The sequence below is a fragment of the Ambystoma mexicanum genome, chromosome 2p (genome assembly GCF_040938575.1).
Source record: "Ambystoma mexicanum isolate Mex_15411 chromosome 2p, UKY_AmexF1_1, whole genome shotgun sequence".
NCBI classification, from domain to species: Eukaryota; Metazoa; Chordata; class Amphibia; order Caudata; family Ambystomatidae; genus Ambystoma; species Ambystoma mexicanum.
Window position 1 is genome coordinate 336,471,974 of NC_090923.1, and position 72,089 is coordinate 336,544,062.

A 72,089-nucleotide genomic window follows, 5' to 3' on the forward strand; every position below is an offset into this window, starting at 1 on the left:
GGAAATTCTGGAGTCGTATACTAGGCCTTCCCCAATGCATCCCTGTGGCAATATTGCGATTGGAATTAGGGCTTCTCTCCCTTAAATCTGTGGTATTGCATAAGGGAGCTGAGCTATATATCAAGATCAAGAACTACCCAACTAATCCCCTATTGAAGTGTCTAAATGATGCTATGGGAGGTAGTAAACAGTCTAAACTGGAGAAAGAAATGCTGACGCTGAGTGAGGCAAGTGGCTGGTCCCCGTGCTGGGGCCAAGATAACCAAAAGATGTTTCACCATCTCCAGAAGTCTAAAGCGCTTTGGGACTGGCAGGAGAATTATGGGCATTTGGCTACTTTAAAAAGCTATAGTTTTGTGACTTATGTCATCTATACTTTTAAGAAGAGTCAACTGTACCTTAATCTTTGTCCCTCCCCAGCGCTGAGACATTTAATTCTGCTGATGCGTATTAACCATTTTCCCACTTTAGTGAATAGATCCTGGGATGATGCGTCTCGCGAATCTACAAGAAATTGCAGAATATGTGGTGTCCTGTCTAATCTTGAAACTACAAGGCATGTGTTAACATAGTGCCCATCGATGATTCATCATTATTCCAAGTATCTTGGAATTTATGTACATAAGCAGGACCATTTGGGATCTAACGAGTTCAGGCAATATTCTATCAACACACTTAACTCTAGGCTCAATATAGCACTGTTAAATATCTGGTCTATTGCTGAAAAACAAATGTCTAGTTGTGGGCAGTAGGAGATGTCAATGTATATATGAAAGTATGTGTATTTATATGTGAAAGGTAGATTAATTGATTACTTGACATTTGATCAATTGATGTATTGATTTTTAAGTAAGTATTGTAATTAATATCTTGTTTTTTTGGAGAATTTGTGTTAAATGTGTAAAGATTTAATTTATTAAAACTGTATCACATTACAATAAATTAATTAATTAATAGGTCAGTACTGGCACACGACTCTGATATGTCTTCCACCAAGAATAAACACAAGGAAACAATTATGGAGTGTTTTGCCAGTCAGGGAAAGCTTTGAATGCCAGGCCGGATACAGACACACCACAGGCTGCGGTGCAGGCGTCACAACCGGACTCTCAGGAAGACAAAGTGCTTATGGCTATAGATGCTCTGAGATCCTCTTTGGAGAACAAAATTGAGGAGGTGAAAGTGGACATGCAACTACTTCACCAGGGTGTGCGGTCACTTGCGGAGAGAGTGACCATGACGGAATCACTATTAAAAGACACTGCTACAACTACTGCAGATCTGGTCACCCGGATTAAATCACTGGAGTCCAGAAATGCTATCCTGGAATGTAGAATGGGGGATTCAGAGGGCCGATCTTGGAGAAATAATGTACAGGTGTTGGGACTTCCGGAAAGCGTCAAGGGGCGGGACCCAAGGACCTACATCAAAAATCTACTACTTCAGGAAGGGGGACCTGGGAAATTGTAACAGGGATTCACTGTTGAGCAAGCTCACTGATCTCTCCAAAAGAGACCCCCACCTGCTGTAAGTGATTTCAATCCGGCACTTCACCTAAGTCAACACCTAGCATGTATTGCACAACTGAAATTCTTATTTGTTTGTGTCTAAAAGTTATTTTATTCTGAACGATGTACCACTCATATCACACCCCTCTCCTGGAACCCCACCGGTCACACTGAAACAGGAATCAGGCTGGTTTGCAAAGTTAAAATATTTATTTATGTTACAAAATAATCACACTATGTTTAATGGGTATACAATAATCACCAATGGGGTGATGTAACACTAAGCAATCTCTTTAATGCAGAAGGAGCAATAGTGGGCAAAACAATTCAGCACAGAAATAATACTTTTGTGTGTGTGTTCAGATCAAATAGCAGTATGGTTACTATTTCCCCCTGCACACCCCTCAACCCCCCAATAGACAATGTAAAGAGATAGGAGGAGAGAGCAGGTATTCAGGAACGGCAGAATTCAATCAAAATAACAATCCCAATTTCCCCCCAGCAACACAAGAGAAAAACAGAATAGATTGGCAAGCTGTCAAAATGGTTTTAAAGTTATCTGAGAATGGATTGGGTAAAACACTAAATATGAGGTAAATTTTTTAAATTGTTTAATTCTTATGGGAGCCGCTTTGGATAGTTGCACATAAACACTAGCAATGATTTAATACTATGAAGCAATGTGAAATCTTAAAATTGAGGTCGGGAGCAATCAAAAGCTGTTCTACACGTGTCAGAAAATCCCTAAAACAAAATTTGCTGCAAACTTCTCCGTGTGCGGTAACCGCGATTACGGGAGAACTATATGGATTTGGAATGCGGTTTTAGATGCAAATTAAAGCTGTGGCTGTTAGCTACAAGCAGAAGTTGAAATCTTAAGTTATGGACGTTTTAGTGGAGGTCGTTTTTTTCAGATAGGCGCAAGAATGGGAAAACAGGAATGCACTTTTGAAAGACAAAAAGGATTTTTATACTAGATTATGACTATAGAAAAAGAGAATGCCACACCTGAATCTCCACAGTCCTGGCCAGGGACCCTTCACTTTCTTTCTGGGATTCAATTTATTTATTCACAACACTAATGATTTATGATTTTAGAAAACTAATAAGAGAAATTTAGCACATGAAAAGTTCTGACAATTCAAAAATACACGTAACAATATCAGGTTCTGAAGACAAGATAGGATGGGTTAAGATAGGGATTACTATGGACAGTACATATGCTAGTGACACAGTCCTATTCTAAAGATACTCACTAGATATGTTTCAAACGGAACCGTCAGGATTCTGGTCCATCAAGATTTCTGGTCAGGGAAGGGGACCTGGGTCTGGGATAGACAACTGGGCACACCGGACTGGACTGGGTCTGTTCACAGCCCGGCACAGGACTGGATCGGGTCTTCAATGGCTCTGGTCACAGCTCTCTGGTCACAGCACGGCACACTGGATTGGATCTTTTGGTTCTGATGATAATTCTTTTTGCAGGCAGCAGTACAGCACAGCCCGGCTGTTTGTTTGATGTTCCCCTTTTGTGGTGGGATTCTGGTATTTAAGGCCTAGCTGAGAATGGTTCAGCTAATGGAATGGGCCTTTCTGTTTGCCAAGTTTCTGGAGTCTGGAGCAAGGAAGATGGATGGTTCTCTAGCAGGGTGCTCCGCCAGCAATCAGTTAGTGGGTGAATCTAAGTCCTGAGCTGTCTCTGTTTATGCTTATGATAAAGGGGTGTGTGTGCTGGTTTATCCTAAGTGCGCCCCTTTGCCAGGGATTGGTCAGGGTCTCCTCTCTTCCTCGATAGGAGGAGAAAAAACAGTGTGTCATCTTTATGGTTTGGGTTTACGAGGCCTAGAGTCCAGCCCTAGTCTCTTGAACACAAATTCTACTTTTGACACAATACATATTTACACATATGCAGCCTCTATAACAACCACATATATAGATCACATATTTTGAGTAGCAGGCACTGCACAAAACCCTGTCGCTGTAGGATCTTGTGTCTGCTTTCCACCGAATGTCGTCCTTTTTTATCAGGAATACAATGTCCAGTTTATCAGAAAATGTGTACAAATGTGCGCGTTGAACATGGGCAGAAGTGTATGAAGTTTCATGCTTCTATCAAAAATACATTTTGTGTAATTTCACATTTTCCGCTGTTTCTTTCTAGAACATGTCACAGAGTTCTGGCACCTTTTAAAATGTGCACCCAATATTTACATTAACAATGCTGTTGTTTTTGTGTTTTTAACAATTTCACACAGTAAGTTATCAGTCTTTTTAAAATTTGTCTTTTGTCTTGTTAAGCAACAAATGGTTGTTTGTCTCTGCCTCATTCTATCTCTCTGCAGCTCAGAAGCAGTCTCCTCCCATTTACTCCTGGGCCCAGGCCATTTGCGACCCTTCACACTTGGCCTTCCTTTGAGCTGGAGGAAGTCCAGTGTCCTCCTTCTGGGAAGAAACCGGCCTTTCAAGTTCTTGCAGCTCAGCCAGGCTTAATTTAATTGTTATTTCTGTTGCATTTTTCCTTTGCTTAAAACCAACTTGTAATTTCAAAACAGGCAGCTAGAACACTTATTTCAGATTCTAAACCATGGGATTAACAATTACAACATAGGTTACTCTCAGTAACGCCCATTTACATTGCAAACATTTGCTTTCAGCTTATACATTTTTAAAGTTAATCAGGCAGGCTTCTGACAGCTGTCATACAGGCGGCCGCGGGTACTGCGCCCAGATTTTGACAGATTCCAGAGGCAGACAACTTTTGCTGTGGATGTTTTTATGACAAATTCAGCTTTGCAGGACATTGTAAGTTCACAATGATTTCTTGGACTAAGTGAATTGTAGCACCCAGCAAGAATATTGGATGTTTGGGGTGTTTTGTACCGGCATTCTGCAGTTTCAGCAACCAAGAAAAAAGGATTTAAAAGCAAGATTTTGGATTTCTTTCAGCAAAGCACTGCTTTTCCCTCTGTGCTCCATTTTTACTTGTTGTGAAGCGAAGTGACATATTTTAGGAATGCGATCTCTGTTCCACCACTGACAACATGCGTGGTAGATTGACAGCCATCTTTTTGTGTTGCAAAGTGCGATTTTCAGCGGTTTTGGCACACACAAGGGTTTTGCAACCATTTTGATATTTCTGGCACCATCAGAACACAGGGATGCCGCATGGCAGAGCAAAAGTGGGTCAATACATCCCACAGAGCCCCCCTTACGACTTGAATTTGACCACCCATCAAGGGGAAGTTGGGAGATTGGGATGTTCTTTGTTTCTTTTTGGTCCAGATGGAGAAAGTCGTCTGCTTCTCCCATCAGTGCTGGATTGACAGGTTCTCCTCGCCGGTTCCGGATGGGAGTATGGAGCGATACTCCGGGCCCCTTGGGTCTTTCCTCCCGGTCCCCGAGTGGTCCTCCTTGGTACTTAGAATCCTTTGTTTCAGTGCTATGAGACAGAACAGAGCATGGTTGTGGAATTTTCCCCACTACTATTCATGCAGTGGGGCAGATGCATACATTTGACATATCAATTACAATGTTCCCGCCTGTAATTCCTATGATTTTAACAGGTGGAATGGTTTTAACAGTTTGAACTTTCTAGGGATCCGGAATGTTCCCCTCTGGTTGGTTCTGGGTTGCTCCCCCCTTCTAGGAGGCGATCCCCAGAATGGAGTGGGATAATTTGGGTACCTGAGCACCCAGTATCATGCTCAGTGATTTGAGGAGTCTCGGGCTCCTCCCTTTCTGATCCAGGGCTGCCCCCTCCTTTTTGGAGGCAGTCACTAGGATGGGTTTGAACCAGGGGATTTTCTTGCTGGTCATTCTGAGTACTGATGATGGGCGGTTTTAACTCTGTCCCCACATCTACCCAGTCTGGATTTGGATCCTTTGGGACCCATTTTTCTTTGGGAGGAGTTCCCCCAACCCCGAAGGAGGAGATACTTTCCCAGATCCTCTGAGGACCCCTCGCCTTCAAACTGGAAGATTTGTACCTCCTCCTCAAAATGGGCCTTCTTAGGCTCTTTATTTCTCCTACCCTCCCTCTGTTCCTTCGGTTGCAGATTTTTGGGGGCAGGAGATTTTGGTTCCGGTCCCTGGGTTTCCAGGGGCTTTTCACAAGTGGGGAATGAAGCTTCCTCTAAGGCCTTACACCCCCCTTCCCATTGTGCTTCCGCCCTGGGAACCGGTGGGTTGTCGGGGTTCTTCCCCCATCATTGTTCTGGAGCACCAGAGCCTGGTTCTGAGCCGCCATGCTCATCTGAGGGTTTCGTTGAGCCCTCAGCATGCAACCCAGATCCTGTGCCATGTTCTAGACCTGGCGCTCTAGTTGAGACACCCGCTCTGGCTGGTACGGGGTCTTCAAGTCTACCCTGGGTTGATCCCGGGAAGGGTAACTTTCCCTTCTCCCAAAATACCCCGGATTGGGAAAGTTTTGGGTACCCCTCCACCTTTGGCCTCCCCTCTCCCGGATTGGGCTGTCTGGGCTCAGGAAGCTGGGGAAAGAAGGATGGGTTGTTTTGGGGGTTGAAATTTGGCGGGTACCTGGGAAAGAAATTTGGTCCAGCATTTGGGGGATTACTGCCCTTCTGGGGAAAGTGAGGAGGGAAGTTCCCTGGGTTTCCTGCTGTCTGGTTGGATCCCCCCCTTGGGCTGGAGGAGTCCACACATAACCCAGGATGGGTCTATTTCCCTTGTAGCGTGGGCTGATGTAGTCAGGGGAGTTAAGGGTCCCATTTGTGAGGTTACCCCCCTGGCTCCCTGTTTGTGATTGACCCGAGGGCCTTCTTGGTTTGGGGTTGTTTGGATTCTGTGCAGGAAGGTTTTTAATCCCCCCGATGTCCAGATCTAAAATGGGGGCAACCTTCACCTCCACCACCTTAGCTGCAGCAGGGGTGTTGGTTGTTTTGGGGCTTTTGCTACTATTTTTATTTTCCAACGGCTTCTGCACCTCATAGATGCGTGTTGCTTGTTCAATGACCCAGTCTAGTGATCTTTTCTCGTGAAAGTCCCTCACTAGCTGGGTCATAATATACTTAGGGAGAGCATGAAAGAAGGTGTTCACAAATTCTTTACTGTCAGTGCGCACCCTTTTAGTGGTCTGCGCAAAGGTGTGTTTTAATTCCTGAACAAATTCTTGTTGAGCCTGGTCTTCCCCACATTGTAAGTTGTAGGCTGCCTTGCGAGCCTCTTGAGGGTTCCTATGAACGGAAAAATGTTTCAGGATGGCCGCCCTGTAGGTGGACCATCTGCAATGATTCTGATCCTCCAGCCCCGCAAAGAAGCTGGAGTATTCAGGAGAAAATCTCCACTTTACATATTGAATACAGCTTTGGCTGTCTTTCAGATGGAAAGGTTCCATCATCTGTTCAAATAACTCAAGGTGCTCCCAAACCGAATATTTTGCATTCTTGTGGTAGGGCGTAATGATGCTCCTAGTAGCTTTTTTTGTTTCAGGAGATCCTTGAGCAAGGCCCTTTTGACTTTGGCTTTTTTAGTTCGGGTCACCCTGGTCCACTCATCCTCTGACTCAGAGGCACTGCTACCAGAGGTGGCTGTCTGGTCTTCTAGGCACTCCTAGATTGTGCGAGCCTGGGAATGGCTGGCAGAATGTGGGGGCCTAGTTTCTAGGGACCTATGGCACTCAGAAGAGTCTTCTGACTCTTCCTTGCTCCCAGGAATGGCTGAGTAACCCCCCCCCACTGTCCGAGCTGGGAAGAGGTTTTTAGTATGCACTTAGTGGGCCTACTCTCATGGTGTTCCCCACCAAATTTTACCGTCTGATCTCTGGGTAAGTTATATTTCTGGGGATCCATTTCTCTGATTCTCATCTCATTGGAGTCTCCCTGATCAGAGAAGATGTCCCTAGCACTTGCAAACCCATACATAGATGCCTGCCCATCCATTTCTGGGAGGCGCTGACATATTAGCCCCATATTCCTCATTGGGTTGAAGTCTACCATCCCCATGGCCCCCAGATCATGTGAGCCAGTGGACACGGGGGTGGCAGAGTCCATGGAATTAAATAGATTAAAGTCTCTGGTGCCAGGGTTCCTGAGGTGATGCTCAGGGGTCTCCCTCTCCCATCTGACCTCATCTCTCTCAGTCCCTACTCCCTGTTGGCATGCAAGAATCTGACCCTTTTGTTCTTCTAGTAGGGCCTTACTGGTCTCTATTAATTGTTCGCGCATAGCTATTTGTCTATGGAGCCTGTCATTTTTCTCACAGAGAGCTTCATTGACTCTCTGTGCTTCCTGTCTGGTTTGGGAGTATTGGGCCACCTTTTGCTGCAGGAGGCTCACCTCCTGAGTTCTGTCCTTACTGGCCTAGTCATTCTTTGCCAGAGCATCTTCCACCCTCCTGGTGTGCTCTAACAGCTTTTCACATGCCATTTTGAGTTCACCCAGTCCCTGAAGGGCCAGGTGATTTTCTTCCATCTTGGTTTTTAAATAACTGACTTCCTGCCTAAGGTGTCCCTTTCCTGAATTAGAGTGCCCCTCTGTGCAGCCAGCTCGTCCCTTTGTTTTTTGAATGCACCAGCTTTCTGGCGCTCTTCATCAAACTCTGTTTGGGATTCAAGATCTTTAATAATTAATTTATTATTCCCCTCTTTCAAGGATTCTAGGTGGTTTTCTAGGGCAACTATCATCCCTGTGAAGGCTCTATTATAGCTTAACTGCTGCTTTAGCTTTTGTTGGCTCTGTAGTAGAGAATCCAACCTTTCTTGGCACTCTTTTTGCAGTGTCAGTAATTTGGTATCTTGCTCTACCCTCTCTTGCTGCAGGAGATCCAGACCTTCTTTTACTTTTGTCATGTACTGTCTGGTTTCACTCTCTGATTCTTGGCTCTTTTGTAGCCTTTGCTCTGCAGAATCCAAATCAGTTTGGGTTTTCTCTAGTGATTGTACTTGTCATTTTGCCAGATCTAGGTTTTCGGCATATTTTCCCTGTATTACTCCAATGTGGAGGTACAGGTACATCGCTATTTTGGCAATTTTACCCTTGGGGCCATGTACAATTCACTAAGTGCCATGTGTAATGGGCCCTGATCCTGCCCTATATCTAATTCTGTGGCAGTAGCTTGTTGCTTGATTTCCTGCGTTCAAACATTCTCATCCTGCTCTGCCCATTCACCCCTGACAAACAGTTTGTGCAGTAGGTGTTCTTTTGCCATATTAATTTGCACTGGGGTTGCCATTCCGGAAATATTAATTTCCTTCTGACTTATATCAGGGTTATTTTTACCTTTGCAAAACAGGCCCAACTCGTTTGAGTGTTTCTATTGAAGGGTGTTTTTACAGTGTAGCACAGTGTGGTAGCCCAACAAGGTGTCTGTACCCCATCAGTTAGCACGTTGTGTTAGACTGTCACAAGTGGTATGTCTAATTCAGGATCTCGTGACGAGCCCCCAATCTGTAAGTGATTTCAATCCGGCACTTCACCTAAGTCAACGCCTAGCGTGTAATGCACAACTTAAATCCTTATTTGTTTGTGTCTAAAAGTTATTTTATTCTGAATGATGTACCACTCATATCACTCTCCTGGAACCCCCCGGTTACACTGAACCAGGAATCAGGCTGGTTTGCAAAGTTAAAATATTTATTTATGTAGCTACAAATTAATCACACTATGTTTAATGGGTATACGATAATCACCAATGGGGCGATGTAACACTAAGCAATCTCTTTAATGCACAAGGAGCAATAGTGGGCAAAACAATTCAGCACAGAAATAATACTTTTGTGTGTGTGTTCAGATCAAATAGCAGTGTAGTTACTATTTCCCCCTGCACACCCCCCAATACCCCAGTAGACAATGTAAAGAGATAGGAGGAGAGAGCAGGTATTCAGGAATGGCAGAATTCAAACAAAATAACAATCCCAATTCCCCCTAGCAACACAAGAGAAAAACAGAATTGATTGGCAAGCTGTCAAAATGGTTTTAAAGTCTGTCAAGATTTCTGGTCAGGGAAGGGAATCTGGGTCTGGGATAGACAACTGGGCACACCGGACTGGTCTGGGTCTGTTCACATCAAGGCACAGGACTGGATTGGGTCTGCAATAGCTCTGGTCACCGCTCTCTGGTCACAGCACGGCACAACTGGATTGGATCTTTTGGTTCTGATGATAATTCTTTTAGCAGGCAGCAGTACAGCACAACCTTGCTGTTTGTTTGATGTTCCCCTTTTGTGGTGGGATTCTGGTATTTAATGCTAGCTGAGAATGGTTCAGCTAATGGAATGGGCCTTTCTGTTTGCCAAGTTTCTGGAGTCTGGAGCAAGGAAGATGGATGGTTCTCTATCCGGGTGCTCTGCGAGCAATTGGTTAGTGGGTGAATCTGTGTGTGTTTCTAAGTCCTGAGCTGTCTCTATTTATGCTTCTGATAAAGGGGTGTGTGTGCTGGTTTATCCTAAGCGCGCCCCTTTGCCAGGGATTGGTCAGAGTCTCCTCTCTTCCTTGATAGGAAGAGAAAAACAGTGTGTCATCTTTATGGTTTTGGTTTACGAGGCCTAGAGTCCCCCCTAGCCTCTTGAACACAAATTCTACTTTTGAAACAATACATATTTACACATATGCAGCCTCTGTAACAACCACATATATAGATCACATATTGTGAGTAGCAGGTACGCCACAAAACCCTGTTGCTGTAGGATCTTGTGTCTGCTTTCCACCGAATTTCGCCCTTTTTATCAGGAACCCAATGTCCAGTTTATCAGAAAATGTGTACAAATATGCGCATTGAACATGGGCATAAGTGTATGAAGTTTCATGCTTCTATCAAAAATACATTTTGTGTAATATCACATTTTCCGCTGTTTCTTCCTAGAACATGTCACAGAGTTCTGGCACCTTTTAAAATGTGCACCCAATATTTACATTAACAATGCTGTTGTTTTTGTGTTTTTAACAATTTTACACCGTAAGTTATCAGTCTTTTTAAAATGTGTCTTTTGTCCTTGTTAAGCAACAACAAGGTGGTTTGTCTCCGCCTCATTATATCTCTCTGCAGCTCAGAAGCAGTCTCCTCCCATTTTCTCCTGGGCCCAGGCCATTTACGACCCTTCACACTTGGCCTTCCTTTGAGCTGGAGGAAGTCAATTGTCTCCTTCTGGCTCCCCAGCAATTGGCACCTCCCCGTGAGTTTCAGCTGGGGGGAAGTTTCCTCCTTCTGGGAAGAAACCTGCCTTTCAAGTTCTTGCAGCTCAGCCAGGCTTAATTTAATTGTTATTTCTGTTGCATTTTCCCTTTGCTTAAAGCCAACTTGTAATTTCAAAACAGGCAGCTAGAACATTAATTTCAGATTCTAAACCATGGAGGAGGACACTGACGAGTGACACAAAGTATCCCCCTTCTTTCAACACCTTTTTCCCATCCTACCACATAGGATATTCCAAAACACTGCACCATCTCTTACCACAAGAACACTTTTGCACAACACGAAAGACAACAGACTAACGCTAGAGCAGTTTTCCTGACATGTCCCAATACAAGGGTCAGGCAAAGTCAGGCAATTGACCAGAATCACACACATCTGACGGCCCTTTTCCTTCCCCACAAGGATAAAAGGTGGAGCACGAGAGCCCAGGACGAGCAAGTCAGACCGCACTGTGTGCAAGCTAACTTAGCATGGCAGTTCAAGAGGAGGTGAAAGACGGCACATACCAAGACGGTGACAAGGAGAGAAGGGACCTTGCCCTTTCCGGCCAAGGGCCTTGAAACCTCTGCATAGGGAATTATAAGTCCGCAAACAATAGCCAGTGTGTGTTGCAGCAGATGTCTACGGTACATGAGACCCACCTCTGCTGATAACCAGACACAGGTCTCTATGGTACCAACCTTGACTCGCAGGAGAAGAAGGGCAAGCAGTTCCTCACAGCCGGTGAGTCGAGGGATGAGCTGATAAGAAACCGAACTGTGTTGAACGATAAACAGCCAACGGCATACGCTAACATACTGAGCAAATCATTAATGGCGGTAGGGACAACAAAGTTGTGCGTCTCTAGCACAGTCATCACCTTAACCCCTGCTGCCCCTCCCAAAACAACAAGGCCATCTGCTTCTAACAAAACCCAAAAACCATTTCAATGGAGAGGGCCCCACATAAATGATGTGATAAATAAAGCATCCTTTTTTACACCAAGGAGGGTGGGCAGAGGGGAAACTGAAATCACAGCACCGGCAACTGTGTCACCAATGCCGCAAGTAGTGTCTGATATTACCATTTTAGATCCTGCTGTGAACTCGATGGGAGCTCATGGTGGTGAGGATCTCTCCAGTACTAATGTAGACGCTCCCCAGCAAAATCTGAATAGTACAGTGATTGATAGTTTAGAACCTGGGAATATATCAATGTAGCTAGCCAATGTGAGTCACCCATCACTATTTGCAGTAATGAATCATTTCAAGGTGAAATACATGTAGGAGCGAAATCCAATTTGGAGGATTCTTCTGCATCTTCTGCATATGTTCACTCTACCCCAAGGCAATGCCCTATGAACCAACCATTCATTGATGTCTCGCAACATTTAAATATACCTCAAGCAAACATGCTAGAAATTACTTTATCAGTAATAAATACTACACTACTGACATTATTCAAGTTAATGGAGAAATTAGACCAGAAACTTACAACACAAGCTGAACAAGTTAACGCTATCCACACCTAGATGCTACATACACAACATCAGACACAGGTTACCCCGGAAAGCACATCCAAACAAAGTTGTGTACCTCTGATCCCAGAAATTATTCGGCCAATTGACATCACAAATAATGAGCCGGTAATGGTCATAGAGGAAGCTTCCTGGATAAGTATTGATCAGGATGCTAACCAGGAGGCGAGACGAGACTGTCAAGTAAGAACTGAAAGGCAATTTTCTAAAAAAAACAACGAAATCCACATCGCAGATCATGACAAAAAAGGCACCAAAACAATCCTTAATAAGGAAATGAAAGAATATGCCAGCAAAAAAGATGCCAAAAACAAAATGACATCTTTTTTTAACACATTTGCAGCAGTTAGTAAACAACATAACAAACAAGTGTGTGGTGATCGGCTAGGGGTCGAGGAGCCTGATATGGAAGTGATTCAGGTTGAAACAAGGGCGAGCAGTCAGCAGGTCACCATGAGAGCCATGCCTAAAAAAAACACTCCAAAAATTGCCAGTGATCCTATCCAACATTCACCACTAAATGATCTAGTGCAAGCACTTGAAAACAATAAAAAGAGTGCCCTGGAATGTCAGGAAGTGAAAAGGGCGGTCAATGCCAGATCTACCAATATGGTAATGTTTCCACCTGCCAATGCTTTAGAATTGAGGAAAAAAATGATTGATTCTTACATAGCTGACAAAGAGAATCCTTCAGCCATGGCCAAGATAGATGTTGATACAACCTTAGGGGCTGGAATCCAACCACTTAAAATAGATAAGATAAGACAGGATTCGCAAGGCATTTATGGGGCACCAAATGGAATTAGGCTGCAGAATCAAGAAGTAGAGAGAGATTGGATAAAACAGTCTGGAAAAGAGCCAGTTTTAAGTAATATGGCTCTCCAAGAGCATGATAATCAAATACATAATCGACCTGAAGATATGACAGAGCATGAACTACCTCATCATCAAGCTAGAGACCAGGCTTATCCTCATGTGAGACCGTCACCACATCTGTATAAGCAAGCCCTGTTAACGGCCTTTGAACCTTCAAGATCCACGAACAATCGGATACAGGCACACAATTATCAGGTAAAACGCCCCCAACCCAAAACTAGTCCTAATTGCCAATCGCTAATAATGAAATGTCGGGGAGGTCAGTTCAATATGTTAGACTTAAATCGAGAAAGTGTACTAAATATTTTTGCAGACATTCCTGAATTGGAGTCGATAACATCTAGATATATTGAACTGATACAATTTGTTGCAGGAAAGAATCTCACACTTGTAAGATTATGGATACCCTCAGGCTTGGTTTGGAATGTTGTATGGAAAGCAAAAATGCAGCTCTTTGATATGGGTTTTCTGATAGCACAGGATCCGGAAAGAATACACAACCAAAATACACATGCCATTTATCAATTTACTAGACCCTCAGAGAAACCAGATCACAGAGCAAGATTGCAATCCAACTCTTCTGCATTCTCTAGAACATAACTAAGTAATGATCAGGGTGTTTCGCAAATTACAGTGGGTTGTTGGAACACACAAGGCCATATTCATCTAGAAGCTTCAATCAAAAGGTTCACTATTGACTTTGATGTGCTAGCATTTCAGGAAACCTGATTGCTTGTGGCACCAGTGTGGGATAATTACGTGATTTCACTGATCCCGGCAGTTAAAGGACTTAGGGGCAGACCAGCTTCTGGCCTACTGGTTGCGGCTCAGCTGACATCAGGTTTTAAATTGGAACCCTGGCTACACTATGGTAGCTTTTTACAATTAGTAAAATTGATCAGCTCAGCTGGAACAATTGGACTCATAAACATATACCAGAATCCTTATGGAATATCGGATGATATATTTTATTCAAAATTATCTAGTATGCAAGAGATAATTGCACTGGCTGATGAGGTAACGTCAACTTTTGTAGTAGGTGATTCCAACATAGATCTTAACAACCAAAAAAAAAAACAGGCCTGCAATCAAAGGAGGCTCGACGGAGGTTTGCCTTTATGTCAGAAAGAGCGTTTATTCTTGTGAATGGTGCGGTTTCAGGTGATGTACCGGCACAAGCTACATGGCATAGAAAAAACTGCTCTGGTATAATTGATCACATTTTTGTTGACAGCCAGCATTTTACAAGCATGATATCACTGAACATAATTCCACTGCCTGCAAGTGATCATAGTCTGCTGGTAACTCGATTCAAATGGTGCCAAACTAAAGATCAAGAGCAACAGTTATATTTACAACAATTTCTGGCAATTAATAATGCCAGAACCAGATTTAACTGGTCTACATCAAAGTTGCAGGCACTCAATGAACATATTCAGAACCATGTTTACGATAACAGTTTGTATTCTTATACCCATATTCTTGACCGATTTAAAGATACCATTCTTATAAGAAATAACCAGCCAGTTAGGCACACTCATAAATATGATCATGTAGTGAAAAAAAGGAAAGCTGCATATCGCAGAAAACGAAGATATATTCTCAAAATGGGCTCCCCTCTGATGCTAGGAAGGCTAAAAACAGCTAAATGCAACTACACCAATTGGACCAGAGCACATAAAGCTAAACTATTCAATCATGATAGTGAAGCTTTTTTTAAAACTATCCTAACTAAAAACTCTGCTGCCACATGGATCTTATTGAATGAATGCCAACAATCCCATCAAATAGAGGCACAAGCCAATGGTGTATCGGAAAAACAGTGGTCTTCATATTTCAGCGATCTATATGCAGATCCTGGTTTTGATAAATATGAGTATGAGATGCAAATGAATGAACAGTGGCAACTAGAGTGCTCCGTAAATACGATCTCTGACTATATTAAACAAGCAAGTAATTCAAGAGCGGCAGGCCCTGATGGGCTACATAACAAAATGCTAAAAGAAAATGTTGTCTGGTGGTCTAAAATATTACATTCAATGTTATAACAAGTGCTTCTGTATAAATCTTTGCCAAACATGTGGAAGTCCTCGATTCTGGTCCCAATATTCAAGAAGGGTGATTATTCCAATCCATCATATTACAGGCCTATAGCCCTTCTTGATACACCGGGGAAACTCTTTGCAAAGTGCATATTGAGGGACTTTAAAGCTTGGACATCAGCACACAAATTACGAGACCCCAACAAACAGGATTTGTTAAGGGTTTAGGAACGGGTATTAATCTACTATGCATCGATGCTTTAAAATACCAATGTCATCAAACAAAACAACCAATATTATTTGCATTTGTGGATTTACGAGCCGCTTTTGATTCGGTATCTCGATCTCTCCTGATGTCGAAATTAATACGTAATCAGTGCCCACCCTCCTTATGCGATATGATATATGAATTTCATCACAATACTGTAATTCGCATTAGGCTAAATCTACAGGGTTTGCTGTCAGCAGAAATACCAACCTTTCGAGGTCTTAAACAAGGATGCCTCCTAGCTTCTGCTATTTTCAATTACTTTATTCAAGATGTGCAATATGTGTTTGAAGCAATAAATACGGATTCACCAAAAATGAACGGACTACTGGTCAAAGCCCTCATGTATGCCGACGACTTGGTCCTCATATCCAAGACTCCTGTGGGCCTACAAAAGTTATTGACGGCCTTTGAAAAATACACTAGTTATAATGAACTGAGTATTAATATATCCAAAACTCCAATAGTTACATATAAACCGACAAGATATGGAGGCAGAGTGCACAATTGGTCAATTAATAATATACTATTGGACATTGTGCCTGAATACCAATACCTTGGTATACGTTTAGAGGGGTCAATAAAAGCAAAAGCTCAGCATATGGCAATTGAACATAAAATTCAAACTGCGGTGTCTCAGGCAAAAATTATGCAATATCGGTATGCAAATTTACAGTGCCTCCTGCTTTAACCTATTGGAAAGCTAAAGTCATTCCAACTATCTTATATGGCCTTGAGACAGATACTCCGATATCATCTATTATCTGTGAGAAATTAGAAAAACTTTTTTGGGTACAAATATTGCAATTACCACACTGCATTCCCATGGCATGGATTCGATATGAATTAGGACTCACTTCTCTATATACAAATTTTTGTTGGAAAATCCGTGCTTTATTTCGGAAATGCATAACATCAACATGTAGTCCAAGCATGCTAAAAACATTGGCAGAATATATTGTCTCAAGTTCCTATCCCTTTGTGCAGAAGTGGTTAGCGACAATTTATCAGATTCTGATGCATGCGAATGTCTCAATTGACATGTTAGTAACTAACCCAGACAAAGCTAAAATTTTGATTTACAGAATGGACTGGATTGATAATCGGGAAAGATGTTTAAGTTATCATTCTATATCTCCAGAAGTATTCTCACCGAAACAGATGGGCTTTCCAGAAATGTATCTTGAACAAATACCAACTATGTTCTATAGACATGCAATCTTGCGATTTCGTTTCAATTTGTGGTCCACAAAGGCTCTGGCCTGCAAATGAAAACTTATACCAAAAGCTGAAAATATATGTAGATTTTGCCAGAATGAGGGGGTAGAAGAAACACCTGAACATTTAATTACAGAATGCACTGAATTGAGGTCATTGAGAGTAACACACTTCAAGAACTTTCATAAATATTTGGGAAGAGAAAATGTGTTGGGCTTATATTGCAGGCTCTTCGCAGAAGATGTTACAAATAGCAACAATTAACTTCTTAACATCTTTAAAGTTAGAGCTAAAGTCATTGGGATGTTGAATATGGAAAAAGGCAACAAGAATGATTATATTAGATTCCGTTTTTTAATTTTACTCTGTTTTTGATCATGTCAATGCCCATTAAATGGGAGATGTTATGTGTAAACAGATGAAAGATAACTATTGTAAATAGATTTTTTAGCATTGAAACTAAAATGTAAAATTAATTAGATTGTAATAAATGTTTTTGTCTTCTACTTGTTCCTGATTTATCTTGGTGCGTGTCAATTTTTGAATTCTTTTTTTTTGTAATGATAAAAATGAAATTGAAAAGTTGATCAATTTCAGCTAAATCAATAAAACAAGAAAAGAAATCCTCTGTACTGTTGAAAGTCTTTGACCAACAGATGATTGAGAAGCTAAGGGGAATGTGTCCCATTTGCTGAAATCCCTATGAATAGTGTGTTGTAAAGTTGGCAAGAGTGAACCCAGCAGAGGGAAACCGACAAAATGGGGCGAAGCCTAAAGAGCTGTTTAAAAAGACATTTAGATTTGTGAAAGAAAACAAGCAACAGTGAGCCCAGAAGAGGGAGGTGAACGTCTAAAAGGGGTCTGAGCCCAAAGGAGGGAGATTCGGGGTGGAAAGTTGTCACCCAATGTGCATTGAAAAAGGAACGGTTTAATCGATTTGTTGCATATGATTTTGTGAAGGGTCTACGACCGGAAGAGGGAGACCCAGGGGTGAATCCATCACCCAAGGTATACGTGAAGCAGAAATTTGTGTTTGTTGTTGGATACATCAGGCCTCGAAGACAAGAAACTTTTGTGAAAAGAGACTTGGCCATCGCAGACCCCGATAGCTGATACGAAACTGTCGGCTTGTGCAGGGAAAAGCGCAAGCATGTGCTGTGCTCAGCATTTCCACATTATCCCTTGCTCAAAACGTGAAGAAAGGAGACCCCTGGCAATCACATCCTGACTTATTATTTGTGAACACTTCTTTCTTTATTGAAACCATATCCCACACTCTTTCTGTAGTTAGTTGAAGGACATGGCAATAGGTTTTTCTTAGTATAGGCCCTTTGATTTGACACAACGCCACTAGGACTGCCTATTTATCATTTAGTGGTTGGTGCTTGCTCCCATGATAGATTTAGGTTTAGGTTAGGCCTTTTTCCACCCTGCATTAATTGTTCAATAAACACCCTTGAACTGTGATCACATGTGTTTGTCTTTACTGTTGCCACCATGAGTTCCTTACAGTACATGACGCAATGCTGGACAGATCTGTACCTCCCCGACATGCCCCCCCCCCAAGCCACTAAAGCTTTGAATAATGCAATAACTAATTTAGACTTGGTGGATGTATGGAGGGAACTGCATCCAGGAGTTAGAGGGTACTCATTTTACTCATCCACACATAAACTGCACACCAGAATCGATTATATTTTCGCAGGGGCTGGAGAACTTGCTGATTTTGTCAGTGCAGAATACATGGGCCGCACAGTATCTGATAATTTCCCCTTGGTGGTCACATGGAATAATGGGACACCCAAAACCCCTATCCCTGCATGGAGGATGCCCACGGAAGCACTGCTGGAACCCCTTTTTAGAGAACAGCTTTGGGCAACATTGGTCTCCTTTCTGTAAGACAATCTTGGAAGTGTAGATAGTTTGGGCACTGTTTGGGAAACATTGAAAGTGGTGACCAGGGGAGAAATCATTGCTGGTGCCGGGGGCATTCTTGAGAGATTGCACCCTGGCCTCCAGACAGCGGAGGAAGAGCTAAAGGCGACTAGGTCCCAATGTTTATAGGCATGGGAGAGACTGTCAAGGTTTGATTATGCTACCCGAACGGGTCGGTCACACACTGAAGGTGACAAATCATGGAGGCTATTAGGTTGGCTGTGCAGGCGCAAGAAGCCCAGACCTCAGAATACCTTAGTATATGATGAGTGTGGGACGCAGTGGCAGGCTCAGGGGGAAATTAATGATATATTTGCTACTTGCTACGCTAAATTGTACAAACATAACATATGAATACCCCCTGAGGACATTGCGGTGGTCTTTGCACTGATCCGACTCCCGAAACCCACTATTACCCAAAGGGATCTCCTGGATCAACCCTTCACACTAGATGAGCTGGGCGAAGCGATAGCTTCCCTCTCCACAAACAAAACACCGGGAAACAATGTCCTTCTGGCAGAATTTTATAAAACATATCACACCACTCTGGCCCCCATACTACTAAGGGTATTTAACAAGGCTTTCAACAAAGGTATGCTCCTGACCACCATGCGGGAAACATTGGTAATACCTATACATAAACCCGCAAAACCCACAGAGACGTGTGACCATATCGCCCTTTAGCTATGCTGAATTATGTTGTGAAAATACTCACTACCATATTAGCTGCTCGCCTTCGTAGATGCATATCAACCCTGATACACACTGACCAAAACGGGTTTATACCTGGTCGTAACACTACCCTGAATTTGCATAGACTGCAGCACATTGTCGATCAAACTAACTATTGCACTGAATCTTACATAGTGGTGTTGTTGGACACAGTCAAAGCTTTCGATTCAGTATATTGGGAGTGGATAATTGCAGCATTACAGGGTTTTGGGTTTGGAGAGAACTTCATTCGTTGGGTGAAACTCTAATATATCTCCCCAACAGCCAGGGTTAGGTCTGGCAGACAGATATTGATACAGTGGACCATATAAAGGGGAACACGGCAGGGATGCCCACTCTTGTCCATGCTCTATGTATTAGCTTTAGAGCCTGTGGCTGTGCACTTGAGGCAAGAATACTTGGAGGCGGGTATCAAACTTGGGGGATCCACACATCTTATTTCGTTATATGCAGACGATATGCTGCTCGACTTGTGTCAACCACAGCATAATTTACTGATAGTATTTGATGTCCTGGAGGATTTTGCCAGGCTTTCAGGGATTTACTTTAACATTCAGAAATCATGTTTTTTCCCATGGTGGCACTACGTGAGAAAGACATATCATCGTTACCTGAACGGGGGCTTAAATGGGAGACGCATTCCTTTAGATATCTGGGAATATGAATTGAGCATACCCCCAGGGACATGCACACACTCAACACACAGAGGGCGGTGGATGGTGTCAAGAAGTCGATAACATTCTGTTCTCGGCTACCCCTCTCTCTCATGGGTACGGTGGCTATTACTAAAATGATCATACTTCCTAGATTGTTATATGGTTTCATCAATGTACATTACTATGTATAAGCTGCTTTCTTTTGCAACCTCGAAAGCATACTTCAGGACATTTTGTGGTTTCCCAAAAGGCATAGACTGGCACTCAATGTATTATTATCCCTGCCCTATGGGGAGGGAGGGACACAATTTCCATGGCTGGAACTTTATTACCTGGCCGCTCAATTAAGTTTTATTGTAAAATGGTTGTCAGACAAATTCACATCGGAAAATGAGTTACTCCATACGCTGGTGAGACCTGCTTGGCTCAGGGAGGCTCTGTGGATCCCGACAAATTGGACTGACCCTCAGCCCCTTGTCTACTGTGCATATACCCTAGATATAGGCTAGATCGCGCAAACACAAACATGTCACCAAGTTTATGGATCTAGCATGCATACTAGCCAAAAGGTGCCTGGCAATGTCCTGGAAATCTAAAAAGGGCCTTCAGTTTGATGTATGGTTTAGAGAACTCGGAACCTGGTGTGAGGCTGAAACAAAAGGATGGCTCGGGGCCATACAGACATATGATGATGACATAGCAGTTCGTTTTGAGGCATGTAAATCCCTCACTGACTCCCTGTATTATCCCTCTGATGACAAACCACCCTGAACCTTTTGTAGTTGGTTATTTTCCTTTCCTTACTACTGTATACACTGGAATGTTGGGTTCTCATACCCCTTCACAGGCATGGCCAGCGAGGAGCATGACTGGCTTATATATCAGATCCATTGGACTACTCACTAATAACCAACAACTATTTGTTCTAGACATGCAAGCACTAGTTAACTGTTACAAATGTTTAAGTTTATGTATATTGGTTAAACTGAATGTAACATCAAACACTGGTTTTTGTAATGCCCATTGACTAATAATCATACAAGTCTGTAATGTAACAACAATAAATTCAGCAATAAACAATTGTGAGACAGACATGATATCAGGAGGGACACCTGTTATAGTCTCAAAACCTTTATTTACTATAATGCTGGGGTTGGTGTAATATCTAACTGGGCCTAACTCTAAAGCGATGGTTCCCTCAATTGATGTTTCAAAGGGCCGTCGATGTCTGAAAGTCCAAAACCAAAATCCGTCTGTGTCTCAACCTATGCTTGCCCACACTCTTTGATAAAATGTGGTAGAAAATCTCTTTAAAGAAAAATAGTGATTAAAAAAGAAATATATACCAAGGCTGGTTTCAGGTGGTCTTCTCACCAGGTGTGGCTCGGTTAGTATCATTAAAGGTCAGCACAATCAAAAAGAGGTTGTTTGTTATCTTTTCTCCACAAAGTTCTTGCACTCTGTTCAAACAACTCCCAATGTCGTGTCCCTTCCCCAAGCTTCAATCCTTCCAAGTTTCAAACAATACAAAAATATAACACAGTTTCTCTCAGGTTTCTCAGGGTTCCCTTCCCCAAGCCTGTGCTTCCTTATTTCACCAAATAGGTATTCATCTATGTTAGGCCTCTTGGGGTCCCTTCCACAAGCTCAGGCCCCTTCAATTTCAAACACAATTTTCAACTTGTCAGGATGTGCCTTTTACTTATTAACAGTTCCTTTCACACACAACCTACTCATGGGGTAAAATTCAGAGACTTTTGAAAAACGCTAGGCTCTTTACTCATCTTAAGCGCGACCACTCTGATCTTTGGCCCCTCTCTGTATTTCCTGCACTTGCCTTTCTTCTATCCTTTCATCTTCAAGTGCTTCCTGCGGCCCTTTGTAATCTTTCACTTTGCTGTGCAAACTTGCACCTTATTTGTCTTTCTCTCCTTTCACCTTGTCGTGCCCCTGGCACATTCCTTTGATTCACTTTCTCTTCACTACAGGCACCCTTGCACCTGTCCTTTTCCTTGTTGTGCCTCTTGCACACCTATTTCGCTCTTTGGTGCTCACTTGCACCTTTCCTTTACTTTGGGTTCACTTACAGCCTTCGTATTCACTTTCAAGCCTTTTCCTTCCTTTCCACTCTCCTAGCGCCTTTCTCTCGTTTTCTATTCACTTCCTGTTTTCTCTCTTGCTTTGTGCTTTGTGCCACTTGCACAAATCTGTCTTTCTCCCTTTCTGCTACAGCTAGCTGCACGCTCCCGAGTTTCTCCTGCACACAGACTTGAAACTCACCACCTGCCCCCCAAACACCCTTGAGTCCGGCACAAGTCCCAAGGGAACAAGCACTTTTTCGCACACTGTCAGCAGGACACATGCTGCCTCACTCCAGCTACCTGGAGACACGGCTCCCTAGCCACGCTGCAGCCCTCACGAGAACCGGCCCAGCATCTCAGCACGCCGATCTCCTCCGGATCCTACAGGCTTCTCTCCCTGCAACTCCCTGATCCTTGACGTCTCTGCTCCGATCAGGATTCACAGCTTGCTCTTTTGATTGTGCAAAACCATACCTTTTATACTTAAAACAGCAGTCAAGTGGAGTCAGGTGTGAGCAATCAGTGTTAAATGCCTGACCCTGCCTGACTCTATTAATGGGACAACCTAATGGTAAGGTGGCAGTCTTCTGTTGTATCTTGGTTGGTATCTTTGTTGTTTAACATGCTTTATATAGTTAACATTCTGTACATGGTACCCTGCCTGCATCTGCATGCTTGGAATGTTTGTATTAGAAACTTGCCGGGGGTTCGGATGGAATGGAGAGTAAGAGGGAGTTGGAAGCGGTGGCTGTTGGCGGTGGATGCAGTGCGGGGCGCCAGGTCTTTCATGTTAATAAAACTATCCTTGCTTGTACCTTGAAAGGACTTTGAGAATACTTAATTTTGGTGACGAGGACGACCCGGCGCTAATTACCCACAACGAAAGAGAGAGCCGATGCTCCGGATGAACATTGACGTTCGTCTGTGCTGGTTCGTTGTACAAGGTGTGCGCGGAGTAACAATGCTTCGAGCTGCCCATGTGGTCGTGGCACGGTAAGGGCAACACATACAGCGGAGACCAAGGATATTTGGAGGACGTGTTTGGAGAACGCATCGTTGTTATAATATTAAACATTAGAAGAAAGGACACACGAGAACGTCATGAAAATCACATACGTCACGTTGCGTGACGCCATTTTGTCTAAACCAAGGAAGTCAGGCAGGATTTAGCTCAGCACGCTTCTTCCTCGTCTCAGCAGAAAAAAAAAGATTTTTTTTTTTTACTTGAATCAGCCAAGCCTGGAGAGCGTCAAACACAAGTGAGGGTGATCATTTGACATTTGACTGTAAACATTGCCAAGAGCAACAAATAAGGCAGTGGCCATGCAAGGTATCAGTATTCAACCACCGGCAAGTTTTCTTCCAACTCCAGGTGGTCAGCCTATAGTAGTATGGTCCGAATGGAAAGCATTCTGGATAAATTACTTGCAAACAGTTGAGCAGGAGGGATTAACGTTTCATAACAAAAAACTTTTGTTACTCCATGCATTAGGTTTGGAGGGTCAGAGGAAGTATAGAGAGCTTCCATAACTGACAGTTGATGAAGCAGGAGATAGTGATGAGCACGATAAAGCCTTGAGACAAGTGGATAAATACTATGCACCAGAGACAAATGTGGCAATCAATAGATACAATCTTTATACAAGAATCCAGAAAGAACAAGAAAGTATAGAGGAATATGTCTCGGCTTTAAGGTTATTGGCCCGCACGTGCCATTTTGGACATGGAATCACCATAGATGAACTCATTAGAGATCAGATCATAATTCATATCAAAGACTCACTAATACAAGACAGGTTGTGGATGGTGGGGAATCGGTCTCTACCAGAGACTATTGCAATTGCAAAAAGGATTGAACACAGCCAATTGTGTTCAAAAGAGGTGAAATATAAGAAGCAAGAAGCTACTCAGAATATATTGCAAAATAGCAACAGAAATATGCAAGAAGTAGAAGACCAAGGACTAGTAAATGCAATACGCACCAAGGAACGGTTTGAAGATGTCACGAATAGAGGCAACAAAACAAGAGGATAGGAAAATAAGGAAGTGAGAGGGAATTTCCCTAGAGGGAAATCTTGGACAAAAATTGACTCCAAGATGCATCCTCCACAGACAAAAGAAGGTGATAGGTGTTTCAGTTGTGGCAGACTAGGTCAATATGCATACTCCAGAAATTGCCCTGCAATTGGACAAAATTGTAGAAATTGCGGGATGAAAGGACATTTTGCGGTTACTTGCAGACGGGAAAAGACAGTGTCAGCAATACAAGAGGAAAATGAATCTGATGAAGAAAGAGTATTCGTAATTCATGAACCACCTGGAGGGGAATTTAAGTGCCAAAGTTGTGAAGTCATTATAGACAATTGGAAGTTGGTGGTAAAAGTCGATAGTTGTTCATCCTGGACTATCATTAAGAGAAAGACTTGGCATAAACTTGGTGCAGAAGGTCTCAGGTGCAACTTGAAGGCACCGGACATAAAGAATCCAGGTGGATTCGAAGGATCAAAGATACAGATCATAGGTTGGTTCTACAGCATCATTCAGTTCAAGGATCGACCAGCTCAAGTAAAGGTTTATGTGGCGGAAAAAGGAGTAAATGTTATAGGTTGGAGGGATCAAGCAGCGCTACGGATAAGACTGGATCCGTGTGAGGAAGAGCAAACACTGATTGTGAACAGTAGTAGTGAAAAAATAAAGAAAACAGAGTCGAACCCAGATGATATCTTTCAAGCAAAATTAGGGTTACTGAAGAATTTTGCTCATAGAATAAAACTAAAATGAGGGGCACTACCAGTAATACCATTTCCCTTAATTGATAAGGTAGAACAAGAACTAGGAAGACTTGAAATGGAAAGGGTATTTGAAAAGATAGAATCATCACAGTGGGTGAGTCCCATCGTTGTAGCCATAAAGAAAAATGGAAAACCAAGGATATGTGTAGACTTGAGAGATGTGAATAAAAACATTAACACAGACATATTTCCTTTGGCAATAATATCGAAGATGTTGAATAGTATTGGAGGAGCAGACACTTTTACCACGTTAGACTTATCAAGTGCATACCGCCAAATATCGCTCACAGAAGACTGCAGAGACATCACTGCTTTTATCACGCCTTTTGGTTTATATAGATACAAGCGGATGCCTTTTGGTTTGGCCTCCGGGGCAGCAGTGTTCCAGAGAGTTATGACACATGTTTTAAGAGGATTAGCTGGAACTTTAGTATACCAGGATGATATAATTGTCTTTGGCAGAGGTTCTGAGGAACCTGACAAAAGGTTGAATGAGGTGTTATCAAGATTGGATGCTAGTGGTTTGAAAGTGGAGCGAAGTAAATGCAAGTTCAAGGTAAAGGAGGTTGAGTATTTGGGGCACATTGTAAATGGAAGAGGTTACAAACCCAAGATGGAGGCCATGAAGGCGATCAGAAATTCACCTGATCCCACCACAAAAGATGAGCTAAGGTTATTTCTCGGGTTGTGCAAATATTACAATAAGGTTGTGAAAAGTTTCGCCAGTGTTACTGAACCTTTGAGGAAACTACTAAAAAAGGATGTGAAGTTTGATTGGGATAATGAATGTAAAAAAGCAGCAGACTGTATCAAAGCAGGGATTTGTGGAGCTGTAGAATTGGGAGGGTTTGTGTTTGGAAGACAGACTAGAGTCACAGTGGATGCAAGTGGAAGCGGGTTAGGGGCTGTGTTGTCACAGGCCACAGAAGATGGTCATGAAAAAGTCATAAATCACGCATCCAGAGCAATTTTTGATACTGAAAGCAGATATTCACTTATTGAAAGGGAAATGCTAGCTTGTGTTTGGGCAGTCAATTACTTTAGGAAATACTTATGGGGAAATAAATTTGTGGTACAGACTGATCACAAACCATTAGTAGAAGTGCTTACAGTACGTGGAATATGTAGAGCTTCTCCCAGATTAGCCAGATTGAGCCTCAGACTACAAGATTATCATTTTGTAGTGAAGTATGTTCCAGGAAAGAGGAATTGATAGCTGATTTCTTGTCCAGATTGCCCATAGTGGATTGTGACACTTATGTTGATGAAGATAGTGAGGTGGTAGCAACAGATTTTGAGGTGACCTCGAGGGAAACATGTTTAAGTGAACTTACCAAGGATGAAACTCTACTTAATGTCATGAGGTTTACCTAGCCAGGTTGGCCGGACAAAAGGTTTTGTTTTTGGATGATGAGTGTACAAAATTCTGGGAAGTCAGAGAAGAGTTATCTGTAGAAGATGATTTAATGATTCCATGGTTCTTATCTCCATCTACCTGTTTTTCATCAGAAGCATCATAAAGTGAACACTCAGTGATACAAAAAGATACATCCGCTGCACAACCCTTATTGGTACACACAGTTTGTTTCTTCTTAGATTATATCCCCTAGATGTGCTCTACATCTCCACATCCTGAACAGGAAATGCCTTCTTACCTGGTTGATCCCTTACTGCTATACACTCCTCGTTCACTTATGCTCTTACAATCTCTTTCCTGATTCCACCCCTTTTGTGCCTATCAAACATTAGCGATTGCTACATTATTGTCCTTCTCTGCCACCCTCCCTTCTTCCCAATTGGACTTACAATGTCCCTTTTTAGATCAATTTGTGTCACACTGCATCATTAACACCTTTACTCCTATTCGCATCATCCTCTATTAAAACAAGTATCCCTTTTTCCCCACTTGCCTGTCTAAACCCACTAGGTCAAACGTACATGTACATTGATCTTTATACAATGTTTTATTCCTATCTAAAATGTCAATAAAAACCCAGGACTGTGCGTCTATTTTAGACTCTGGAATATCGCATTTAACAATTAACACAGTTAAAAAAAAAAAATCTAAAAATAAAAACATAATCTCGGAAAAAGTGCTTCCTATACTTCGGTGCAAAGTATTGGAAATATTCACAATATCTTCCTCCTGAGATGTATAGCCTTCCTGTGCACATTGCATACCAATGGAAGTGATCAGAAATTGTTTCTGTCCTTCAGGGTGCACATGTATATCAATTAAATTAGTTACAATTATCTGTCGCTCATTTCTTGTACTATTCATACATACAATGGACTCAGCACCCACATAGTCTCTTCCATTTTTCACCTCTAACCTATTGTGCACCTTGGAGCATCTCTTGTGCTAGATGGAATTGCCAATAAAGATCTCAGACCAAATAACCGTCAGACTCAAAGAATATGGCAAAGTACTACTTTATTCTCAATTTAATGAAGCTGGGTCAACTGCAGACATCGGACTGATGCTTGACAACTCACACATGTACTTGATTACATAGAGGTTGTGTGTCCCAATATGTGTCATCTATGACATCATCCTACGTGGCAAACTGTAAAACCTATTAGCAGGAGAGACTGGTTAGGGGGACATATTTACTTATGAAATACATAGGGGTTACACCATTGGCTGTCTCTTATCTGTGCTGCATGTAGTGTATTGGTCTATGCAACATTGTATAGCGGATTTCCCCATAGACCCACTGTTTGGTTGGCATTCTCACCCAACCTTGGACTTTTGGCTCGGCTAGCAGCACGTAAGTGAAAGAAAACCCAGGTGCTTCAATCACGTCAGATTATTCCCCACTTTCCCAATTAGTCCCTCGTCTCTCATCATTCTAACCATGAGCCAAGGTTTCCCATCTGTAGTTGACCTTGTAGCCTGCTCTCTTTTCTGGGACATTCAAGGGAGTGCAAGCACATCTGCTTTCTGCAGCTCCTCTCCTCCCTCCTTCTCTGCCTTTCCCCTTTTCTCCACTGACGAGGTTTCTAGACAAGTCCGATCTATGAAAGTCTCATCAAAACAGGTTCACCCCTGCTCCTCCAAAAGCATCAAGGACCACATTGACTCCCTGGCTCCTGCCCTGGCTGATTTCTGCAATCACTCCTTCGCCACTGGAGTCTTCCCATCCGCCCTGAAGCACTCCCTTGTGCACCCCCTACTTAAGAAACCCTCTGCCGACCCCTCCTGCCCGGGTAACTATTGTCCCATCTCCATCACTCCCTTCCTGGGTAAACTCCTGGAGAAACTGGCCATCTCCAAGCTTAAGCTCCACACTGAATCTGTTAGCTGTCTTCCTGCTCTCCAACATTGACTCTATCACCCTTTGCGTCCTCATCCTGCTTGATCTCTCTTCTGCCTTCGATACTGTCAACCATGCCATCCTGCTTAACTGTCTCCGTGATAACCTGGGTATCACTGGTCAGGCTCTGGCGTGGCTGACTTCTTTCCTCTCCGACCGACCCTCCCAGGTTCAACTTGAGTCCATCCTCTCTGCCATCTTTTTCTCTACCTGTGGTGTCCCCCAGGGGTCTAACCTCTCTCCCTGGCTGTTCAACCAATACCTGGCACTCCTAGCCCACCGCATAGCTGCTCTCTGCCCCAACTTTCAGTGCTACGCGGATGACACTCAGCTCATCAACAGGCTACCCTCGGCCTCCTCCTCTACTTTCCTCATCTCTGACTGTCTGTCTGCTATCCAGGAGTGGTGTGCCACCAATGACCTCTGCCTTAATGCCAGTAAGACTTAGATTCTCCTCATCGGCACTCCCGCTCCCTCCTTTCATGTAGCTCTCTGGCCGGCCTCTCTTGGCCCCCTTCCTGCTCCCACCTGCAAGGCAAAAAAATCTCTGGGTCATCTTCGACTTTACACTCTCCTTCCCTCCTCACATCTCTGAAGTCTCTAAGAAGACACACTACCAGCTGCACCTCCTCATAGGTATTCTTCCTTTCCTCTCCTTCCCCCAGAAGCTCACTGTCTCCAGAGCTCTGGTTCTCTCCAGGTTGGACTATTGCAACAGCCTCTTTCTAAATCTGCCTGCTTCTACTCTCCGCCCTCTGCAACTTATCCAGAACAGGACTGCGAGACTTGTCCTTGGCCGCAAGCCCAGGGATCGTATCTCTCCAGGACTGAAATCTCTGCACTGGCTCCCAGTGGCTGCGAGGATTAAGTTTAAAACCTCAATACCTTCAACTCTCTCTCCCTAAATAACTTCCGTCTCGAGCTCTTCACTCCTCTGCTGCCAACTCCCTCAGGGTCAGTCGCTTCTCCAAGCAAAGAGTTGGTGGTAGATCTCTTTCTTCGGCTGGGGCCTCCCTCTGGAACAGCCTCCCGGCCTTCCTGAAACTTGAGGAAAATCATCTTCGGTTCCGGAAGCACCACAAAACCTTTCTATTTGCATCTGCTTTTTCTCCTCCTCTCCCTTGCTAATTTCCTAGCTGACACTGGAACTGCACTGGTTACCTGGCCTCCCTCTGATCTCGGGCCCAGGTCCACTCCCCCGCCTGTCGCTTTCCTGCACTGCCTTCCTGGCAACCCCAGCACTTGGTGACTGTTTTCTGTATCCCTTCGGTCGCACTTCTAGCACTTGACATCGGACGTCTGCACTTACCCTTCCACTTGCCACCTGCTGGTTGTACTTTTACTTATTGTTGTATTGTCTTATCCCATGCACTGTCCTTTCCCCTTCCCCCCGCACTTCTCCCCGTACCCTGCCCATGCACTTGCACGATCTGAATGACACCTGGCCTAGTAGGATCGTTGTCTGTCCTCCCTCTGTTCCCCCTCCCTTGCCTCGTCGCACCTTGAAACACTTGTGTATAGGCGCGTTATAAATGCCATATCACATCATATCATATGACTATCTTCATCCAAGCCTTAATGAATAGCCCTTGTTTTCGACTTCTGAGTCACATGTGAAGAGACCCCGAATTTGTCCATTTCGACCTCTTATTTACTGCTATTTGATTTAATAATGCTGTGTGTCATTGCTCTTCTTGGCCTCTAGAGACTTTCTCACTCTACCTTGTATAGACTTCATACTTTTAATTGTCCAATACTTGGCTCCTGCAGATGTTTTCTTCTTCTTTAATCTAAGAGAAATATGCCTTTTTGATGGCTTATTCCTCTGCCTCCCTCTGTGCTTTGCAGCTATTCCTTAAAAATAGCATCCTTGATCCCAAGCCAACATAGACTCCTCTTTGTTTTGCAGACAAAACTGTTCTTTCAGCATCTTCTCCTGACTCTTCAACCCTGATCTGTTTCTGAGGTAGCTGAATTGAATCTTGACATAGGCCGGTGTCCATTTTCCAATTATGGCTGTCCTAGCCACGTTTTATATTCCTCTATAAGAAGCTTCTATATGTCTTTGCTACCTTGCTTTACTACGTATTTACACTTATTGGTCAGCAAGTTACTTTGTCTTCTTTTGCATTCATGATTACTTTATCATTTTGTGTATGTTTGTCTTGTCACTTCAGTTACATCGTCTCTCTCAAGTATTTTCATATCGTTTCAGTATGGCTCTGTATATTTGCTTCATGAAATCACTATGCACTCATCAAGTTTCACTCAGGGCTCCATGATGTCCAATGGTGTGTGCTGACATCCTTCCACACAGCATCTTTCCACACTTTCAGGGCGATGATACATTTGGTACAGCTGTCTGAGTGCATATTGCTCATACACTCGATGTGGTATAGGAACAACACATGGGGTCCCATACAGAGCTCTTCTCCTACTGTTCCAATATGATGGTGGTGAGGGGGCGGGAGTTTTGGATAATGCATCCAACTGCTCCTCTACATTCCCCCTCTGGTCGAGGCCTCGACCACATTCTTCTCTTCATTCTTCTTTATCATCTCTTCATACTGTCATTTCTTTAGGGCCCATATCTTTGTCAGCCAACTCAGGTGACCTGCATTCTTTATATGTTCATCCACACTCCAGGTCATGTGGCAGCAATATCCTGATGGTGGACAGAATATCCATTGTCATTCATATTTTTTATGATCCTTAAGGTAGTAGAACTTCGTTCCTGGAGGTGCAAGGGTACTTTTCTTTATATTCTCATGGGTACTTTCCTCATTTTATATCTGCTCACTAGTTCCAGCATCTACATCAATCATGATCTTAATCCCAATAGCTTTCTTGGCTGTCTTCTGGCATTGTCCCAAGATGATCCTTATGAGACAAAAACCTAGCAATACCAAAACTAGTATGGCTCCAAGTAATTTGAAGGCATTTGCCAACCAAGTTGGAATCTATGAAAACAGAGACGAAAACCAGTCGTCCTCCTCGGTCTTGGCTACTTCCTCAGGGTTGACAACATCGTTAGTGCTTCTGTCCAAGTCCCATTCTCTTCATCATCTGCAGATTTAAATGTAGAGCAAGAAGGCCTGATTTTGGCACACACGCCTCCTTCCATAGCTGTGAATATCACTGCTGTTCTGCTGAACAACTTATGATATGATATGATATGGCCTTTATAACGTGCCTATACACAAGTGTTTCAAGGCGTGACACGGCAAGGGAGCGGGAACAGAGGGAAGACAGAGACAATGATCCTACTAGGCCGAGTGTCATTCAGATCGCGTAAGTGCAGAGGAAGGAGAAGGGGAAAAGTGCAGGGTGGGAGGGGGTGGGGACAGCGCAGTACATGGGATAAATAGAATAAATGACAATGAGAGAAGTACGGCCAGCTGGTGGCAAGTGCAAGGTAAGTGCAGACATCAGGTGTTAAATGCTGGTGGGGGACTGTAGGGATACAGAAAACAGTCCCAAGTGTGGGGATTGCCAGGGAGGCAGTGCAGGAATGCAATTGGCGGGGTAGGGGACCTGGGCCTGAGATCAGAGGGTGGCCAGGTAACCAGTGCAGGTTCAGCCAGGAGTTCAGCAGGGGAGAGGAGGAGAGAAAGTAGAAGCAAAGAGGAATGTTTTGAGGTGCTTCCAGAACCAGAGATGGTTCTCCTCAAGTTTCAGGGAGGCATTGAGGCTGTTCCAGAGTGAGCCCCCAGCCGAAGAGAGAGATCTACCACAAATTTGTTGCTTGGAGAAGCGACTGACCCTGAGGGAGTTGGAGGCGGATGAGCGAAGAGCTTGAAAAGGAAGATATTTAGGAAGAGAGAGTTGAAGGTATTGATGCCCCATACCCCAGAAGGCCTTGTGGACAATGCAGAGGGTTTTTAACTTAATTCTCTCAGCCGCTGGGAGCCAGTACATCTGGGATATCATAATAGGCTTCTATTGATTTTGATGAGAAGTAATTATCTCTCCTCTGTCTGCTTCAATAAAACAATCTTTTCTTCCTCAGGTGCGTGTCCGTTTTTGGGAAGTCTGTAATCTGAAGGTCACTTTGTGGTATGCTTATCAATACCAATCACCAAACCCCTCCTCGCTTTGGTGGCAAATGTATATATGCTCTTGTTCCACAGGCACAGTAATGGTACATCAGGATTTTTGTTCCGTCCTTCATGCCTGGTGCATCAAAAACCCGGCCACACTTATAGTTTTCTCCAACTTTTATTGTGCCATTATTTCTGAAGCATAAAGACGCATTCTTCAGGGGTAGTATCTGCAATGGTCTTCCCTCCTCGTCGACCCATGTCAACAATCTTACAATCTTAGGCCATTGGTTTTTGCATTCCTTTTCTGCATTTGCCACAACTGCTTCCCATTGTCCGGTTAATGCCAGTGCTTTGCACACAACCATCCGTAAGCCTATCCTTCAGGAGTAAGCACTGTTGATGTAATTTGTAGTTGAGCTCTTTCCCAGCATTCTCGTATTTCCTTGCCATTCTTACCCTTGCATTGTAACATCTTATTTTCTTCAATCTTGATTCCTGCTCCATTTATTCCAGGCTGTTCGTATGTTATTATTTGATGCAATTTGTGTGGCTTTTCTCTTGACTTTGTGTCTTGTACATAGTTGTCTTCTCTTTGAGATGTCTCTTTATTGACCCACACTATGGATGCTGTTCTGCCTTGAAACTGTCCTCTGGTTAGGCAAAGTGCAAGGTGTGTCAGGCAATGTGCCCTTTTCACTAATACTTCTGTTGATATAAATATGTTAGAGGTTCCCAAAGTATAATGTATAAGGGAACACACATAGCAGCTTTCATCTGACGTTATTCTTCCCACCTTCTTCATGTGCTGATACCATAGGTATTCTTTAAATGAGCCGAATTATCAAGATATGTATTTATATCTCCATGGTGTTCCCGAACATCCCTTTTGAATCGAAATAAATGCCTCGTAAGAAATAAATGCAATAGTAAATGTTTCATTGTCACCCACCATATCTTTATTGATTCTTATTATATGTCTAAATGTCATAATAATCAGAGGAAAACACAAAGCATAATGCAGAATGACGCCACTATTGTTATTCCATGGAAACTCATCGATTTTCTTAATGGCAATGAGCCTCTTATATTCTGAAACCTCCTCATTTTTACTTAGACTTTTAATATGTAACTCTGTGAATTTCTAATGAATTACACCGTTATATCAAGAACTGCAAGATGATTGATGATGATATGTTATGACGTTGACGTATTGTCTTATTAGAGCTGGATAAGACTGTAATATGTAGGTAAAAACAGCATACAAGAACGTGTGCCATGTTATTGCAATAGGTAACATAAAGATGAAATGTGCTTTTCTTTATTCTGCTCTGGTAATTTACTGCATTGTTCCTTTAGCCTATCTAAAAAAGTTCCAGTATAACTGCAAGTCTGTTTACTCTTTGTCAAATGTAAAAAGATATTGACCTTTAGTCTAAGGTGCTGCTCTGTTCTTCACTTTACTTGTCTTTACTCTTGGCAATATAATGAGTCTGTATACACATAACTTCTTCTCTTGCTTCACAGTCAGTAGTTGCAGGAGGGGTCAGGGTTTCACCTTATATGGCTTGATGTTGTGCAAATGAAGCTCTTCATCCTTCTAACTTGGCTGCTATGGGTGTTACTTCTTCTACCTGATATGTTCCTTCAAAGCAGGGAGTACTCCAAGCGTGTACAAACGTTCGTACCAGCACCTGGTCCCCTGGGTATAGAATTGGTTGTTTTAACAAATCCTCTACTTCAATGGGTTGATCATCTTTCTTGCTTCTTTTTGACCACTCCCTTTGATTCTTGACCTGTTGACACATGAAATAAATACTTGAGGTCATTGTTGTAATCATGCATCTCGTCGCCTAGTGTCTTCACTACATTATGGGCATCAGTTTTTAACCTAGTTGGAGGAGCAAGATGAGTTCTCATGCAGCGTCCAGTCACCAACTCATGAGGAGTTAGATGATGATCTGAGCCAGGCTGGTTTCTTAGGGCATATAAGGCAATGGGTAGGCAATGTAGCATCACTTCTTCAGTTATTTTTATTTTTCCAATCCTTTCCTTACATAATCCATGTAATCTCTCATGGCCATCTCACAGACGCCATTCGTCCTGTGTGTGATACGTAGAAGCAAATGTATGCTTAATGCCCAATAGAAGAACTATTTGTTCGAACAACTCATTTATAAAATGCGGTCCGTTGTCAGACCGCAAAACCTCACACACCTCCTGTGCATGGACCTGCCTTGATCCATATAGAAAAAGGACATGCCATGACCAGCATATATCTGTAACCGTCGCATGTCTGCAGAATATCCACATAATCTATATGTAGATGCTGAAATGGGCCATTGGGTCTAGGAATTCCCCCTCTCACTGTTCGCAACGTGTGCCCTGCGGTAAAGTTCTGGCACACGATGCAATTTACAATAAACTGTGCCACATGCTCTAACAGATTTGGTGAAAACCACTCTCCTGCTATTGTAGCAGCTAGACTCTCTCGAGTCACATGTGCCGGGTAGTGAAGCTGCTCCAGCGCTACCCTCACTAATGCTAGAGGCATAACTGGCTCTCCAGTGCTATCCTGTTTCCATATTACCTCAGTGGCGGATAAAGAACACCCCTGTTTCTTCCATACATCCTTCTCTTTTTGTGATGCTCGCCCTTGCATCTCAATAAACTGGACAATAGAAAGCATGTAAAAGCCCTCCTTTACCACCATGCATCGTCCTGCCATTTAACACTTTCTATTTCAAAATTAGAAATAGTTGTGAAATAGGCTACCTTTTTGGCTTCTAAATCTGGGGCTTTGTTTCCGCGAGAAATTAAATCTATACTTTTAGAATGTGCTGGGCATTTTACAACTGTTAGAGTCAATCGGAGTGCTAGTACTTCAGTACGTTTATCTAAAAGTGCATCATGTTGCACTGGAGTGCCATACGCGTGGAGGAGCCCCTCCATTTCCAGCATGATAGAGCTGCGTGTACAGTTGACATTGCATAGGTGGAGTCAGTGTACACTGTCACTTCCTCATATTCGAATCTCTGAAGCGTGTCGATAAGCGCCACTAATTTTGCAGCCTGTGCTGAGCAATGCAAAGGCTTGTCACTACTTCAAATTCACCCATCTCAGTTCAGCCTTACTTTCTCTGATAAAGTATACCTTTCACCGGTCGTTTGGTCAATTTGTGAAGAACCATCAATAAAAATAACTTCCCACCTCCCAAGGGCATTTTCTCTAGCTTGGGGAATTTCATTATAGTTTACAGTATACCTTGTGCAATCATGCACGTCATCATCATCCAATACTTGTTCAGCTATGAAGGTTGCTGGGTTCACTGTTTTACATCTGGCAATTATAATCGCAGGATTCAAGATTATTACCTTGTATCATGATGTTCTTTGCGTGGTCATTGTACTTTTGGGTTTCTCTAAAATCATAAATAATGCATGCTCAACAAATAATGTTACTGAACACCCCATTGTTATACTTGATGCTTTTGTATTGCAAGTGCAGCAGCAGCTAAAGACTGCTCACAAGGATAATGCCCTTTCATAACTGGATGTAAAATTCCACTATAATAGGCTAATGGTTTGTGTCCATGTCCTAATGTTGTTTTCTGTGTAAGAACTGCTGTCATGACATTTCCATTTGAATTGGAAAATAAGTCAAATTCTTAATGATAATCTGGAATTCCCAACACAGGTGCTGTACTGATCACCTCTTTTAATTCTTCACATCCTTCGGTTATTTCATCTGTCCATATTATTTTACTCTTGCCCACCTGTGCTTCGTTAAACCCTTTTAAAAGTGGTCGGATATAAGTATTGTAATCGAAAACCCAGGCCCTGCAATAAATATATAGGCCTAACAATTGTTGCATTTCTCTGTTTTAGATTCTGAGGTCTTCATAATTGCTTCAGCTCTTAGAGGCATCACTTTCCTCCCCTCATGAGAAATTAACTGTCCTTTATACAAGATTTCTTTCTGACAGTATTCTAACTTTTCTTTTTATATCTTATACCTTTTCTCTGAAAGTATAGTCATAAGCTTAACTGAATCTTCTCTACATCTTTCTTCTGTCTCACTGCACGCTAGAATGTCATCCACATACTAAACTATTGCACTTTTCAGACTGAAAATTGCCTAGGTGCATCTGGAGGACTCAAACAAGTATGTTTCAGGAGGTTATTTCTATAAGAAGAGGAAGTCAAATAATGTAAGTCTTCATGGAGGGGAATTGAAAAGAATGCATTCTTTAAATATATGACTGTCAACTATTTGGCCTTAGATGGGATGTTGTACAATATTTTCACAGGATTTGGAACTAACGGAAAATCAGATTCGACTAAATTGTTTAGAGGGCAAAGGTCCTGTATAAATCTCCATGAGCCCCGTCGATTTTCTCACTGTGTACACAGCCGTCCCACATGGTGAATTGAATGGTACTGATATTCCTTGCTTGATTAAAGTGTAAATGGTCTTGAATATACCTTCATCCACCTCTCTGGACATGGGGTATTGCTTTGCATGTGGCCAACATGCTCCTGGTTTAAGCTTGAGTTCAACTGATCCTACTCCTTTTCATAGACCCATGTCATATAGACTTGTGGTCCATAAAATCTTTGGCACTTTCTCTAAATCTTCCTAGAAACATAATGGTTTCTTTTTTACCAACGCCATTCTCTGCGGTACTTCTGTAGTCTCTACTTTTATCCAGAAAGTGAGACTTATGAAAAATACTAATTCATCATCTGAGTACTCATCCTTAAACAGCTCCTCGTCTGTGAAATCTGTCAGTCTATATCCTTCACTGAGGGCTATCACTGTTCTCCATCCTCTTCCCTCATTATCTGTCCCATGAAGAACCACCCTTTCCTCTCTGACCACTGATGCTTTAAACTCCAAGGGGATAATCTGCCCTTCTCCATCATCCATAGGGATTTCTGGTCTGAACAAAAGCTCATCATGTATTCGTAATAGTTTACCTATCAATCTGGGTAACCACGATAATTAAACAGTCACTCCATACAAAAATACTTCTGGGTCCAAAGGTACCCCTCGTAATGCTTTCTGGCCTGTAAAGGCTAATATAACCTCACTCACATTCATATAATGTAGCCCTGGAGTGGAACACACTATTCCTTCATCAGTAAAAGATATCGTCATGTTAAGTTTCATCATTAAGTCACACCCTAATATGTCAACTGGCATTTGCCTAGAATATAATAATGGCATAGACATGTTGTGCTCTCCTATATAGATTGGTAATTCGTCTGTAAAACTAACTAAACTCATCACCCCAGAGAATCCCTGCACATTCATTGCAATACCTGACATTGGATATTTCCCTTCACGGACACAGGAACAAGTTGCTCCAGTGTCCACAAGAAATTAAAATGTCTTGCCTCCTATTGCCTATCCTCACCTTGACCGTTGGTTCTTCTTGGGTGTCTCGTGTCACTGATAGTACTGAACACATCAGGTCGCTCTGTGGGCTGCCCTATTGTCCTATTGTGGATATAAATTCATCCCTGTATCTGTGAAAGGATTTCCTCCTACCACAGCCACACTCCCTAATGTGGGTGCAGGTGCTTGCTGGACTGCTGTAGTCATATTCCATTGTGGCACCATAGCCTGTTGTGTTTGTGCTTGCTGAGGCTGTACTGTTGTGCCTGCATGGGCACTTTCTGTGATTGCCCTTGCATTTGTAATGGCGCTTACTGCATTTGCTGTGGTTGCAGTGCATATGTCTGAACCTGCGTGTGATCTTGGGCATAATATTCCTCTGGTTCTGTATTACATTGCAGACCATAGCTCATCTCCCCGCCCCCGAAGTGTGCCAATTTTGCTGCATGCCTCCTCTCCTACTACATGTTCTAGCTATGGGGCCTATTCTTCCGCAATTCCAACATTGTTGCAACTGTATGCCATTAAATCCTCCTCTTCCCTGAGGGTTTTGAAATCCACCTCGTCCTCTTACACTAGGACCATTTACTCTTCACCTTGGCCACAAATGTTACCCATTGTGATCCGTGGAATACACTATATTGTTTTGCTGCACTGATTGCAACTCGTGTGTCACCCCAACTTCATTGCTTGTCAATACCGCTACCCGCTATGGCTAGTTTTGATACGTTTTCCGGACTAACTTTGCCTCGTCCTGCTTCCTGCTCTCAGCTTTCTTCTTATTCTTTTCCTGCATCAATTGTCAGTGATGTATGATTGTCAATTGCATTTCTGGTCATGGCTTCGCTTCCATTCCCACCTCTTTCTTCATTTGCCATTGCACTGGCTCGGGCAGTCCCTGACACAAAATGTGGTAAAATAATAGTCATCCTCCCCCTTTCTCTAATAATGGGAATTGTGAAAATCCTGGTCCATAATCACACCTGCCTACACTTCTCTTCTTCCAGGCAGGCCTAGTTCGCCCATTTATCTCCTTTCTGATAGTTCCCTGAATCTGTTTACATAAGTCATGGATACATCCGCTGCACTGCACAATCGTGCTTGAGGTCGATCAGTGTATAGTGTCAATTCTGGTGTTCTGTCTTTGAGGTCCTTTAAATCTGACAATTTTACCCCTTTTTCTACACTCGATTCTTTTGAAAATCCGCATATGCCCTCCCTTTGCGCTCTTTCATTTTCTTCCCTTTCTTCATCTGACATTATTATGACCCAGCTTGTATGACTATTATCTTTTTCTGCATCATCAAGATCTAGGGCCTCATTACGAGGTGGGCGGTATGGGGTTAACGGCGCCGGTAAAGGCGCCAGAGCCGTTAACCCCTCACCGCCCTATTACGAGGTCTGCTCGCAGGACCCGCTAAGGACGCCTGGTTTTACCACTCTTTGTCAGCTTATAGGAACACTTTGGGACTTCAACACACTCCACTGCTCACAGAAGTTTATCATCAGCTTTTTCAGACTGCAGCTCTAGTACCTCTGCCTGAGGGTCTGTCGAATCTGCCAGGTACTCCTGGACATGGCACGCACGTCACTGTCGCGCTGCTGAAGAGCCATCATTCTAATTTATATCAGAGGGATCAAAATGCTCTCTGCCCCACAGGCACCCTTAGTGCTGATGGTAGTTGTGGTTCCCAATAGTGCTTACGCCAGTGAGTATCACAGCAGCAGTCACCAAAACAAAGGTGCTGCTTCAGCGCTGGTGTTCTAACTTATATCAGAGGGCTCAAAGGCCTCTCGGCCCCACAGGCACCCTCATTGCTAATGGTAGGTGTGGTTCCCATTAGTGCTCACACCAGTAAGTATCACAGCAGCAGTCACCAAAACAAAAGCACTGCTTCAGTGCCGGAATTCTAATTTATATCAGAGGGATCATAGGGCTCAACGGGCTCTCCGCCCCACAGGCACCCTCAGTGCTGATGGTAGGTGTGGTTCCCAATAGTGCTCACGCCAGTAAGTATCACAGCAGCCGTCACCATAACAAAAGCCATATAGCTGATTTACAGATTTTCACAAGACCTGTCAGAATGTGATCTTTGCATGAAGATCGCAAAGCATGCAGACAACTTGTTTCCCCCTCATGTCATTGCTAAAGACACACAAAGCTGCATCTATTCAATGACAATCCTGGTGTAATGTTAACAATAGATTTACTGCCCTATTTCTTTGTAGAAAAATAGAGATTCAGGCAGCTCCATGACCTTGTTTATTCTCACAGAGAAATTACAAGTTGGCACTACTTCACTTGACCTTCAGTACCACACCAATATGAGCATGTTGCAGAAGCATTGTGAATGGCACTAGACCATAGTGAGGGTAAGAAAGACCACGTAACATTGGATATGTGTACCTGTGCTGAAGGCATAGATTACATGGCAATCAAATGTCACTGGGGCACCTTTCCCCATTCATGACAGCAGCCCCAAAGTCATTTGCCAGCAGCTCACCTTGTATATGGAAGAGTTTGAAAGCAGGTCTTAAAGGGGAGCTAACCTTTGGAGGAGAGTCAAAGAGGTTGTGGCACATTGACTCACTCCTCATGGCTTACAAGTGTGCTTTGTAGAAACTGACAATGGAACTAATATTGTAGTTGCCCTGAGGCTAGGTGAAACCATGCATGTACTATGCAATGTCTATGCGCTACATCTTGTGGTGACCCACTTCATAAGCCAGTACCTGCCACTATGAGATGTTAAGTGTGGCCCAGAACATATATGCCTACTTTAGCCATACCTACAGTTGCCAGAACATATTAGGAAAGCTGCACTCATGACAACAACTCCCTTGTAAGCAGCTGAAAACTGAAATTCTGAGTCAGTGGAATTCAACACTCTATATGATGAAGCGTTTGCAAGGAGAGTGCAATGCAGTGACTTGTACTGCATTAGTCAGAGCTGACAAATGGTTGGTGCCTAAGTAAACACTGACAGTAGCAAATGTTTGCTATTTGCTGCTGCTGTTTGAAGATGCCATCCAGCGAGTTAGGCATTATACTACAGCATTCAGTGAGGTTGCTGATACTTGTGTATCTGTGTGAATTAGAACTGTCCATCACAATACCTGAACATGAACTTTCTGGTGATGCAAATGCATAACGCTTGACTATGAACCTTATCCTACATTTCTGACATGAAGGGGAACATGGCGTACCCCCGGGAGTTTTTACCCACAGTTTAAAGCTAAGGTTTCAACTTGTTAAAATAATTTTTATCGGAATTTCAAAAATTAAATCACAAAACTATCCTCCCTGAACTCCAACAATTCCCCTGCCCCACCCCCTCCCGTTCCCCGCCTGCATATAACCCTATTGAAATACAGCTCTTTTGAAAGAACCATTGTACTACTTTGCTATCATTTAACATATCAAGCAATCGCAGGCGCAGTCTTTGAGGGCAGGACTGGATGATATGATATGATAGTTTATTTACATAGTGCATATACACAATGTGTTTCAAAGCGCTTCAAGTCAAGGGAGGGACCAAGGGAAAATACAATGACATTCTTACAGGGCATGAACAGTAAGGATGTGAAACTAACTATCGTACTCGGCCTGATGACATATCAGATAGTGCAAGAGCTAAGACATAGATAAGAAAGGGAGGGAGATAGTGGGAAGGAAATGGAAACAGGCATGCGACTACTGTACTAGGCCTGACAACATTTCTGGTAGAGCCTTAGAAAAGAAAGTGAAGGAGAGGGGTGCAGAAAGGGATGTGGGGAACAAAACAATTGACTATCGTACTAGGCCTGATGACATTTCAGATAGTGCTGCAGTGGGGGAGGGGGTCAAGTAAAAGAGGGAGGAGACAGACGAGGTTGCTATCATACTAGGTCCAGGGCCAATTCTGATAGAGTAAGTGCATAGAAGAAAGTAAGGGGGGCAAGGGAGGAGATATGAAAAGGGAGAAAGGGAGAGGAGGAGAGAACAAAGAGTAAGCAGTTAAAAGAGTGGAGAAGCAAGAGGGGAGAATGAATACAATTGCAGAAGTCAGTAGTAACACATAGGGGGTCATTACGACCCGGGCAGTAAGGGATTACCGGTACCGGTAAGGGCATTGGTACCGGTAATCCCTTACCGCCCTATTACGAGGCCCCTTTGCGGGTCCTCCCTTAACGCCTGGTTTTACCTGGCGTTTAGGACGGGACCCGCAAAGGGACCTTGGAGGTAATAACAGTACCACAATTTGCGGTACCGTTATTACTGCCTTCCCCATTCCCATTGAGCCCTATGGGGACTCAAATGGGAATGGGGCAGGGCCCTGGTGAATGGGGAATTACTGCCCCCGCCAACCTTGGAATGGGGCGGTAATACCTCCATTCACCAGGGTGGAGTCGGTATGGGTTTGGAGGCAGCTAATAGCGCCATGGTTGCCTCCAAACTCGTAATGACCCCCATAATGTTGCAAGCCTGGACAAAAGATGAAGATGGGAACAGCAAGATTCAGGGCCACCATGAGAAAGGGTGATGCAGCGTGAATCAATGAAGTCTATAAAAGTAAAATCCAGCATTGGCCACAATACGGTGATGGTGAAACCAGAATGTATCAGGACAGACTCCTGCAGAAGTAGGCTGGAGGGGGGAGGGAGAGCAGGGTAGAAGAATCAAGCAAAACAGGCAACACCTGTGTGCGAGAAGGGGGGGGGCACAAGGGAACATCATGGTGGGACCAGAGGCGTGGGGATGGCCTGTGGGGACAGAGGGAGTAAACGCATGTTGGGGGTGTATGCTTACCTGCTGTCTGAGCAGGGGTTCGGGCCCTGGATCCTCCTGGTCCAAACAGGTCTAAATAGAAATTGCCCTTTTCTTTGACTGCCATTGCTTCGGACGCCCGAGAGAGAGATGCTCTTGATCTAAGAGTTAAGAGCAGGAAGGAAGAGGTAGGGGTAAGAAGGTGGGAGGTGCTTAGGCCAGGTGACCTAGATCCACTTGCACCCGCTCCCCATCTGCAAAGGAAAAGAGGCTGGAGGGAAAAGAGAGGCAACCAGGAAGGCACCAGCTGGGCGGGGCTTGCTAAGTGGGGAAAAAGAGCGGCAACCAGGAAGGCACCAGGTGGGCGGTGCTTAGGCTAGGTGATCAAGATCCACTTGCACCTGGTCCCCATCTACCAGTGGGGATCAGGTGCATGTTCAAGTGGATGTTCATGTCTTTATATACAAATGTTAGAACCACATTCCAGTAATCAGTAAACAAGGAGAGGTCCCCTTGTAAGGAATATGTCATCCATTCTAATGATAAGAAGTTCCATACCTTAGATAACCACTCAGAGATTTGAGATGGCTCTCTTTGCTTCAAGTTCTGTGCGATTACAAGTAGTGCTGCCAATTGCAATATCACATAAGCTTTCTGAATTGCTTTTGGCCGTTGCCTTAAGTCTTTATCCATCATGAGTAACATACAGGCATGTAAAGATTGAGGTGTATAAATGGAAAAGATTTCGCACAGATATGAATTTACATCATCCCAGTATTTTACCAGTCTCGGACAGCTTAGCCATATATGTTCCCAGTTCTCCACCTGATCGCATTCCCACCAGCATTTATCAGATATGGAAGGTTTCATTTGGGCAAGGCGGGCCAGTGTATTGTGCTATTGCACCATAAGTTTGAGCCAGAATTCTTTAATTTGAATTGATCTGGTAAGTCTGGGAATTGTACCCGAAAGTGTCTCCCATTCTTGATCTGTATGCTCTTCCCCCAGTGTGACCTGCCATCGTTTTTTGTAAATAATCTTCGTTTTGCGCATCCCTTCCCCCAATATTTTGTAGAAATTAGAGATAAGGGCCTGGTTGCCTCGGTTGGATGAAAAATATTGCTCAAAGGAAGTTAATTCCCTGGTGGCTGCCGCTTTAATGGCAGAAGCCAAGATCCAATGTCTCACTTGGAAGTATTGAAATCTAGATTTTCCGTGTAGCCCCAGTTCCTGTTTGCATTGTGTAAAAGATGTTACAGTTTCCGCAAAAACATATCTCTCAGCTTCATACACCCAGCCGCTTTCCATTCTCTGAAAGCGTTTGGTTCTAGACCCAGAGTGAACTGGGGATTAAAAAACAGAGGCGTGAAAGGAGAGGGGAAGGTTGTTATGCCATGTTTTTTTATTGCTTCATCCCAGGTGTTTTCCACTGTGTGCATAATTTCAATTATGTGCATATTTGGTGGGCAATCGGTTTTCGGTAACCATAGTGCATCTCTTAGTGTAGGACCCTCCCACAGCTAATTCTATCTGTACCCAGCATTTTTCGAGCGTGCCTGCGGACAATTCCTTTACCACTCGAATTTGCGTCACGTGATAGTATGTCACAAAATTAGGAAGACCCATCCTGCCTTTGTCTGGTGGGAGCATTAATGTGGTTAGAGCTATCCGCAGGGTTTTATTTTGCCACACAAAAACAGAAACTGCCCTATGTATTTTTCAGAAAAAGGATTGCGGGGCCCTGATAGGTAACGCTTGAAATAAGTAAAGTACTTGGGAAGGGTAGCCATTTTCACAGAGTTGTTTCTGCCCAGCCATGATATCATAAGTGGGTCCCATTTTTTAAATTGCGATTCAGTGTCTTTTAATAGAGCCAGTAGTTAGCTGCATATAAATCTTTGATGGAAGGGGTCATTCTTACCCCTAATAGTGTAATCCTTCTTTAGCCGATCCGAATCGTGTTCATGCCTGGAGGTCTGCAGTTTCCTCTGGAGATAGTGATAGATTTAAAATCTCCGATTTATGAACATTTATATTCCGACCCGCCACAACCCCAAATTTCTCGAATGCAATGTGGCCTCCCGTATCGTATCGGATGGTTCTGTTGTCATGAGCAGCATATCATCCGCGGATGGCATTATCTTGTGCTGAGCTTTGCCTAATATAACACCCTTTTTTCCCTCTGTTTGTCCAACTTTGGCCACTAAGGGTTCCAGGTATAGTGCGTATAACATAAGGGAAAGAGGGCACCCCTGCTTAGTGCCGCGCTGGAGAAATATTTGAGAAGATAGATGGCTGTTTATTGACAATCTTGCGGAATGATTCTGATACTTTGCTCTAATCCATTTTATATAGTTTGGTCCGAGTCCCATTTTCTCTAGCGTCAAAAAGACAAACGACCAGGCTACACGATCAAATGCCTTTTCAGCATCTATAGAAACCAGAACTGCAGGGATCTGTTTCACCTCCACCTTTTCCAAGATGTGGCGCACTCTACGTATATTGTCGTGTGTTTGCCTAGACTTAATAAAAACCTGTCTGATCTGTATGTATTAGTGCTGGGAAAACATCAACAATACAGTTAGCCAATACTTTGGTGAGGTTTTTAGCATCTATGTTAATAAGTGCAATTGAACAATAGGAGCCAAAGATATTTGGGTCTTTGCCCGGTTTGGGGAAAAATATTATTTTCGCTTCCTCCATGGTGGGTGATATTTGTCCCATGTGCAAGAAGGAGTTGAACAATTTGGTTAGGACAGGAGCTAAGATATTACCATATGTTTTGTAAGACCTAGCCGGGAATCCATCTGGACCAGGCGACTTATTTAGTGGGAGCTCCTGGATAACCTGTAGCACTTTGTCCGAAGTAATCGATTTTTAAAAAATGTGACTATCAGCTTACTGACTCCAAATATGTTCATTGGGTAGGGGGATCCGGTACTTCATATTTAAATAAATTAGCGTAAAATATATGGAATTGTTAGAGGACACCGGTGGTTTCAGGGGTCATCTCCACCGAGGGTAGCTTGATTTGTTGTATAACCCTGGAGGCCACCTTTTGACGTAACTTGGCAGCCAATAGGCAGTCCATTTTATTAGCTTTTATGTAGTACCTCTGTTTGAGTAATAAGAGGGCTTTTTCTGCTTTCTTTCTTAGGTGAAGATATAGCCTGCCGATGGCTGCCCTAAATGCTTTCTGCATTTGTGGACCCGTATCGGTTTACATTTTTTTCATAATATGATCTCATTCTTCCTCTAGTTCTATTTCGAGGCTCATGAGTTGTTTACGTCTTTTAGCTTCCGCGGCTATAAGGATACCCCTCGTAGTGGCTTTAAACGCATCCCAGATAATGTTTAATGAGGGCTTCCCCTGCAGATTTAGATCAAAGTATTCAGTAATGTGTGCAGCAATTTCATCACTGAAAACTTGATCTTGTAATTAAGCAAATGGAAATTTCCAGGACCAAAGCAGTGGATTGTCGTTTGTTATATCTAGTGTTAATGTGATTCGGGCATGATCCGACAGGATGATTGGAACTGTGTGGTCATTTGTGTTATTATTCCCAGTAACGGGATGGAGGACCAAGCATAGTCTATTCGGAGTCGGTGCAGAGTCTCGTGAGTCTCTGACCCACTGCTTACCTGGAGTTCCTGCTGGAGAAGTGCTGTCCTTCTTCTATTGTTACTATCTACCAGAGGGGTGTGGACTTAAAAACCTCCTCTTTCCGCGGAGCGGCGCGGAGTCGGTGCAGAGTCTCGTGAGTCTCTGACCCACTGCTTACCTGGAGTTCCTGCTGGAGAAGTGCTGTCCTTCTTCTATTGTTACTATCTACCAGAGGGGTGTGGACTTAAAAACCTCCTCTTTCCGCGGAGCGGCGCGGAGTCGGTGCAGAGTCTCGTGAGTCTCTGACCCACTGCTTACCTGGAGTTCCTGCTGGAGAAGTGCTGTCCTTCTTCTATTGTTACTATCTACCAGAGGGGTGTGGACTTAAAAACCTCCTCTTTCCGCGGAGCGGCGCGGAGTCGGTGCAGAGTCTCGTGAGTCTCTGACCCACTGCTTACCTGGAGTTCCTGCTGGAGAAGTGCTGTCCTTCTTCTATTGTTACTATCTACCAGAGGGGTGTGGACTTAAAAACCTCCTCTTTCCGCGGAGCGGCGCGGAGTCGGTGCAGAGTCTCGTGAGTCTCTGGAGGCTCACGAGGCTTACGAGGCACCTTCTGCCACCTAGTGTGTGGTCAACATGAACCGCGAAAAGCAGCTACCGCGAATCATCCACCACCCTCTAACGCGTCTCCAGCTGCGCAGAACTGAGCGAGGAGTACCTTCGAAGACAACGGAAACTACAAGCCTAAATAAGGAGGATTCTGCGACTGCTCAAGTAAGAAAAATATGCGGCTTTTCTTCCCCGGCCCCTCGTATTATCTCTCTCCCAAACCCCTTAACATTCAAGCCTCGCGAAAATCATTCAAACACGAGAGCTAATAACATTGTAACTGAGGCAACATATATGGAACACTCATTTGATGACCCACCCCAGACTCACCTCATGTTTAAAAATCATGAGACCTTACCTCACAGTCGGCTGGCTCCTTTGGGGGCGGATGTGGTGGGGGCTGCCGGGGTGTGTGCAGCTGCCGCGGTCGGCTGTTGGTGCGCCGAGAAGGAGGCGGCAGCGAATGATGTGTCAATCAGCCGCGCTCCAAGAGATCAAGGCATGCAGTGTGCCCGGGGGAGGGGGAGGGGTGACCCTGATCCCCTGGGGGCCATGGGGGGAGGGAATCTCATATCTGAGCCGCCGCGGTTGCGAGTGTTGGCCTTGCAAGCCGTGCAAGTGGCTGGACTGGATGCAGACCCCGTGCCTGTAGTCATAATGCCAAGAGAAAGGCGCCTAACTTCAGAATGCACAAGTGACTGGTTAGAATGCGCGCCGACCTGTCCAGGAGTCCTCGTGAGTGCCCAAAAGTTTCACATACCCATCACTCACCCCGCGCTCATACCCGAGCTAGGTGAAAATGATACAGATTGCACCACTGAGACTCGAGAAAAACACACAGATTGCAATAAGGAGTGCATGGAAGTTTCCCACCTGTTGGAAGAAACAGATGTAAATTGCAAAATCAATAATCCATCCTCTGAAAAACCGGAAAGATGCAATGACGCCTCTTGCCAAGACGAGGCGGGGATTGCCTCGACACAAGAAAATATAGATCCTGCTTGTTCAAAGAGCAACATTATGAAAAAAAGCTTGCAATCCCCTGCAAAAAAACAAAATTCGCTGGCCATTGTAAATAAACTGCTGTTAGACTTGACTGAACTGAATGGCTCTTTAACCTCAAAACCAGCTGTAGCTAATGAATCAAAAAGCAATCTGGAAGAAATACACAGTGAACCATGTCGAACACAGCAAACACCACCGATACCAGTTAAAGTATCTACCCCGCGGAATCACTGGCTAGGTGGTGCAAGAAAAAGAAGACGGGTGGCTGAAAGTCTGTCACCTCCGTTCGAATGCTCACAGAATAGACCCAGGCAAATCGATAATACTCCTTTTGCAAACTTAAACGGCAATCATCAAGAGAGATGCTCCTCACCTAAGATCATTCTCAGCCTAAGTACAGAAAAACGGCTAGCCTCATCTAGCAATGATGAATCTCTCTCATACTCTCCAGAAGAACAAAGGTATAATTCAAAACCAAAACGTTTGATCAATAGAGTTCCATCAAATCGAAGTAAGAACGATGCAAACGTTCAGAAATTAATCAAGGAGGCTTTAAATGAATTAAGACCTTTTATCATGTCTTCGCTGACAATAGCGATAGCCCCTATGCTTAAGATGTCTGAGCAAATTAACGAGAATATAAAAGATCTCTCAACCCTGTCTGCTTTGATGAATTCGAAACTGCCTCTCGCAGATACCCAGGGTGCTATGACAACTGCCAAACTATGGGGAAACATCCAAAGAATAGACCAGTCCATCAAGGACCTTGCTGACCAAAAGAGAAATAATACTGAAGACAAGAGAGTTTTAGCTGAGGTGACTAGAGAGGCACTGGGGCTATTAAAACAAAGTCAAAAACTGAGAAGGGATGAAGTGGACCCAAACATGATGACATCTCAGCAATCTTCATCGAGGTCTGTTGTTACCCAAATGAAAGGTTTTGAGGGGCTGAATCAACAACCGGTGAGCCGGACCGGTACGGCAATACCATGTCTATCTGGACATCCAGACAAAGAAACAACACAAGTCCGCCTTGGAGAAATGGAAGGTATGGAACCGTCTATCGTGGGAACCACATGTCCCACGTTGATGCAAACTATACAGGTTTCCTGCCCATCGTCAAATGTGGCGAATGTTGCTCATAATCTTCACCCTGTAACGTGCCAACCAAACATTCGCAATCAATTGGAAAAAGAGAAGACTGCAGCCGTCCAGGATACTACCCCCCGAACAGAAGTGTGTCCTACAGCTTCTGCCAATGCCGATGGCATCATATAGTCCGGTGACATCAATTCGCAAGTCCTACATGTTAATCAAAATCCTCAGTCTACAGGTGAAAAGAAAAAGATCGTAAGCATCCTCAATACACCAAATGAAACGGACATTCCATCCTCATGTTCGACAAATGAAGTGGAGGATTCTAGTTCAAGTGGAGGAAACATTTCGGGTCAAAATCTAAGTAAGAATAAAACGATATATTTCAGAAACCGAACTTGTCCACTTCAAGTCAAGAACTGGAAAAGAAATCAAAAAATCAAAAATGTAAGAGAAAACAAAATAATCTCGGCTCAAGAAAATTTCTCAGGAATCTGAAGGCAGTGAACGTCTTCGTAAACACAGAACAGCCGAGTGGAAGTCTCAAAAAAGCTCTGCCAAGTTCTAAAACAAACGAAAAAACTATTGTTGATGAAACAATTGTCGTAGATGAAAGCGTAGAAATTGCAAAGAGTGAACTTCTTGACTTTTCTACCTACGAGGATGGTTCATGCTATGAGGAAACTGAAGAGCAAACTGCTGAGGACTCTGCCAATCAAAGTGTTCCACAACCTGAGAACAAGCAGCTGGTAAAACACACACAAGATATGGCAAACTGTGGAAGAATCTGCCAACTAATATTGCCCATTGAAGACTCAAAAGCCCCAGATCCAGTACAACAAGAGATCAAATTCGAGACAATGGATGAGAAAAGAAAACGGCTAAGAGCTGTTAACGGTCTGATTGAAATATCACACAACAGAAACGATACAGGGACTATAACAGACAGTCTAAAGGTGAAGGATGCCGCTGGAACACCGAGATGCCATACTCCACCAGGTAAATCCTTGCTTAAAACATGCTTAAAGGATCTCACAATAGGATCAACCGCCAACAAGAATGACGGAACCGGGAGGCAAGCCATCCAAAAAAATAGCCTGCAAAATGGGAAACACAAAAAGCCTGGGAGGCACGTATTGATCCTGGAACGAATTTTAGATACAAAAGATGGCCTAACGTTAAATAGAAATAATGTATTACGCCTATTACATCATGTGCCCGGCCTTCGCTCCATAGAGTCAAATGATATTCAAACAGTCGAATTTGTAAGTGATCATCGAAATGATAAAGTCCGGCTTCACATTGACTCCAGATTAATATGTGACTTGCTCATGAACGCAATCCAGTTCCTGCTGTCCCTGGGATTCGACATTCATGAAGAAAGAAATACGTCCCGGGAAGATATATTCTCCATCGATACCCAAAGTGGAAGTCCGGAAGATTTCAAAAGTCAGGATAGACATGCCGAGAAACCTGGTGTGGCCCAAATAGGATCTACAAGTGAGCAGGCAGCAGAGCGACCAGTAACACTCTAGATTGAAAAGGAGTTTAGTGATAAAAATCATGTACGCTTTACACCCGGCGAACAAATAAAAATTACAATAAATGGAAACATAAGCACAGCAACAAATGAAAACGATGTAACACAAGATGTAGAAAAACCAAATAATAGCTCAAACTGGAACTGGTTAGCAGGTGCCCTAGGCAGTAAATCGAGCTAATGCCAACAAGGGCCAATCGGCCCGACCATAAACATTCTTTCTTGGAATACAAGAGGCTTCATACACCTATTTAACGACCCAAAAAACTGGAGCAACGATCAAACCGTTATTTGCTTGCAAGAAACATGGATGGCAAACTGTCCTGTGTCTGACGTATACGAGATAGCTATAAACCCGGCAATTACAAGAGCCAAGGGACGTCCATCTGCAGGTCTCTTAACAATGATAAAGAAGAACTCTGGTTGGAAATTAGAGAAAGCAATAAACGTATCACCTTTCATACAGTATTCTGTGATTGCCGCGAAAAATGAGATGAACAACAACAGAACCCAAATTCACATCATCAATATCTATTGGCATCACAAGAATGCAGGAAAATATAAATTCATAACAATGGTGTGTGATCTAATTGATGGAATAAACAGTGCTCATCATAATCCAAACATTATCTGTTGTGGTGATCTTAATCTGGACTGCGTGAATGAGGCAAAGACGCCTGGACCTAAAACCCTGTTACAAAATCTGGCAAAAAAATGGTGTGATGTTCTCGAGGAAAGAAATGTCACCATCTTAAATGGGAACATCACGGGGGATATTCCGCCAAAAAAAACGTGGAGATTTCTGAAGCAGTCCTCCACCATAGACTATTTCTTCATATCTGATAATCTGCAACAACGAGTCATTGCTCTCAACATCACAGCAAATTCAAACAGTGACCACAGTCAACTAGAATTGGCAATCAAAATGTCAAACATTAAGAAGCCCCAACAATGGCACAGTCAGATTTCTGTTGAACCTAACAGATCTCGGCTGAGAATAAAACCTCAAGAAGTCAAGATATTAACAAAATCCTATGACAAGTATGTACTGAGTGCAACAGAATCGAGAGCTGAATATAATTGCCTTCTACAACAATTTATGACGGTAGACTTGGGGTTGAGAAAACCTTCCCTCCAACCAACACATCGCTTTGATAATCAAGTTCGGGAAAGAAAACAACAACTGCGAAAGGAATTGAGGCAACATAGAAACCTGAATGTTGAACAACAAAAGAAGGCAGTTAAAATCAGCAAACAGAAATACAAAAACTGGCAAATCTCGCATAAAGCAGTCATGTACCAAAACGACAGCGAAACAATGCTTGCAAGCCTTACCAACAAAAATTCCTCAGAGTTTTGGAAACTAATAAACAACATTAACTGCACACAAGACGCAATTCAATCAAATATGGTGAATGAAAAAGATTGGATCAACCACTATAACTCAGTATACGAGAAAAAAAGTACCACCATCGACCCGATACTCCCTGAGCTCTCAAAATGGGACTTGCACTTTGATAAAGAGGACATCCTACAGAGTATCCAAAGATGCTCCTTCTCCAGGGCACCGGGACCAGATGGTCTGACGAACTTAAATCTCAAACAAAACCCTGAAGAGTGGGCAAACTTCTTATCAAAACTGTTTGCCACAATTGCTAATGAAGCAAAAGTCCCAACCAGTTGGAAAACCGCAATTGTCATTCCAATCTTTAAAAAAGGCAATAGAGCTGAACCTAAAAACTACAGACCCATTGCCTTGCTGGACGTTGTGGGAAAAATATTCGCGACTCAAATACAGAAACAACTCCAAGAGTGGATCCAAGAGTCAAGTCATCTGGACATCCGTCAAGCGGGTTTTGTCAAAGGTGTAGGCTGTAGCCTAAACCTTTTTCTGCTAAACCTACTTAAGATGGATGCAATAAAAAGAAACAAAAAAATCTATTTGGCATTTGTGGACTTATCGCAAGCCTTTGACAGCATAGATAGAGAGCTACTTTGGAAAAAAATGTTTGATTGGCAATGTCCAATTAGCCTACTTTCAGCAATAAAAGCATTACATACCAACACGGAGATAAAAATAAAGCTAGATAAAAGTGGCACCCTATCGGCTCCAATAAAAACATATCGAGGAGTAAAACAAGGGTGCCCTCTGGCCTCTGTTATCTTCAATCTGTTTATCTCAGACTTGGGCGATGCATACAAAGGTGCAAACACTTTTCCTCCAAAAGTTAATGGAAAAGATCTTCATTGGCTTCTGTATGCGGATGACCTTGTTCTCTTGGACTTGACGCCAATAGGTCTGCAACGAAAACTCAGGATCTTAGCCCAATATATCCAGCTAAACGGCCTAAATGTGAACACACAAAAATCAGAAATTTTAATCCTGCAAGATCTGCAAAAGAACAAAGATCCTATTGGGAAAAAAAAGTTCACGTGGAAACTGGATGATGGCAAAATTGAGCTAAAAAAACAATCGTTGTACCTGGGTATGTTGCTCAGCTCAAGTATAAACGATGCCCCATGGGTAGGAAAAGTCAAGTCAAAATGTAAACAATTGACAGCGCAGGCTTGCATTGTAAACTCAAAATTCGGGAAACACTCATTAACACCTGTTTTAACATTCTATAAGTCAAAAGTCATACCGGCCTTGATCCATGGAGCTGAATGTGCCTTTGACTGTCCAGCAGAATTATGGGCCTCTTTGGAACACTCGTTCTGGTCGAAAGTCTTGTGTCTACCCCCTGGCATACCAACCGCCTGTATAAGATATGAGCTGAGCCTCCCATCTATTAATGGAAGGATAACGTGGAACACCCTAAATGAATTCCGCAAAGTATCTGCTGAAAAGCCGATCATCCAATATAACATCCTAAAAACTTCAGCTATAGAGCATGATAATTCTGTGCTCTCAATGTGGCTCCAACGTTGTGAAAAAATCCTCAGCGACATAGGAGCGGACAAAAATCTACTGCAAGAAAATCCGAATAAGGTCAAATCCTTGCTATGGATCCAAGACTGGATTGACACGGGTGACACGTGCAAAAAACACAGAATAATGAAGCTGATGCCAAATGGAGAGAGAAATTTGAACAAAACTCAGCCATACTTACACAAATTTCCAGACAAAAAACGTAGAGCATTCTTCATGAAATATCGTCTCAACCAATTTCCAACCAAAGAAAATCTAAACATACGGAACGGCATGGATCAAACCTCCACAACGTGCCGACTCTGTGGGAAAGAAACTGAAACGTTGAAACATCTGACGCTGGTATGCAGTCATCTGACACAGGAACGCACAAAGCATCTTGGAAGGTTTATAATGGCAAAGCCTTCATTGTCCGCTGAAGAATGGTGGACACGACTCTCTCAAGACTCAGATCGCAGCCTAACATTTGAACTAACCTTCTTTTTAGAATCAATGATGGAGAAGCTACTAAAGGCAGAACCTAATTTGGAATTACAACCGTCGAAGTTATCAGAGGCAGATGTTTAATCAGCATCAGTGGAAGAACCGTCCCTTTCCTGTAAACACCTAGCTTTGAAGTTTTGGTGAATGTAAAACCAACCCAAAACATTGTGCCAACAAATCTATGTCACATGAGGGACTTACTGATTGATTCTGTCCTTTTGTGGGTTCTCTAGTTTGGTGGCTTTTCCTAGTCTTCTCCTCTGTATTTCTTTTCTTATTTTCTTAAAGGTTTGTAACAAACTAATAAAAAAAAAAAAAAAAAAATAGTCTATTCGAGAGAATGACCTATGCACATGTGAATAAAAAGTAAACCAAATGTCCACTAAGGAGAGATCCACAAGTATTCATTGCAGCACAGTCAAGGGGGAGGGTAGGGCCCAGCGAGTGTCCCTGCTTTTGTCCTGTGTAGGATCCCATGTTAGATTAAAGTCCCCCAATATTAGCAGATCTCCTTCCATAACTAATTATAACAACCCCATCACATGTTTCAGAAATCCGGCTTGGCCTTTTTTTGGGTTCATATATTGAGGCTACTGTTCATTTGACGGAGAATACCTTAAAGACCGCAAAGACATATCTGCCTTCCCTGTGTGTTTTAGTGCGAATAACTTAAAGACTGCATCCCTCTTTTACTGCGATCAACACACCTGCTGTTTTGTTCTCAGCACATGCCTGTATTATTGTGGAGTAGTAGCGTTGGCGGAGTTTGCGCCTATCTGCTTTACAGATGTGGGTTTCTTGAAGCGCCACCAAGGCAGGTTGGTGCCGCCTCAAAAATTACTCCACCTTCCTACATTTGTGTAGCGTGTTGAGCCCCCTTACGTTCCATGTCAAGCACTTGAATTTTGAATATGTGTGAAATGTGCTAACGGGCTGATAGATATTAGTATGTTCCATACATTAAACATAAGTAAGTAACATGCCTTTGTGGTGCAGGTGAGATCCCCCCAAACTATCTTACCCCCCGAGCTCCTGATGGCTCCCTAACATTGCAGCCATTAGGTATAACGTTCCCCTAACCCCCTATAACTCCCCTTCTCCCAAAAGTTCCCAGGTGTGAATCACAGTTCCTAGCATATTCTGGGCCAAACTCACCCGGCTGCGGTCCATCTTTAAACCCTCGAAAAAGTGCGGGAAGTCCTAGCTCCCACATCTGTTTCTAAAAACAGATAGATTCCAAAACAGTAATGCTCCGTCTTACTGTGTACCGGGGATCCACTGATCCATGATGGTTCCATCCAGAAGCAGTTCTCGGTCTGGCTTGCTGTGTCCTTCAGGGTGATGATTTTGGTGTAGGGCTTCTCAGTCACGAACGCCATTCCTCTTTTTGCTGATGCCTGCGGTTCCTTTTTTTCAGTGTACTAATTTGCCATTCTCCGACCTTGGGTTTTGTACCTTTTGTTGCTGCGTTGAGTTGGGCACTTTCCAATGACATTCCAGCGGGATCTTTTTGTATTTGCAGCAAGGTCAGTCCTGCCTCCCTGGACATTATTCTTTGCTTCCTGCCATCCAGGGTAAATGATAGTCCAAAAGTAAAGGTTCATCTGTATCTTATTCCCCGGGTTTGAAGGACTCTCACATACATCCTGGATATCTCGACGTTTTTGAAGAGTAATCTTTGAGAGATCTTTGTATAGTTGAATTTCGGTTTCATTATGTGAGATCGTCGCTGAGGCCCTCACCTCTTTAAGAATGAGTTATTTTTGAGGATATAGTGCACAGGCTGCCAGAAAATCTCAGGGGTGGGAGCCAGGTTTGGTCCTCTTCGGTCCGACTCTATGGACCTTGTCAAGCGGTATGTCTATAGGTTCATCTCCGGCTATGAGGTTTGCAAATATCTGGACCGCAGCTTCTTTTAGCTCTGAATCCAGGATAGTTTCCGGGCGATTCCTGATCCAGATATTAGATTGACGTGATCTATTTTCAAGGTCCTCATATTGGAGTTCTAGGTTGTGAGTTATTCTAGACAGGTCCTCTATCATAACATCTGTTTGCAGTCTGCGTCCAAGGTTTGAATGGCTTGTTCGTTCAGATTAATCCATTAAGGATGTAATTTCTTTACTAACTTCCGTGAGTGCGTTCCATATATCGGCTGTGAATGCTGTGAATGCTGTGAATTGCGAATGAAAGTTCAAAGAGGACCGGTCTTGAAATTCCTGAAAACGGTTGGTCTTCTTTAAAAGCCGCCATGTCAGAAGGTGCACGTTGCTGTATTGGTGAAGAGGGGTGTTTTGGCCTAGGAGTGGGCTCAGGGGGGGATGTATTGCTTGCCCATAGTTTTTCCAGCAGTTTTTGTGATTTTAGTTGAGATTGAAGTTGGCCGGCTTGAGTTCATTTATCTCTGCTCCCTGACATGTATCAGCTGGTATAAAGGACTTGGGGATGTTTTCCCATATGTTTAGGTTGCACATGCACTGCCGGACACTCCTGGGGGTGTTTGTTCCAGGGTTTGGTGCCAGATAAGTTTAATGCTGGTGAGCCTAAGACCCATTGTGGGGTACCTGTATTGGCCCTATCAGATCAACTGCAACTTTTTGCCAGGGCTCACTAGGTACTTTGACAGGCGTAATTGGCACTTCCCTAACAATCCTGGTCTTGTCACTTTTCTTACACTCTCTACAGTCTCTGACACACTTTTCTGCATCACTATCAATCTCCGGCCACCAAAATCCCGGCATCATACTCAATCTCGGCAATACTAACGTTTTGATATTCAGGTATCTCACCACTTTCATCATCTCTTAAAAGCAACCTAGACAAACAATCCGCAACCACATTCTCTCTCCCAGGAATGTAGCACACTCTGAAGTTATAGCTCATGAGTTCCACCATCTACCTCGAAACCTTAGGAGACCCTTTGGCCCACTCAGAACTATTCATCAGTTGAACCAAGGGCTTGTGATCTGTTCTGACAAGGAAAGCTCGACCCCACAGAAAGAATCTAAAGTGTGTAATGGCCCATAAAACGGCCAAAGCCTCTCTTTTGATAACAGAATAATTCCTTTCTGCTCCTCTAAGTGGCCTGGATGCAAATGCAATGACATGTTCAACTTTACCTGAATCAAACTGGGTCAAGGTAGCTCCTAATCCTAGGGTACTAGCATCAACTGAAAGCAGGGTCTTCCTACCTGATATAAATCCCCCTAATGACGGTGCCTTGGCAACACCTTCCTTGATCTGCAGAAATGCCTCTTGACACTCTTTGGACCACTCATACCTCACCCCTTTCTTTAACAAATCTCTCTAAGGGGATGAGATGGATGCAAATCCACCCACAAATGTATGGTAATATTCCGCTAGTCCCATGAAAGAACACAGTTGGTCCTTGTCCTTAGGCTGGGGAGCATTACTGATACTTTCCACCAGCAACCTCTTGGAAGAAATGCCTTCTTTAGAAATCCTATGTCCCAGGTACTCCACTTCCCCAACAGCTATCCTACATTTGCTCCTCTGAACTGTCAACCCCGCTTCTCTTAATTTACATAAGACAGCCCTAAGTCCCTTGTCATGCTCTGACTCATCACTCGCAAATATCAAAATGTCATTTTGAAATACCGTTACATTTTTCAGACCCTTCAATACCTCCTCCATCACCTTTTGGAACACAGACGCAGCTGAAGCTAACCCAAACGGCATGCAATTGCATTTGAACGTGCATTCAGGTGTGATAAAGGCAGTAAGGTGTTGTGACTCTCTGGAAAGGGTAACCTGGTGATAGGCAGCAGAGAGGTCAATGACCGAAAACACTTTGGGCTCACCAAGGGTGGAGAGTGTTTCTGAAATGTTGGGCAAAGGATGCCTTTCCGCTAATATGTTATGATTGAGACTACGTAGGTCTACACACAACCTCAATTTCCCATTGTTTTTAGCCACAAGCACTATAGGTGACAACCACTCCGTAGCTGCCACAGGCTCAATCACACCTTTGCAAACCAAATCATCCAGTTCACTGCCCAGCTGCGCTCGCATGTTTAACGGCACATGCCTGAAAGATAGGTTGAGCATCCTTCTTCAGTTTTATATGATGCTCAAAATGCCTGAGCCTGCCCAAGTTTTCAGAGAAAACCTCTGGAAACTCCTTAGACCATACATCATCAATCTGAGCAATAGTAACGGGTTCAAGAGCACTGGCCTGCACCGTGACCCTCAGATTTTTCTGTTCCTCCCAACCCAATAGGGAGGCACCCTTCTTTGCGACTAAAATGTTAGCCTTGCATTCCTTCCCTTTGTATGCAACTCTTGCAGAAAATTGACACACAATTTCAATTGGAGACTCTCCATAACCACAGGTTTGATTGTCACGCGGGTTCAACATTGTTTCATCTCTCTTCAGGGTTTTCTTCGAGGTGTCCTTCGATCTGATGGTCCAGGGAGAGCATGTGTCTACTTTCATAACTATTTCTTGACCATCAATCATGAACACATCTATCGGCCCCTCCTTCTCTCCTCCAATGGCTGATACTTCAAACACATGCCTGGGACTTGAGTCCTGTGCAGTGGACACTAACTGTATATTGTAACCCAAACAAACACTTTCCTCGTTGTTGTTCCTAGATTCCAGGAGATTTATCGATGAGCCCTTGCAAACATTAGCAAAGTGTCCTCTGCCTCTGCACTTGAAGCATTCAGCAAATTTTGCTGGGCAAGAAGGGTAATTTGATCCATGTCTGAGACTGCCACATCTGGTGCATTTCATGCTCGACGCTCCCTTTCGGTTCATGCATGCTGACACTCGGTTTCCTTTTTAGATCAACAGCACACACAGCTTGAGCACTTTGTTTGTCAATTCTCAGTTCCTTAACATATTTTGACGTTTGCTCTATACTCCTGGCTAGATCCACAGCCTCCTCCAGCTTCATGTCGTTGGCTAGCAACTTTTCTTGAATTCTGACATTGTTCGTACACCTCACAAGGTGGTCCCTGATGAGTGAGTCAGAGAGGTGTTCGAATTCGCAAGAATGGCTTAGAGTCCTGAAGGAGGCTATGTATGATTCCACTGACTCAGATGGCTCCTGCACGCACTGGAAGAACCTGTGCCTCTCAAAAGTCACATTCTTTCTCGGTTCAAAATGATCCTCCAATTGTTTGAGGGCAAATGTATACTCATCCACATCTCCGGCTTCGGCACTAAGACTTCTGCTTAGTCCTTCAAACACAGTGCGCCCTTCAATTCCCAGATTATGAAGCAACAATGCCTTCTTACGAGCCGAACTGAACCTCTCTCCACCCATCGCCACCAAGTAGTTCTCGAATATGTTCTTCCACCTGTCCGAACTGATGGAGGGACGGCCAGGCTGGTTCAGGAAAGGCACAGGCGGGGGTATTGTTACTGCCATCTCGCGGCAGACAACTGTGGCTATATGTGTGAGGCAACGGAGAGAACGGAGTCTTCAATTAGTTGCAGAGTCTTTCAGTAGTTCATTGTGAGCACGTCACAATGTCCTTCTTAGAGGTCGGGGAGATTCCAATGAAAGGGTGTTGCTCGGCAACCCAATAACAATGTCAGCATGAGAGAGGAGCTCTTTCCACGTCAGAGGGACACACCCACTTCCTCACCAGGTGTGCAAGCTCAGGAGACTGCAGGCGCGTGAATTTGCTCGCGTTCAGCCTCGAGCAGGGCTGCAAAAACATTGCGAGTGTGCGCTGAATTGGGAAGTGCAGCGTGAAGGCACACACAGCCCCCACCCTCCAGGGTACGCCTCCTGACCTGGTCTTGATCCTGCTTCCACCAGGGCTCGTTCCACTCCGCCTGCTGTCACGCACGGAAGCAGGATGAACAGGCGTTGATCCGACGCGGCCCCGGCAGGGGGAAGAAAACGAGCCAGCAGCACAACAATCCTCGTCGCCAATGTGAAAATAAGGACTCCAGGCAGACAAGACTCCAGCGGGAGTTTATTAATTAAGATCAGCGTGACAGCAGGCACCTAACCGAGCGGCAGCCCCAACTGAACTGAGACTACCGCACCAGTCAGGCACATCAAAACAAAACATTCTTAGAACCCTATGACTCATAATAGAGTTGCTCTGTACGAAATACACACCACGCAGTACTCTCGTGAACCAACATACAAGGATATGTGAAAACATAACAGTGCTGTGCACTTTGCCCATCACAACAGTACCCTTACGGCCTTAATTGTTTCAGTAGTGTGCCCCAATCGCAAATGTGTGCCAGAGCCTATGCTCCCAGTAACTGATTGTGCTACTGTGAGTTTGGTGTGGGAAGGAGCTTTGCTATTAAGGGCTCACTACAGATAGCAACTAGTTGGTATAGGGCAGAGGTTTAACCCCTGCTGGGGAAAGTTATGGATGTGCTTGTTAGTAGGTTGTGGCAGAAAGTGCAGCTACTTACTTGTTTCCCAGTGGAGCTGTCGTATTTAAACAATCCGAGGTTCACACATTTCCAGGAAAGTCCACGCTTCCCACTGCAGAGAAGAGTGAGCAGACGGCTATTCATGTCACCCTGTTTGCGTCGAGGTTCCTATGCAAGATCACCTGAAGAGGTCAGCCAATGTTTGGTAAAATAAAATAACTGTTGACCGCAGCAATCGCGTTCCTCTGCTTACCCCTGAAAGTTCTTTATCTTCATAGAAGACCTTGGGCACCCTGACGTCAAGTCTCTTCTCTTGCAGCAATTTAGTGCTGCCCCTGGAAAACCTTTGCTAAGCACTATGACCTCAGAGCTTATAGCCATCTCAGTGCCTGCACTGTAAGCACTACTGATTGCGGTCGTCCCTCTTTACCCACAGAGCGCAGAGTCCGCTGCAGCTGTGACGGATAACAAAACAGAACGTGGCTCCCGGGCCTTACTGGAACGCCCACATCTATGTCAGTCTGAATGTGTGGCTGTCGGGTCTTCCTTGCAAGTTATCCAGCAGTTAATGGTTGCAGATTGTTGTCTTGCCGAGATAGGAGGGGGTAACAAAACACCACTTCAATAGTGACCCAAGGTTGGGAAGTATTTTCTTATGGTTTCCGGATTAATTTTCTGTGAGAGGACGGAGAGTGCTCCGACTCCTCTTCTTTATTCGGCGGCCATTTTGGAATCAGGTTTCAACTTTTAAACATCATGTGCAAAAGATGAGGAAAATGCAGCGGGGTGTCATTCACAAGAAGTGCTAGCCTGGTGTAAGGAAGCACTAAATAGACATTTAAAAGCCCAGCCAAAGCAAGAAGAGAAAGCCAAAGGCCAGAAATCAACAACACAGTCCAGGACTCCATCTCTGCGTGTAAGCTCGCCAAAAGCACTCCAGAACTCCAAAACCACTCATTTGTGAGCCTGTAAAGTCCACTGTTAACAGTAAAACAAACCCACAAAGAACGCAGGAAGCAAGCTTGACTTTTCAAATGCTCATCAACCCACTTTAGATTGGCTCAGGCCCTCTGTTTAATCGAACTCCCCTCTCGAGCCTCGAGCCTTGCAATTGGGTGTCAGGACTCACACCCCATCATGAGAAACATGGTAGTTGATTCTCAGGATGTGCCATGGGAATGCCACGGCAGGTAGAACTGGCCCACAACAGTTTGCCTTTCCCACAATGCACATTCTGGGAATTTCAAAGACCCCCAGTTTTCAGTAAGAACGAAAGAGGTTGAGCTAGCTCATCCAACTGCTCCTGACAGAACTCCTACCAACCTACACAGTTTCCAAGAGGTGAAAGTTAAGTCTCTTGTGCCAAAGTCCCATGTTGGAGGCTGGATGATGGAAAAGGATGACTGTGGGGGATGGGTGTCACCAACCACTCCATGGTGCAGGCCTCAAAGGAGGAACACGAAATCCCTCAACAATCCCAGCCCATCACAAGCCTGGAGGAAATAGCAAAGGTCAGAAACTATAGCAATCCAGAACCATCCTGCTCCAAAGCCTTGACAATCTAGGAAATTGGGGAGGGCAGTATGAAAGTTTGCCACCTAGCTGGTACCTGGCAATAGGAAAGGGGAGACATAGGGGGTCATTACGAGGTTGGAGGTAATGGAAAAACAATGCCGGTAAAGGATTACCGGCATCGCAAACCGCTCTGGGCTATTCCGTCCTAAGACCCTGCTATTAGATGCAGCGTTAATGACGGCGCCTCTAATAGCGGCATGGGCGCGGGCACGCGGGACATCATACCGGCAATACCGGCATGCCGCTAATGGGAGGAAATCATAAGTCAGGCGGACAAGCAAATACCGGCATCATGAAGGTGCTAACAGGGGATACCGGCATGCGGGTAAAACCGGCATCGTGAACCAACCGTAAAATGCTATGTGCAGTGTTCCCAACTGCCACAGGTGCAAACAATCAGCACAGGTGGAGGCAATGGAGTCTGGGCCAGCACAAAAGGAGCACACCCACACACCACCCCCCTTCCCACACCAAGATGATTCCAATAATAGTAGCAATATTGGGGATGGAGGACATGCTTGCATTGCCACAACAGCAACAACAACAGCAACAGCAGGCACCACAGAGGAGAAGCAGGAGGAGAAGGAGGGTGACAGGCCCAGCATGCCCCACCAGTGCAGCTAGCGGTACCACGCAGGCAGCCCCCAATCCCTCGCATCAGAGCCAGTCCATTCAACATAACCCTTGAGCAGATCCACACCCTGTACCGTCTGGACTGGGACACCATCAGCAAACCATTGCTATTATTACTGTGTTCATACTTGTATATATTTTACTCTCTGTAACTAAGTCTTGCAAATTCTTGTATCTGCTGCGCCTTGTTACCCTTGGGCTTTTCGGCGCATTATAAATAATAAACAAACAAACAAACAAACAAACAAACCATCGTGGACATGATAATCGACGACATTGTCAGCCTCATCGAAATATGCACCGACATCCCTCCTCTACTCAAGGTAGTGTCTGTGCTCCACTTCCTTGCCACAGGCACCTACCAGCACACAGTGGGGCACGTGCATGGCATATCACAACCCTTATTTTCTCGCATTCTGAACCAAGTGCTGGATGCCCTCCTCAAGCACACAAGGGACTACATATCCCTAACACGGACTCTCCAGGAGATTTTTGATACAAAAGTTGGTTTCCATGCACTTGCAGGCATGCCCAATTGCATAGGTGCCCTCGACTGCACCCACGGGGACTTGGTGGTCCTGCGTGCCATGGAAGTGGTGTACCGCAACCACAAGCAATACCACTCCATCAATGTGCAGATTGTATGTGACGCCAGCAAGATCATCACACATTGCTGTGCCCGATATCCCGGATCAAACCATGACTCTATGGTCCTGCGGAACTCCACGTTTCCACGCTACACGGAACGACATGCTGGATGACGTGCCTGGCTGCTTGGTAAGTTGCATGACAGGCACATGGCACTGAAATGGGGGGAGAGATGCACACACCACCATGGTGTCAATGTTGATGTGACAGCACGATCTGCACATCACTAAACACTGTGCCCCAAGGCATCCCAAACAGAACATGACACCTCAATCCCATAGGAATGAAGTACGGTTGACACCTATCACAACATGACAAACAGTAAACCACCCCACATCCCACAACACGTGCACCACTCATCAGCGGACCTCACCCTCCGTAACAGCATCCAGCAACATGCAGTGAATATGCACTATGTTGCTGTCTCCAGAAAATCACCACACAGGACAAGCATCCATGGGAGTGCATTGAACAAAACCACCAAGAGAATCCACTGTCTGTCACAGGGCCGCCACAACCACAGGAATGCTGCATGTCACCATGGGAAAAATCAGCGCTGAATGCCGAACAGTGCAGAGTCTATTGCCAACGCTCCCAGGCAGAAAATCATACAGAACACAACTCATCACAAAATAGACACAAACACAGCTGTATGCGTACACAAGACGGCAGTGCACAACATGTATCATCTTGAAGATGCAACCCACACCATTTTTTCATGGCACAGGACACATTGAGGGCCTAAAAATGGCGTGCATACAACCAGGGACATGTGCATGTGACCAACGATAATCTGCAGGCCTAGTACAGCTGTCCATCATGAATCGACTGACATATACCTTTTTTTGCCTCCCATGCAGGTGACAGTGGCTATCCCTTGAAGCCATGGCTCCTCACCCCTGTCCGAAACCCACAGAACAGGCACGAGGAGGACTACAATTGTTCCCACACCCGTACCCGTGTGGTCATTGAGCAAACCTTTGGCCTGTTGTAGGCACGGTTTCGCTGCCTTAGCCGGTCGGGTGGGGCACTCCTCTACAGGCATGAGAAGGTGGCCAAGATCATCATGGCATGTGTGATGCTGCACAACATGTGTATCCGACGGAACGTGCCCCTGCCCCCTGACATTGAACTGCTACCACCAGGTGATGACGAAGGGGATGAAGAAGATGTGGCTGCACATCATCGCGGTGCCGATGCACAGGAGGGACGTGCTGTGCGTCAGTCAGTGATTGCACAACATTTCTGACACACATGGCTGCAGAGGGTGACATGATAGTTGGACAGACGGCACTGGGTGTGGGAGTACATGTACACTATGCACTGTATATGAATAAATGACACATGCGCAATGATGAATGTCCACTCAAGTTATTTTTTTAACACAATGGGTGTATTGAAATGTCCAATGAAGATGAAAGTGCACTAACCCTCCACCACCCTCACCTGCGTAGTGGGCTAGTCTGTGTTGAGCTCGAGGACGATGGGGGTGGCTGCGTGCTCCATTTGGGGGGCCGGACGATCAGCCTCCATTGCATCAGCGATTCGGCTGAGGACCTGCCGCAGGGCTGATACCTCCTTGCACTCTACAGTCTACTTGTGCTATCGGCAATGATCTTGCCCAGAGAGGCAGTGTTTTTGCGTCACTCCTGCCTTGCTTGGGCATTGTCAGATACAAATTGTCGCACCGGGCAGTTAGCTCCTACTGCCGCTGCACCCCCGCCGGTACACCTGTGGAGGTGGAGGTGGAGGGTGCTTGGGTGTCAGGCACATTAACTGTTGGGTCCCCTATGGGACTCATGGCCCCTTGGTTGTACTCCCCCCAGACTGCTCCGGGGTGGTGGCATGGTCAGAGTCTACCGATGTCAGCTGGGGGGATGGTGCTGGACTTGGTGTGCGTGGCAGGTCGGATGTGTCATCCTCCATGGGCACCCACACCTCTTCCTGCGCCTCGTCCTCAGCCAGGGGTGCTGTAGCTGCCGCCTCCCCGACTGAACTGGAATCCGCTGAGGGTGCAGCTTCAGCTGTGTCCTCTGCCTGTGTGACTGGAGTTGTGGGTTCTGTGTCGACAGCCCTTGGCGGCACCAGTGCCGTGGCATCCGGAGGTGGTTTCCTCTGCGGTGCATGGCGAGGTTTGTGTTGGGCTTTTGAGGTTGAGGGCCTGTTGCCCTCATACCGGGCCCTCTTCCGGGGTGTGGTTGGCTGTGGGGGTGAGTCCCGGGCCTCGCTGTCATGGTCTGAGCCTGTGGGGGTCGAAGAGAGGGATGGCATGAGTGATGGTTTGAGAAGCATCATGCATACATTTGTATTATTGTTCATCTACGTAATAGAGGGTAATAGGCAGTTAAGTTTGGATGATCACGTTGCTTGCCTATGGCTGGGTAATGCAGGCATCCGTCGGGGTCACTTATGTTGGGACAGACGTATGCTATGTGACATGCATATTTGTTGTGGCCTGCATGCAGTGTGACATGCCATTAACATCTTAGTGTGGTTTGTGTAAGGTATGGCATTGCCTTGCTGCAGGCATCTGCATGTGTCTGTGCTGCGTACGACAACTATACTGGGAATGTGTGTGTATTGGGCCATGGGTTGCCTCTTTGGACAGACATATAAATGGACTATCATCAGACTCTGCATTACAGTGTTTTCTTGGGACACTCACCTCCTTCCGTCGATGAGATGGCGCCACACTCCATGTCTCCCACGCCTTCAATGGCCTCCATGCCAATCAGGCTTGCACATATGTCCTCCCACCGGGACAGCTTTATGGGAGAGCTTGCTCCTCCGCCAGTTGCCATGGCCTGGCTCCTGTTCGCTGAGAGGATGTTGCAGACTCGCAGGCGCAAGTCATCCCACCTCTTCCTGCAGTCTTTGGTTGTGCAGGGGGTGTTGCCAACCACACTTACTTTTTCTGCCACTAGTGCCGAGATCTCCTTTTTTCTGATGACAGCCTCCCTCTTGAGGCTCTGGGCGAACACGACATCGGCATTCTCAGCCAGGGTCTCCGCCAGCATGGTGAGCTCATCTTCGTTGAAGCGCTCCTTACGCTGGCGTGAGGCGCCCTTTTTCACAGCCTTGGGCATTGTAGTGTTGTAGTGAATACAATTTGGCACACAGCAATATAATACAGGTCCTGGCTGCTGAGGATGGCAATGGATTGTGTTTTTCAAGATGGCCGGCGTGCTCTTTCCCGTTCCTGTGCGGTGACGCTTCTTCCTTTTCCGCTTATTTACGGTGACTGTTATTAGCGGTCACCACTAATAGCGGTGGCCGCTTATGCCGTCTTGATTCATGCCGGTAGTGCAATCTTTGCTTTACATGATGCCGCTAAGGGCCTTTTTCGGGACTTTTACGGCATGCCGGTAATGTCCTTACCGACATGGCGCAAAGGTCATGCCTGCGAAGTCGTAATAGCCCTCTATTAGCGGGCTCTTACCTACACGGACACGGTATTTGCTCCATGCCGGTAAGGACAGTTACTTACCTCCAAACTCGGAATGACCCCCATAGTCTCTTAGGCTCCTAGGGGGAAACATGTCATCATGTTCATGCAGGGGCATTGTCCATTCATACAAAGTCCCCAAAGACTGACCCTACTGGTATACAAGTTTATTGTTCTTACAGACCAGTCCCATTTAAAATGCCAGTGAGTGAAAGAGAGATGGTGCCCCACACTTCGAAGACCCAGATCACTGGGCTATGGCACCTCATGCACAAGAATGGAAACCGTCTGGTGGCTTAGCAGATGTCCAATCGCAGCGCCTGTGCAATGCAAAACACCATCTGAAAGTACAAATATAATTACAATGGCAATAGTTTGCAAAAAGGCACATGAGGTTGGGAATAGATTGGTCATGAGTTATAGGCATAGTGAGCAAGAGAGTGCTTGGTGGTGTGGTGAGGAGACTAGGGATGCAGAGGAGGTAACAGAGGGGGAGAGGGCGCAGGCAAAGGAGGTGGTGAGAAATATGGTGTAGGTGGAGGAGTGTGAGAGGCCCTTTAGAGAGGAGGTGGAAGAGAGAATAATTGAAAGGAAGGAGGTGGGGTAGAACACAAATAATGGTGAGAAGGTGAAAGAGGGTGAAAGGAGCTTTTAGAAGAATGAGGAAAGAAAAACAGGAGAAATACAAAGGTGGGAGATAAGAATGATAGGAGGGAGGCAGAGATGACAGCTAACAAAATGAGAGAGGATAAAGATAATATCAGAAAGGTGGTGGCAGGAAACCTAGAGGACGATTGGAGGTGATCCAGTTGTGGTTACAAGGAGTGGGGTAGAGAGGTTGGGGGGCAAGTTACGAGGGGAGTTGAAGAGGAGCAGGGCGTTGTGATTCGTTGATGAGTTAATAAAGTAAATAAGCTTGAGGAGACGGGAAATAGGAAAGGTGAGACATCTACAGAGGGTCCCAATTTAAAGTGCAGTAGTCTATCGCAATGGTGAGACCTAAGTGCTGGGAAAGACTGTGGCAGGGTCTGCGACCAGAACCAACAATAATCAGTTTGGCGGTTCCAGAGCCCATTGCAGTCTTGGTGAAGATCAACAGATGTCTGATGTTATGTGTTATGTTCTGTTATGTTACTTAGTATTTATAAAGCGTTCTATATATCATTGGTATGATCTCAAAGCGCTGGTAGGTTGAACTCCCTCGGGAACCGCAGTTCTGGTCAGTAGAGAGAGATAGTGTCGTAGGGTGCGTGGGTGCACCGGATATGTGTGAAGCTGATGTAATTGCTGGATGGTAGCTGCATCCTAGTGTTAGGTGTGGAGTAGAAGATATCAGTTGGATGTGTGCAGTCTGGTTGGTGGACACCCAGACTGGGTTCTGGCTGTGTTAGGCCTGAAGGACGCATTATGAGAGCAACTAGGCTGGAATGTCATCAGCTAACAGCGTTTTATTATGGTGATGAGGTGTTCATGGGGTAGTATTCATATGTGAACAGGTAGGCCGAATTTGTCAGGGGTATAGCTGTGTTCTAGTTGTGTGATGGTGTATAGTAAAGAGTAAGCGTAGTGATGTGATATGATGGTTATTTTTAAAGCGCCAGAGACCAGGTATGAGAACAGGATGGCAGGGAACACAGTGACGCACGGACCCACAGCGACAGGTGGGGGCATACGGATATATAACAACAGCATGTGGAACGGCAAGGCAGGGTACACAGTGACACACGTGTGGGGAATGTCAACATCCGCATTTCTATCTAGATGCGATTCAGGCTAACATTCACGACTCCACCCAAGTATGGGACATGCTAACATTTGCATTTCAAATCCAGATGCGACTCAGGCTAATGTTCGTGACTTCATTTAAGTGAGGCACACGCTTTCATCCACAAGTCCATCCAAGTGTGGACATGCTGACATTTGCCTTTCTATCTAGATGTGACTCAGGCCAGTGTTCACGATTTCAACCAGGTGTGGCACATGTTGCCATTCATAATTCTATCCAAGTGTGGGAGATGCCTACATCCACAATTCCGTCCAGGTGTGGGACATGCTGGGACATGCTAACATTCACATTTCTATCCAGATGTGACTCTGGCCAATGCTCATGATTTCATCTAAGTGTGGCACATGCTGACATTCACAATTCCATCTAAGTGTGGGACATGTTAACATTCACAATTCCATCTAGGTGTGGGACATGCTAACAATCACATTTCTATCTAGTTGCGACCCAAGGTAATGTTCACAAATTCCTCGAAGTATGGCACATGCTACCATTCACAATTCCATCTAAGTGTGGCATATGTCACCATTCACAATTCCATCAAAGTGTGGGACATGCTGACAATTGCATTCTATCTAGATGCGACTCCTGTTAATGTTCACGATTTCATCTAAGTGAGGCACATGCTACTATTCACAATTCCATCTAAGTGTGAGGTATGCTATCATTCGCAATTCTATCCAAGTGTGGCACATGCTACCATTTACAATTTCATCTAAGTGTGACACATGCTACCATTCATAATTCTATCTAAGTGTGGTACCTGCTACCATTCACAATTCAGTCTAAGTGTGGGACATGCTAACATTTACAATTCTATCTAAGTGTGGGACATGCTACCATTCATAATTCTATCTAATTGTGGTACCTGCTACCATTCACAATTCTGTCTAAGTGTGGCACATGCTAACATTTACAATTCTATCTAAGTGTGGCACATGCTACCATTCGCAGTTCCATCTAAGTGTGGGACATGCTACCAATCATAATTCTATCTAAGTGTGGTACCTGCTACCATTCACAATTCTGTCTAAATGTGGCACATGCTAACATTTACAATTCTATATAAGTGTGGGATATTCTACCATTCATAATTCTATCTAAGTGTGGTACCTGCTACCATTCACAATTCCATCTAAGTGTGGCACATGCTTACATTTACAATTCTATCTAATTGTGGCACATGCTACCTTCATAATTCTATCTAAGTGTGGCACATGCTACCATTCGCAATTCCATCTAAGTGTGGGGTATGCTATCATTCACAATTCTGTCTATGTGTGGCACATGCTAACATGTACAGTTCCATCTAGGTGTGGAACATGCTAACAATCACATTTCTATCTAGAAGCGACCCAAGGTAATGTTCACAAATTCATCTAAGTGTGGCACATGCTACCATTCACAATTCAATCTAGGTGTGGGACATGCTGGGACATGCTAATATTCACATTTCTTATCTAGATGTGATGCAGGCTAATGTTCACGACTCTAACCAAGTGCGGCATTGCTAACATTCACAAACCTGCCTGGGTCTGGCGCAGGCTAATGTTCACAATTCTAACTAAATGATGGACAACTTCTGTCTAAGTGTGCCATGCTAACATTGACGATCCTATCTAGATGCGGCACAGGCTAGTGTTTATGATTACATCTAGGTGAGAAGTACTTTAAGAGGTGGGTAAAGTGGATTGGCAGGTTTCTTTTTGAAGTAGAGTAATTGCTCTACTCCACACCCATGCCACACTTACTGTGGTGGTTGTTGCTGGTTGACGGCTGGTCGCTGGCTTCCCCTGCTGACACCTGCTGACACTTTCTGGAGCTCCCCTTTGCCTTGGGGTCCTTAGCAGTTGGGACTGCCGTGCACGGGGTTGCCATGGGGAAGGTTAGTTATGTGGGATGTTTTTACCCATGCATCCGAGCCCTACCTCAAAAACTGTGCAGTACTGGTATTGAAAACATCATGATGGCCAGAGCTTCCCAGAAAATGCCCAGGGAAATGCATGAAGAATAGGCTGCCACCCATTTTTGCCGATGTTATGGGCACAGAAGGGCACTGCCTAAAACCCCATTGGACTACCCACACAGTAGCCTGAAACCATTGGGAATGGCAATGCTGATTGCTAAGAGCAACCTAGAATTGTGGGGAATTCATTTTCTTAAATCCCAAAAATGGGTGCATTACCAGTACTCACCACTTTCAGAAAGCCGGCGTTTTAAAACAACACCAGACTTTTTTTTGTGTAAAACTGAATAAATGAACCCAAAGCAGGCCAAAGAAAGACTTACTGAGGGGTGGATACAATGTAAAGTTATATTCTGAAGTGACTTGAAGGTTTATAACAAGACTGGCTGAGCTGTGGATTTCAGCAGTTTAAGTAAATTTGGACTGAAAGACACTAAAAATCTAAATGTTTAAAAGAAATGAGTGACCTACTTTTAAGTGTGTCATAGGTTGCAATTGTTTAAATGTCATAGTTTTAAACTTAGAATCAGCATTCTAGCTGCATATGTAAAAATGGTTAGTTTTATTTGAATGCAGAAAACTGGGTAACTAAAAGTGACATTAGCTGGGGCCTGGCTTAAGGAACTGAATTCTGCCCACCAGCTACCCCCGACAGGAGATGAGACTTGCACAACAGCTGTGTTCCCAGGCCTAGCTGCCTTTTGCTGTTCCCACCAAAAGGGATATGACACTTCTCTGATTGAATTACCTGGGCTCTGCAGGAAATTGAACAAAGCCCTGTCCTGACTCAGGCAAATGTTTTATTGGTGGGAGTTGTAAATGTGGCTTCCTCCTGGAAGGAAAGGGGAGGAGCACTGCATGTGAGAGCAAGCTGGCTTGGCAGAACTGGAAAAACCAGAAATTCAACCTTGTGCTGGGGGGAAACCACACCCCTTTGGGGCCAGAACATAACTCTAAAAAGATGGATCATTCATAGAGCGGACTTGTGAAAATTTTATAAATGATACCATAATTCTTGTGATTTTTCTGCCCACATTTTAAGAGGTTTTTAGAACCGGTGGTATGATCTGGGGGCAAGCTAGCAGTTAAGAGGGTATTACTTAAAATGTATGCATGTTAAAAATCTGACACTTCATCAATTAATGTCCATACTCCTTGCGCACATGTGTGTAAATTTGGGTTAATGTCCGATATTGCAAAACCAGTTAAAAAGTGCAAATGTTGCCATTTCTCAATGCAAGCTCTCAGGAAGAGCAGATTTGGACAGGGTATACCTCCTGTGATATGTGATGGGTGCATGTAATTTTAAACAAATGTGTACCTGTGCAAATATGTCTTTTGGGTCAAAATATAGATTGTGTGTAATTTGACAGGGGTGGGTTCTCTGTATCATAAACAGACCTCATCATGATGACACTTCATTTCATTCCCCCAATCAAGGGGAAGAGGATGAAGTGGCCAATGACAAGTGGAGAGGGGTAGGGTCTAGAAAGCTAGCCTCTCCACCCACTTTCAAAACACATAAAAGCAGACAGTCAGGACAGATAGGGACATTCAATTCCATTTGCTGCAACGCGCTCTGCCGGACCACACAACATCCAGAAGATACTAGATTCAACACTTAGACTTTAAAACTCCAAAGAACTTGATTCAGAACTCAAAGCAAGGGCCTAAACCCACAAACTGAGAACTCTTCTCAGTGGACCACAGCATCCAGCAAACCTAACAGTGATAGCAGCATCCAGGAGCCGTGCAGATCAGCGCTGGGTCCAGAGAAAGCTGTGCAGAAAGATCCAGAAGCAGTGCTGTACCCAGAGAAAGCAGAGCAGTATCCAGAACCAGAGGCAGAGCAGAGCTGACCCAGACCGCTGTTCGCAGAACTAGAGAGCTGACCCAGACGCTATGCGCAGAGACCGTCCGTGGCAAATGAAGAAAACCTGTTGACCAGATCCGTGGCGAGGCCCATTTATTTAAAAAATATATTGTGAGTACCTAGCAGAACTGTGCAGAACCAATCTCTTAGTTAAAATAATATAATTCAATCTATTTTAATCTAACCAGAACTGTCTCCTAACTGTCACCTGTCATTTGCAAAGCTGTCACCTGTCATTTCTAGTTGCTAGC